This window comes from Magnolia sinica, chromosome 1, assembly GCF_029962835.1.
Source record: "Magnolia sinica isolate HGM2019 chromosome 1, MsV1, whole genome shotgun sequence".
Classification (NCBI taxonomy): domain Eukaryota; kingdom Viridiplantae; phylum Streptophyta; class Magnoliopsida; order Magnoliales; family Magnoliaceae; genus Magnolia; species Magnolia sinica.
This window is the reverse complement of record NC_080573.1, coordinates 135,564,513-135,625,460: the sequence shown is the minus strand read 5'-3', so window position 1 is coordinate 135,625,460 and position 60,948 is coordinate 135,564,513. Positions and strand designations below refer to the sequence as shown.

At 40.2% G+C, this 60,948-nt stretch overlaps 1 protein-coding gene across 5 annotated transcripts; it reads right to left on the bottom strand.

Moving 5' to 3' along the window:
* Nucleotides 1-672: 672 nt before the first annotated feature.
* Nucleotides 673-45,668, bottom strand: LOC131219258 (uncharacterized). Of its 5 annotated transcripts, none has more exons than XM_058214313.1 (16): nucleotides 45,444-45,668; nucleotides 42,190-42,242; nucleotides 41,969-42,050; nucleotides 35,853-36,003; nucleotides 35,125-35,263; nucleotides 32,717-33,224; nucleotides 32,338-32,521; nucleotides 21,519-21,620; nucleotides 21,028-21,393; nucleotides 20,610-20,693; nucleotides 20,286-20,444; nucleotides 19,089-19,172; nucleotides 8,689-8,826; nucleotides 4,995-5,107; nucleotides 4,251-4,402; nucleotides 673-1,012 (listed from the first exon to the last, which is right to left on the bottom strand). In XM_058214313.1, the coding sequence occupies exons 2-16, from the start codon at nucleotides 42,230-42,232 to the stop codon at nucleotides 906-908; spliced, it is 2,412 nt and encodes an 803-aa protein (XP_058070296.1). In that variant the 5' UTR covers nucleotides 42,233-42,242; nucleotides 45,444-45,668; the 3' UTR covers nucleotides 673-905. The 5 variants fall into 5 exon arrangements, with proteins under 5 accessions (XP_058070296.1, XP_058070318.1, XP_058070305.1 ...); XM_058214335.1 differs by having other exon boundaries at nucleotides 21,073-21,393; XM_058214322.1 differs by having other exon boundaries at nucleotides 32,717-33,209.
* Nucleotides 45,669-60,948: the final 15,280 nt, after the last annotated feature.

The window sequence follows — 60,948 nt, the reverse complement described above, 5'->3', positions numbered from 1 at the left end:
AATGGGTGGTTAGAAGTAAAACAAAATTAGTTCCATAATCATGGATGGGCAAAAAGAACGAATTGAGTGTGCAGAATGGACCACCGGATGCTTCTCCTGTCACAGGGCCAGGGTGGGCTTGGATAGACCTCCATTGCCGGCATCATGACCTTTCCCTCTATGATTCGGCGTGCTTCACTCTACCTGTCCATCAGAAGGCCCCGAATCAAAAGATTAAGATGTCGTACTCCTATCAATGAGAACTCCTAGGAATAGTCTATCAACAGCGGACTACACATATCCATGGTTCCCAAACCTTGGACAAAAATCATCACGACTGAAAACCAGACACCCATGCAATCGTATTCTTACTTGTAGACGAATACGCCCTGGTAAACTACTTTGGGAGAGGAATTATCAGACCCAGAGTATGCATCTTTACAGAGTATCCACTGTTCCATCATGCTGTTGTTTCCCATGATGGATGGGCTTAGCCTGAAAATATCCTTCAACAGCACAATATTTACCTTTCAGTATGCGGCTGACAGTCGGACGGTTGACAAGAGAAATATAATGGTCCACAACTGAATTAGGTGCTAAAAGTGGTCGCTGGAATCATTTGAGTTGGGGAAAATTTTAGAGTCCATCCGCTGGGCCAACCATTTTATCAGGCAATGATTTACCGCCAAAATCATCAGGCAATGATTTAACCATTGAGTGTGGACTGTTGGCCACCTTTTTTACCGGATCAAAAAAAATTCTACAACTGTCATGCATTGGATGAATGGTACAGATCTGTTAAGCATGTTACATTTAAACGGATGGCCTGCACCTTATCTTTCCAAGGTAAAAGAAACATAATTATTTACAAAAGGATTGTGTACAGAGAAGCCATTCTAGGAAATGACTATTTTTTTCCCATCGGTTCATGACTTCTTACAACTCTTAGCGCCCCTTCGGAGCCTCTTCAAAACTGGCAAACGGATCACTTCCCCATCATCCTCTGTCTGTGTCGAACCCTCTCCACTGTCAGCTACAAATCACAAGCACAAGATGTCCATAAGGACAGGTCACAGTAAAACAGGGGCCCACAATGATTCGATTATACAAATAAGTCTAATGTCCTTAATCCCATAGGCACAGACCCATTCTAGAGTTGACATGGTGACCACGGATGACTAAGAATCTAAGCACAATTAATGATGGACTACCAACAATAAGGAACCTGATAAACTCTGATCAAGAAAATTTCCTAGCAGTTGCATTGATTTGGTTATAAAATCGCAGATAGGGTCTCAATTAGGCCTGAGGTCCAAGCTTCAGATTTGGACTATCTGACCATCAGAACAGAATACCTCAAGCATCCAACCAATGTAAATTGCAGATCTAGAACAAACCAATGGTCCAGATTGAACTAGAACATATCCATGGCTGGATGACTGATGAATGCCAAGACAGCAATCCACTTGGGCTGTGACACCTTATATTTCATCAGAGGTGTTTTGGAGCCTCCTTCTCCACAGCCCACAGCATAGACATTCCCATGCAGTTCTGAATTCAAAGACACATGATTGACATGTAAAGGTGTTTGATGCAGTTTGGACTTAGTTCTAGTTTCCCAGTTTTATCCATCTTTTTGTTGCAAGTTGAGATGAAGTAGGAATGATTCTTATTTGGGTCTGTACACTTTTAAAGCATTGGTTTCTTTGCTTCTTATGTAGACTCCTGTAAGCTTAAAAATAGCCGAATCATATGGTTTTCTAGAATCGATAATTATTTTGATTAAGTTTTTCTTTTGTTTGTAATTTTAAAACATACAGTGTTGCTCCTATTTATTTCTTGTGTTGCTTTCATCCCCCTCAAATATGTGTTGATTCTTGATATTACATGCATAGATATGTTTTGTGCATGCAGAGTCCTTGCTATTGGAGTTTTATCAGCCTTGTGATCTATTGAACTTGGGAGATCAGTTTGGAAAGCATCTTCGAAGTAATTTGATTTAAATTCAAGCTCTTCAAATTGATGGAATCAACATGGATGCATGATGGTTTTCTGCCATCTCTTAAATCATGGTGTACATACACAGCATAGATGTACATCAATCTGGACAGTCTCAAATCATGGCCCATTTCAGAAGGAGAGCACTCACAAAAGTACACTGATCCAATGAACTAGACTGCTGAGCTTTTCCAATTGGTAATCCACTTGATGGATGGTTAGGATTGCACTATGGATAGGGGTGTACACGAACTGAGCTAGCTCGGTTAGCTCGCTCGACTCGACTCGAAAAGGCTTGATTCGACTCAGTTCGAAGCTGAGTTCGAGCCGAGTCGAGCTGATTTTTTGAGCTTGAAAATGAATTCGAGCTGAGTTGGAGCAGGCCCCAGCTCGACTCGACTCAACTCGGATCGAATCCAGCTCGAATCGAACTAGTTCGGTGACTCGGTTACTTTGCCATTGATGTTGCTCACCAGCTGTTTGATAAAATGGCTCAACGAAATGTAGCTGGTGGCAAGGAAGGTTTGGCTGGTGGCAAGGAAGGTTTGGTTGGTGGCAAGGAAGGTATGTACATGAAACAAATACCTTTTTTCTTTTTGTTTTTTTTTTTGGTTCTTATGTTACTTAGAAGGTGTTTGAGAAAATACCTGTAAAACCATTGTCCCTGTTTGTAAAACAGTGGGATTTTGAAGTTGCAGTTCAGGTGTTTGTGGAAATGCCTCAATGGCGAACTCAGCTCAATCTTGGCTCGAACTTGGCCCGAGCTGTTGACTGAACCAAGCCGAGCTGGCCAGTCAGGCTTGAGAACCGAGCCAAGCCGAGTTCGAGCTGAGGTCAGGCACTGTTTGAGCCGAGTCAAGCTGAGGCCAGCTCGACTTGGTTCGACTCAATGTACACCCCTAACAATGGATATGCTCCAGGATTGTGGGAAATCAGAATGGGACTGACATGAATGCTACACGCACCATTTAAGAAACAGTGGATAGCATATGTACAAATATGCTATGTTGAAGGATTGAAGAAGTCACACCCTTTTTACATTGTTCCGTTTTTCACAAAGGCATTCTGGATAAACCAAATGCCTTTTGGGTTAAAAAATTAAAATCAAAGTCAAGATTCAACTGTTCATTCAACAGGTCCTTGTACGATAATATCTAATGATACATTTATTACATGAGCCATCAGTTCAAAAGATCTGCTCCTAACAAAAGTCTATGAAACTGGTTTCTAAAATAGTGTCCTGGTCGCATAGATAGCTATCTTTATACAGGTTTTCCCTTCATCAACAGTGAGATAATTAAATATTGTTTCATATTAATATGCTCCACGATGTCAATAAAACGATAAAAAAAAGAAGAAGAAAAGCTAAGAAAAATCCAGATATGAGTTTTAAGTTATTTGAGATGATGCATGTAGCTATTTGTGCCTAGGCCTCAAGCTATACCTATTAATAGCATCATTAGTGTTTCTAAGCTGCCTTTAAAAAAAAAAAAAAAATGACTTGGCACACGTGTTTCTGACAATTGCAGCATCAACATCATCTGAATCAGAGTTGGCGAACTCAAGCTTTCCACGGCTTTCATAAAAGAGACAAAATAGAGCTGTGAAATAAAATAAATAAACAAATATACCCTAGCAAGGGCACAGTTTAGAGAAACCCAAAATGGGATTTGGGCAATGGCAAGAAAAACATAAACCAATTATCAAGAAATTCTTGAAATTCCCATTTGTAGTGTTTGGATGTATGGCTTTTCACGATAAAAACACAGATTTGCTTCCATTACATTGAAATTTAATCAAATGGCTTTACTGGGTTTCTTATATATTCAGACGACGAGACTCAGGAATATGTAAGACTTTACTGGGTTTCTTATATATTCAGACGACAAGACTCACGAATATGTAAGATCTCTGATGGCTAAAAGTATAGAAGCCTAGCTCAGTGGCATTTCTAAGGTACTGAGGTTCCAGTCAATATTCAAAACACTCATTGATCAACTCGAAACTTGGCAAGTTGGTCAACTCAGTTTGGCCATGATCCAACTACCAGGTTCAAGTTCCAACCTTCAGTTTGGCAGAGACTATCAACAATTTATTTGATGTTTAAACGAAAAAAAAATGGTGAGTCAACCAGGCATTGTTTCAGACTTCCAGAAAAATATGTTTAAAATGGAGGATAGTTTGGTATGGCTTTTCAAGACATTCAGTAACTATCCTAGACATAAAGAATAGTTAAAACGTAAAAGTTTTAATGTAAACATTTTGATGCTTACCATCCACCATGTAATCGACCATATGCTCAGGTTTAAGTTGTTCCTTTTTGGAATGACATCCAGAACGCTTTGCAGTGATTGTGACCACCCCACGTCCAACCTGCTCCTCAGGATCTGCACACTTGCCATTAAATGGTGGCATACAGCAAAACCTACACCAAAAGGCCACACACACACACACACAGAGATGGAGAAAAAGCTGCCATGATTAGCAAAGATAATAAGCAAGAAACAGTACTCCTGGATGGGTGGAAGTTAGCAGATGAAAAGGCTTAATTTAGCTCAAATCAAGGATATTGCATTCCAGAAAAAAAAAAATCGAAAATATACCATATAGTTTGCCTCTCATTTCTCATACCAAAAAACAAAAAACCAATATGCATTAGGAAATGGCTTCGAGAAACGAATGTGTGGAAATTTGTGTAGAAAATGGTAAAACTAAAATATATACCATTACAATAAATATTAAAAATTCCTGATTAATAAGGGGCATATTGACAGGTCTAAGCATGCAACAGTAAAAGGACAATTAGAAATAATGACATTATGAAATGACATTCCAAGCATAACGATTTCAGACTGATCTGCTGTAGCACAACATATGTTCCTAGATTCCGCATGCACCCATGAAATAATGTTTCGAAAATTGACAAAGGCACACAAATTAGAAACACACTTTCTACAAACAGGTGACTGCGTGCATGTGTGTGTGTGCGCGCCGTAAGAAAAAGATAGTTCACGAACCATTTTGCAGGCAAGCTCTCCGTGTTGAAATCGCAACTCAATTTCCTCCACTTCCGGCATTGGTCACATTGTACCCACTCATGATCAGGCTTGTAATGTGCATTGCTTTTTTTCTGAATAGCCAAAAGCAACAGGTGCCAGATTAGAAAAAAAAAATTGCTATTAATCAAACACAACCCCAAAACAAAAAAGAAAAAGAAAGAGATAAGAAAAAAAGAAAAAGAAAGATATAAGAAAAAAAAAAAAAGTGTTTGCATGAAGAGGGAAGAGATAGGATACAGTGAACCCAATTGCTCATAATGCATATCCAAAGATATTAGATCATCCCACCAATTTCAACACAAGATAGTTATATATTTAGTTCATACAAACTGAAAATCAGCGAGAATTGACATTTTTTAAAACTAAAATTGTTACTTTAAAATCGGTGAGAATTTACATATTCCAGCAATTTTGACACAATTTCCAGAAGATATATATTAATTTCCATCTCAGGAATATAGATTTCCTTAAAAAGTCCCTAAAACAGATTTCCAGCAATCTAAAACAAGTTCCAGTAACCTCAGGAACTAATGAATTGCAAACAAGAGAAGGCTTCCATCATTATCATCCAATCATTAACTCAACAAATTTTGGCCAGCAAAAAGAGAAGGCTTCAATCAAATCAATAAATTAAGCACCAATGCCCTGACCGGCGGGTACCCAATAGACCCAACCCAATTTTAGCAGGTCTGGTTCCCATTTTTTGGACCTGTTAGGAAATAGTGTCAGGTTTGGGTCTCACATTTTGGACCCGTTTAAAAATTGGGTCTGGTTAGTTTTAGCACTACACTCATATCTATATCCAGACACACACTGCACACACACAGATCATTCTAGCAACAAAATCAGGTTTTTCCTATACTACGAGCACATAAAAGAGCCAGTTTACATACTATGCACATGTGTGCGATCTTATCCGTCCATGGGTGAGCACAACCATGCAAACGCTCTTTATTTGTCCCAAACCCAACTTGAAACCTAGATCCAAAGACTCGACATGTACCCAAACCAATCCGGTCCATGCTTGGGTTTTCAAGAACCAGATGTAGACCCAAAGGGACCTGTACCAGGCAAGATGCCAACTGGTAGAGAGCACTACCAGAACCGACCAGTTGACAAACCTAACTAACAATAAGGTCTCCTAGTAGAGAGCACTGTGTGAACGCGTGCGCGCGGTTGCGTGTGCATGCCGTGTGTGTCTGAAGCCTTCTAAGAACTTTGCATATGCAAGCTACTTTCATGACATCTATGGGCCTTTGCGTGAGTGCATCTGAAGCCTTCTAAAGACTCTGCATATGCAAGCTATTTTCTTGGAATCTATGGGCCAATGCCTATTGTTGAGTGCAAAATGGATCCAATGTCAAATTTAGCATTCTAGCCATGCCGCACAACATACATGCCCATATTCACCTACGCATCGACATTCTTTAAAGTTCCAATAAAATTTGGACAGGCCCTATTGCTCCTAGCCATATGCCCTACCATGGTGCTAACCCTCGTCTACACAATTACCAGCCTTGTGCAGCTACACAGGGCTGCATCGACATGCTCACCTATCCCACCAACAAACTCTTTGACAACCAAAAGCTAGAAGATCAACATCATAGATTATTGGATTCCTGTCATGTTGGGTATGTTCAGATACAATTCGTACAGGTTAGTGCTCATAGCCCTGTACCACCACACTGGGATAGCTTTCGTGCTTATAGATATGCACGATGAGGTTAGCAGTCATTGAGGCAGTATTCACGTGATTTAGGCAAGGCCTATCTCCTGGTAATGATGTGGCCTATACGGAGTCAGATTAGGAGTTACTGAACTAAGTTAATACTTAAGAACTTCAGGTGGAATCTGCAATAGTAGACTCAAGGTATGCCTAGTAATGTCTATTTTGTGGTGTAGGTGAGCAGCCACGTGCTAGGAAAGCAGCTTAGTAGAGCACGGTCCATGCTAAGAGCGCTTCTCAATCGCGCAACACGCACACCACATTCGAACCATGCATCACACTTTGTACCTTTGATTGTGCTATGGGGGCTCCCCTCTAGACCGTCCAATGCATGCTCCATGTTGGACCGCACAACATGCTACCACATACGCGCGTTCCCTTCTTGTTGCACCTCATATTTGTGCTCCCCCTTCAACCGCGCATTCCACATCTCCTCTTTGTTGGGTTTCAACATCTGCTCTTCCTCTCTATGGTGCTTAAAAGGAGGGGGGAGAAAATGAGAAGAAATAATCATAGTGGGCTCATCCACTTGGATTTAACTAGGACCGTGTTGTCGGCATACAATCTTTACCGTTAGATAGCAGAGGTGAATAGGCTTGTTTTCTAGCATGTGGTTGATTTGAGGAGACGCTAAGTTGTGTTTCGGTTCCTTGAATTGGTTGTGTTCCCCCACCCTTGATTTTGTACAAGGCCTCCCATGCTACGTATGTACCATAGACTCCAACCATTAGATGCTTCAAGGTCCCCCAAAATATTAGGCCCATAAGTAATTCAGGTGGGACACGCCAAGGGAAAGAGTTGGGAGGAGGGATGCCTATCCCTAATTTTTTTATGGGGCCCACCGTGCCGTGTATGTGGTATCTGGACCATTCAGCCCCTTCATTTGCACTGGACTTCCTCCCTCTGTGTGTGTGTGTGTGTGTGTGTGTTCATAGTGTAAAACAATAAATTTTGTTAAGGAACACAATGACAATAACAGGAAAAGCGACAATAATAGTAAAATAATGACAATTTCGAAATATAACAACAGATGCATATGCATGTCTCAGTTTCAGGCGAACCAATTCCTCTTTCTTCAACAACTTGTTTATGTCTAACAACTTCCAAATTCCATGGCTATATCAGCAAGATGGAAGTAACAGTTGGCAGCGAGCAGGGCTGAGCTGAATTTGGACTTCGACTTCGAGGCTTTGCCCACTATTGGCATGGCCTAGGCTAGGTTTTTAGGCCCATCAATCAGGCCCAAGCTGGAATTCGGGCCTGGGTCATAAATGATCCAAAGCGGCACCTAAGTTTGACAACTCTCTGTTGAGCCCATCTAGGCCTGCAATTTGGGCTGGTCAGAACCCGAGCACAGCTAGCCAAACCTTAATTTAACTTGTGTTGGGTAAGGTGGGCTTAGATTAAAGTTGGGCTCAGTTTGATGTTTGTAACCTGATTTAGATTCAGCTATGGTTCAGATTGATGCATGACCTGGCCAATATGCATACTCAATCCAATCTAGAAGAGTTTGGGTCATCCATGATGGGTATCTTCATATTAATGGTCTTTTAGAATCCATTACCCAATTAAAAAAATTCAGGTCAGGTGGGTAGTATGAAAAGATGTCAGGCCAGAATTGATGGGTCAGGTTTGGATTGACAACTTTGTTCAGTTGGGTTCAGTTGACCCCAACCAGAACAAATTTGCAACTCTAAGGCTAGGCTGTTTATGATCATAATGGATCAGTATTCGGCTCAAATGCCCCATTCAATTAATGGTGGTCCGGTCGAGGCAAGACTCAGATAATCAGTTAAAAGACAGATTGATACCCCCGCTTAACGGAGCCTGAATCTACCCATTTCCAACCATAGCAAGGTAGACGGTACCATTATAAAGTAGGAGATGGTCAAATGACAACAACGACAGAGGAACTGTGTAAAATACCAAGTGAAGCGTATCAAAATGAGCATCCCAGTATTCATCTGATCTATCACCCAACCACTTCTCCAGCTCAGCATATTGTTCACAATCTTGGAAACCTTGCTTATTGCTATGTACCCATACACGCCCATTCCTGTCATTCTGCACCAGGCACAAGAAGAAAAAGCAATTCTTATTCTCTGTGAAGCACATATCAATCTCTGTTAAAAAAAATCATTAAAAAAAATAATAATAATCGTATAAATGTCTAAAGCTCCATATATTTCGAAAGATAAGCAAAAAATCTCTCTCTTTTTTTTTTTTTCAGGAAAATTTGAATTAAGCTTGACCTATTTAAAGTACAAAAAAAAAAAGAAAAAGAAAAAAAAAAAGGAACTTTTGAGGCCAGTTAAGAATGGGCATTAGTCATCGTGACCAATTGATAGAATGAAGAGAAAGGTAGAAAATTTTAGTGCAGTGGGATCAATTTATATAAGGATTACTTGGAAATGGACATGTGATCAACCGAGAATGATACTTCATTAGTCGATTATTTGATCACATTACTACTCATGAACATCATCATCATCTAAAACCTTATCCCAACTAATTGAGGTCTGCTACATGAACATTGTTCTGCATCCTTTTGGGCCTTCCCCTTTCCCTTTTAGAGCCGTCAACTTGAACCAACTAGCTCCTTATAATTGTTGCAGTACTTGGTCTCTATTGCACACGGTCTCCATTGAACATGGCCAAGCCATCTAAATCTACTTCCCATATCTTATTAATTACTTGGTGCTACTCCTAAATTCCTTCGAATGCATTCTTTTTCAGTTCTATCTTTTCTTGTCTTGCCAGTCATCCATCTCAACATCGTCATATCAGCTACACTCGTCCTATGAGTATGTTATTCCTTGACTGACCAACATTTTGTCCCATAAAGCATGACCAATCTTATGGCTATCTTATAAAATCTCCCCTTCAGTTTGATTGGCATGTGACGATCAGATAAAATTCCAAGGGCACGCTACTTGTGAATGTAGAAATTCCTAGTGTTAGTGTTGTGCACTGAAAAGGCATGCTGATCTTAACCATTGATCATGATGACCATAGGTCTTGTGTGGACATGATATTAATGCCATAATTACTATACGTGTTTACTCTAAATTGTACATCTACTGATGGGTTACATAGAGGGATTATCCGGTTGTCTTTAGGCACATTAGAGTGGACAAAACAACCGTTCCCTAGGGGAGTGTTGTGGACCATGGATCTCGTCTAGAACGTCCATGACCATTTATGCAGGTTTGGGCCACCTGCGGCAGTAGGTGGGCAGCCAATGTGAAAAGACCAATGATGAGTCAGGATGGCGGTCTTCACCATCGGGCACAACGACGACTGTCAAGTTGGTGCATTTAGCTACCTCACATAGGAGTGAATGTTCATGGATATGGGATCTTGATACCAGATTCTCTGGACACTTGCATTGGAGCGCTTCAAGTCTTTGGATCAGGAGGCCCATCATGTCCAATCATGATCGCCTTATGTACCAGCTGACTAATCTTTCAACCTTACGTATGGGGAGTTCAAGCTCCTAGTGTAATGTACTTGGGCCCTCACGAGTAGTGACTCATATGTGGGTGTGGTTGGGTGCATGCTTTGTGATACGGTTGAGATCCATATGATCCCACAGGATCCACTAGTTGCCTAGGAACACTTTTTGTTTGCTTAGATTATAGAGATTAGACCATTCTTCAAGTTATTTTTAGTTGCACCCAACATTGAAATGGTTTTTACATCTTTTCAACCGTTGAACTTTTACATTGATTGTTAAAAAAGTTTTAATCGCACTTGATGGTAATCCGATGGCAAGATCTTGTGGTCCACCCATTAATTTGCATAGGTATCGGATCAAGGGAGGATGGTCATGGATGGTGGAGGGATTGTGTCAATTTGGTACAAGGAGCAAGTATGAATCCTTAGTGGGGGGTTAGGGGACTAGGGACTTGACTCAATATAGATCGTCAACCCTTTGGAAAGGAGTTTGTTTAGTGAAAGCAGCTTTCTTACAAGGTGTGGGGTTCTCCATTGGTAAGATTGAAAAAACAAAAAAATAAATAAATCATATTTTGGGAAGATGCGTGGGTGGACTCTTCTGCCCTAAAAGAGTTGTTTCCCTCCATCTTCAGTTTAGCGTTAGATCCCTCCATTTTGGTGGAGAAATGGATTTTCTCGTATTGGAGGGGCGATAGTGTGGGATCCCCTGTGTACGCATCTCCTTCGAGATGACAAGGTGGAAGAGTATGTTAATCTGTTGGAGCGCATTCAAGTTATTGTCTCGGATGTTTTTGAACCAAATAAGATGGTGTGGAGAATCAATAAGATTGGCGATTTTCAACCAAATCATTCTACTCGCTTTTAGGTGATGCTGATTCTCAAAGAGACGTGGGGCACTCACTTTGTGTGGTCCTATTGTGTTCCCCCCGGGATTGTAGCATTTGAGTAGCTTGTCGAAAGAAAGAGTCTTTAACGTGGATAATCTAAGGAAAAGAGGAATGGTGCTTCCTAGTGTGTGTATTATGTTTATGTGTATGCAAAATGAAGAGACGATGGACCACCTTATTGTTCATTACACCCTGTTAGGTCCAATATGGGCTGATATCTTGGGTCAATTTCATTTGTTGTGGAGCCACCCAAGCTCGGTAGACCATTGCTTGCTTGCATGGCATGAAGTCAACTTTAGCCATCCAAAGAAATCTCTTTGAAGAATGGCTTTACTAATGCTTTGGTGGGCAGCATGGGAAGAAAGAAATGCGAGGTGTTTTAATAATACCAACAAATCAATGGAAGGCATCTCCCATAGAATCAAATTACTAATTATAGAATGGGCTTCTTCGGTTTCCAAGCTTAAGGGTAGCAATATGGAGTTTCCTGGGATGTAGCATGGTCGCCACCTCGGCGTCCCTTTCTACTTGTTGTTGTTTCTTGCTTGCATTGTTTTAATAAAAGTTCGTTATCTTTCCAAAAAAAAAAAAAAGGAGAAGAAAGAAGTCTCACAGGATGAGGTGTACTGTAACAGATGCACCTCATGAAACCCCAAGTCCTTGTATGTAGATTCTATCATATTGAGAGAGAGCACCTAGCAAAAGAAGGATCTTAGATGTCCCTACCCCTGGGTGTCACTAGAGAGAAGATATAGGGGGAGAGATCTTCTCTCCCTTCTTCCACATCCACATGTCCACATGTGTGGGGTTCACTGTGTGGACAACTCTCATTGCGCACGCCCTAACCTTGCTCTAGGTGTGTGTGTGTTGGCTCTTTGCTTTCTCCTTCATTTGAAATATATCGAGGATAGATCTTTACTAGAGAATCGGTCTCAACAATATCCATGGACCAAAAACATCAGTTTTGAATGAATTCTACATAGGGATCCTAAAAATAATTAAAATATAATATTTTTTGAAACTTTAAATTCCGCAGTATTTCTAAAAACTCTAACACTAAATTCCTGTTTTCCCTACTAATTTTTTGCCTACAAATGTGTTTATATTGACCTTAATTGCTAAATATACTTATTAATCAATTAGCAAAAGGGGCATAAATGATGAACTTGCCAATTTAAAAATAAATAAATAAATTCCCTTATAAACGAAGTTGGGAAACGAAAGGCCCATTTTTTAGGCAATGATATGATGGGTATGATATTTGGGGGAAAAAATGATGGTTAAGAGGGATGACCAACCAAAGATAGACTCCACATGATTAAAGGTCTATTTTTTTATGACGTCAGGGTGCCCTCACCCCATTTTAAGGCAAGACTATAATCAATTTGGAACATCAAGTTTCCGAACTATTGCTTAGATGTTAGCATCATCCAGTCAAAGTATTTCTTTTAAGTACTGAGCAATCCAGTCAAAGTATTTCTTTCAAGTACTGAGAAATCAAAGGTAGACCCCACATGATAAATAATAATCAAATAATTTTCCTAGCATAATAAATATGGATCATCCTAATGCAAGGGCATTTCACACCGAGCTCGAGTGGGATAGCCTGTGGGATGCAGGGACACACTCGGGATGGGTGACCCATGTGATTTGGGGCCCACGGGGAGGTCTCGTGTTCGAGACTTCTCACCGAGGGTGATTGATGCAAGGGCATTTCACACCGAGCTCGAGTGGGGTAGCCGTGGGATACGGGGACACACTCGGGGTGGGCGGCCCATGTGATTTGGGGCCCACGAGGGGAGTTCGGCCGAGGTCCTAACCCATGAGATGTGGGACCTAGACTATGAGATAAAGGGATTAATTCACCATACTCTAACAGTTCGAGCTTTTAGAGCAAGTAGTTAATTGTCCTGCATCACATCCACTTCCCAACCAATGCTTAATTGTTAGGGTCATCCAATCAAAGTGAATTCTTGCGATGAATTTAAAAAAAAAATAACGGTGGGCCTGCATAATAGAGGTAAACAATCACATACAAGATCAATTTCTGGTCGGGTAGAAAGGCTTCTGCATAATCTCTTTCGGATTGAGCCAACATCCGTTACAATCGTTCATTCCATTTAAAGAATCTCCATCCATAACCGTACGTGAGATTTTCTTCTCATACAGCTCCTCCATTCTGTGCATGGTAATAAGGCGAATAATCAATGGAACACGAAAAGATCGAAATATTCTTATTATGAACTAACAAGGGCTAGTGTTTTTAAAAGAGATCTCTAGTTTAAAATGGACCATCCATTTTCTTACAATTGATGTCATGGTTAGGATATGTTTATCGATTTTTTGTAGGATGTAATAAAAGGTGAGATTTGTGTCATGGATGATCATAAATTAACAACTAGACCATTATAATCACCACGGTCATCGGTTTCTTCCAGAGATATCGGTTTTCCCCTTTGTTTCTTTCTAAAGACGCCTTGGGGCTTCAATGGAGCTTGGTGGTTTCCATGAATCCTGGCTTCTCGCTCCAAGATCTCCAAACATGGTTCGGTTTTTTACTGCAATCTTCAACCTAACAATCTTATCATCCACTATCTTGATCTAATTTTTGTTTGGGTTTCCTTATGTCCATTAGAAGACCTCGATAAAATCATCTTCACAGCTCAGATTCCCCGTGTTGGTCTGGTGGCCTCCATTGTTAGACGGTCAGACTAGGGTCGCCTTTTGGTTGCTCTAATGTTTGGTTCCTCATTTTGGGCATCCCATTAGAACTTTGGTCATTCGAATTCTTTAGGTCTTTGGGGTCTTGATTAGGTGAGATTAAGATCATAGATGAATCTTCTAATATATGAGAAGAATTCCGCAAGGTAAGAATCCTCATCTGGGTCGGCAATGTCACCAAAATTCCAGCAGCTATGAACGTCTCGGTGTGGAAGACTTTCGTAGACATTAGGGTTCTTCAAGAAGGTTCTGTGGAGCACCAGATGTGGCTTATAGTCGAGGCGAGGCAAATTCGTAGGTTTAATTCCTGCTCCGGTTGTCGGAGTGAGAATGGCCATTTCCAGATTCCTCTTCTTGCTCTGGAGTCTTGTAGACCAAAGGGACATGACAGGTATGCAAGTGAACCTTGATCGATTGCTAGCACTCGTGCACAGGGGGGCAGGTCATGTGGAAGTCGTGATTTGGAACAATCCCCCCTCTGAAGTTAGCATCTGCCATCGCCCCCCTCAAATCTCACCCCCTAGTGGGGACCCTAAGCATTGGATGGTCGAGATTGGCCCCGGATGTGCATCAATCCTCGTTGTTGCTCCTTCTCGTCAATTTCTCACCCATCAAGATAGTTCCTCTTATGGGACTATTCCTTTTATAGACGTTGGCTCCTTGGCCATGCAATTGGTTGCTTCGACTTTAATGTTGTCCTCGAGTGCAATTAATCCTGATGATAGCATTTCGCCCCTTTCTCTAAGAGACAGAAAAGCACCCATTTCAACATCAAAGAGGCCTCTATGAGCACATTGTTGTACGCAGTTTTCAATTTGTCGTTGCTAATATTGATAATATCTCAATATTATCGTTACTGCAACACGTGCGATATCAAGACCACAATCTTTCGTTTCATTTCCAGTTGTTAATGATTTTTTGGCAAAATATCATGAGCTGCTGATATTTTGCAATATTGACGGATGCTTGGATGAATGATTGAATGGTTAAATGGAAACTTACTGTGTATACATTCTTTTTGCAAACTTTTTATTTATAACTATGCAAATGTTTATTTTTTGCATCTCTTTAAGTTTTACTGAAAATTCTACCATTTTTTCCATGTTTTCCCGCATTTCTGGTTATCAACGATATTATTGTGGATGTCGATATGGTTTCCATATCCCCGGCCAGCGAAACTTATAGTGATACCGAGACTTCGAACGCTACTTCGAGGAATCTTTGATCCACCAACCCCAAGGGCCAGTTCTGATCCTTGCCAAAACCTTTCTCCATATGCTTTTATCCTCCAAAGCGAACTGCCATAGCCGCCCCCAATAAAGGCTTACCTCTTCCCATCTCAAGAGATGGAACTTTTTCCTTTGCTCTTTCCCCTCCATAGGAAGTCATGTCAAAGTTTTTCCAGCTTGTCCAACACCGATCTTGGGCATTTGAATAATTACATGTGGTATAGAGGCATGTTGGTGAACGTTGCTTTGATCGACGTCAAATGACCACCCAAGGATAGATGATAGTTCTTCTAGAAAGAGAGTTTCCTCTCAATGCATTCTTTGATTGGGTCACATAGATACTGTGCCAGTTTCCCTATACATAAAGGCAACCCAAGATATGTAGAAGGGAAGGATCCTACTTCGCAGCCAAAAAGATCTGCGCATGATACAACAATTTTCTGCAGATTGTCTATCGTATCTTTACTTGCATCATAGAAAAGGATGGTGCCATTTGCAAACTAGAGACGAGCAATTGTTATTCTTGACTCGCCAGTTTTAAATCCCCAAATTAGACCCACTTTTTGGCCTTTGATGAGCATCTTGCGGAAAATGTTAAGCATTTTGATCAATGATTCACTTTCTAGTCTCCCTTTACACTACATGTCATTCTTTTGATGTCCAAAATCTGTTAATCTAAAGATTGACAAGCTTTGTAGAAACTTTATTTGGCAAGAAAGATCCAAGTTTGGGAATTTTCACCTTCTTAATTTAGTTGTAAATGAGATTTGCAAACCTTTTTCTAGAGGGCAGGGCAGGTATAAAACATCTTGACCTTGTTAATTCTGCGTCATTGGTCAAGTGAATTTGGCATTTTGCAGAGATCTTCTATGGAAATCTGTGATTAAGGTTAAGTATGGTGTGGAGATTGAGGATTGGAGGACGGACTAAAAAGTCCTACAATTATAAGGTTTCTGCCCTGCGAAAGGAGATCGAGAAAATGACTAACCACATTTCGAAAACACTTCTTTCTCATGGGTAATTGTAGAAGGATTAAATTTTGGGTGGATGGTGCAGGGACCCACCTCTTCAGGTCTCCTTCCCCTTGTTGGCTAGCCTTTACCCTAATCTTGATATTTCGATCATTGATTGCTTCTCATTTAGTGGTCAGAGTGGGATGTGAACACCTCCATTCAGCAGGAATTTAAAAGACGACCAAATCGACGAGTTTTTAGCTCTCCTTTCTCGTATGCAAGGCTACTTAGTGGACCCAAAGGTTGTTGATTCATTAGTTTGGAGCCACAAAAGGTTTAGAGCTTTCTTGGATAGGTCTCTTCTTCATATCCTATCCTCCTCGGAGTCCTCAACTTCTCTGAGCTGCACGAGCTTGCTTTGGTCTTACGGTGCCTCCATGAAGATCGTTGCCTTTGCTTGGCTGGTTAGCAAAGGTCAGATTCTCACCATCGACAATCTTTAAAAGAGAGGTCTTATCCTTCCAAATGTGTGATTCCTCTGTCTCACGGACGCAAAATTAGTAGAGCACTTGTTTCTCCACTGCCCTTTCTCCCCCACTGTTTGGAATGGTGTTCTCTAGCAAGCAGAGGTGTCTTAGGTGATGTCCAGCTCCATTAAAGGCCACCTCAGATCTTGGAATGTTGGGGATGGAGGGAAACTTGGTAAGAGGAGAAGGAAGCCTGCACTTCTGGTAGTTTTGTAGGCTATCTAGTCCGAGAGAAATAGTCGATGTTTCATTAACAAGAAGGCTTCAGCTTGGGGGTTCTTTGTTAAGCAGTTAATTCATCAAGGAGTGGGCTCTTTGATTATATGGGTTGTCTTGATCCTGCTAGCTTTTGTGTTTTAATTTTCTTATTGTTGTTATGCGTCTTTTTATTTTCTCGTTGGATGTTGCCTAATAATATTATTCATCTTTTTTTTAAAATTATCTATTATACTTGATTGATGGGGACATCGCGCGCATGCACGCCGCCCCCCCCCCCCCCCCCCCAAAACGTACATACGCACGGAGGGCCCCACTGTCGATCTGGCTCGATAACGACGTCCATGGAGGGCCTCCTGGTTAGAAGATGGAGTTTTGGTTCAAAAGAGTGGGCCCGATAGTCAAGTAAAGCCCATCATGGGATCTCATGATTATGGCCCACTAATCGAATTAAGTTCATATTTTAGGTTTTGCTTATTTATGTTATTTAGAACGTCATGAACACTTTAGATTTCTTTGATTAGTTTTTATTTTGGTTTACTTCATCGCCAAGTAATAGGTTGCGCATAAGGCGCGAGTTTTGGGGTATAAGGTTTTCTTATAAATAGGCACCCCGTGTAGTTCTTTTGATTCATTGAAGAAATAAAAATTCCTGCGTTTTTTTTTTTTCTACTCTTTGAGTTTTGAGTTGTGGAAAAATTCAAGTGGGTGTGAAGCCCTCCTTTTTCGAAGGGTTAACTACTGTGGTGCGAAGCCATGCCTATCCCAATCCGCCCTTACCATCTTCCATCCATATCTCTCGCCTTCTACAACCATCCTTGCTTCGAATCCATCATTTTTTGCAGCAGATCTTCTCCCTACAGCCAGTTTCCATAATCTGTCCTTACAGGAGGGCTGGAACTTCGACGGAGCACCACGCCCAGGCCGTTCGTCAGATCGACGTAAGATTTTGGGGTTTTGAAGCTCAGGTCTGGCCGACCAGACCCAAGAGAGCTCTTTTGGAATTCGTGGGCCCCATGTACGTGCGGCCAGCCATCAGCGCACGTGTGTCAGCGCCACCCCCCCTGCTGTCCACACACGCGAGTTGGTTCCAGGTTCTTTTCTCCTCTCTTTCACTCCTCTCTCATTTGATTTCCCTAACCCTAACCCTAGATTAGCCTAAAACCCCAATTTCTACCCCTTTTCTCACCATAGGGTTCCTTGAATTGAAATTGGTGAATCCCTTGGATTAGGGGTTGGTTATTGTGCATGTGTGGATGATTTCTATTTCCTTTTAAGCATTGTTTGGTCCATAATTTTATTGATCCAGTCCTAGCCCGTGTAGGCTGGACCCGCACAGATTCCCCTTGTTTGAATGTTTGGACTTTTGTGTGGGATGTGGAATTTTTATGTTATTGTTTCTGAATTAGTATGATCTAAGCTTGAAATCTTGCATATCATATTTAAATTTCATGTCCTACATCATTGATCAATACATCATACATTTCCCTAGTCATCGAACAAATGATTAGAATCATCCAATCAAAGTGGCTTTTAAGAAGGATGAGCAATAAATGGTGGGCCCACATGACGGACGTTCCAAACCATTTACAAGGGATGGATGATCCAAAGGTTGGCCCATATGATGAACATTAGTCAGACATTTTAATGGTAAAACAAATAGAGATCATCCATTTCAACACCCGGTCAAGGGTTCAAGTATCCATAGGTGGTGAAATTCCACTATGGCATGAGTGTGTGGGGGTGTGTGTGCATGTAAAAAAAAATTTAAAAATAGAGATCATCCATTTCACAACCATAAACCAGATACTTGGGATCATACAATCAAATTCATTTTTTAGGAGAGTGGCGATAGAAGGAGGAGCAGATGATGGAAAGTCCATATCACTAACGGGACCCGTTCTAATATGACAAATATGGACTATCCATTTCCTATCCATCGACTAGATGGTTTGGATCATCATAATAGAGTGGTTTTTCATAAGGGTAATCAGAGGTGAGCCTCACATCATAGCAAGTCCGCATAAATGGCTGGAACTATTTTAGTATAAATCAATAGGGACCGTCCATTCTGAGATGGATGGGCAATCAAAGGTAAGCCTCTCTCTCTCTCTCTCTCTCTCTCACACACACACACATATGGACCATATGGTATTCTACCAACATGGTTGTGCATAAGCAAAAGTCTTGAGTTAAGCTGAACAACACATGACATTATTGAGAAATTCAAAGCATCTCAAGTCAATAGACAACAAATAGCCCTTTAGAGATATCCTCATAGACAGATTATCAAAGGACAAAACAGCTAATTTTATATTTCTGCAGAACCTGTACCATTATATCTGTAACGTCTATGACCCCAATTATGCCTCGGCCCATGTCTGCATTGTGGACCATGCCTCCCACTCTCTTGTAAGCCTATCCAAAAAAAAAAAGGCCCAAAAATCAGGACCTAAAACAGTTTATTGAAATAAGGATATTGTAATCTTTAAAATTACAGGCAAGGAATGAAACATAAAAGAAGAAATACTTTCTATAGTAACTAACTAATATAAATAATCAAAGTTGGATTTCCATTTTAGGCCTTGCATATTGCTAAGACAACACAATTCCAGGAATAAATACGACATAGCAGCATTTTCTAACAGTTCAATGAGAGAGAAGACATCAATGAATGTTCTTCTTCCTTTTTCTTCTTTTTCTTTTTCTTTTCTTTTCTTTTCTTTTTCTTTTTTAAAACTGATCAGCCCCCTACTCTTATGCCTTATTGGCTTAAACAAATTAATAGAAAATTCAACTCAGAGAAGAAAATAAAAGCCTCTAAGAAATATAAAAGCACCCATTCCATGGTTGGAAAGATGCTTCTCAAAGAAAGATGAAAATGAACCAAGATTTAAACAGAATAAGAGAAAGGATAGTGTTCTGTCAAGCAGCATGACAAAAACAATATAAGGTAGATCTGCCCATTACTCGTGAAAGAAGATTCAAAAAATCTAAATTAAACTTCAAAACTCCTTAAAAGTAGCAAAAGAATGGCCCAAAAAAGATCTGATCAGTTTTATGTAGGACATAAATCAGTACAGAGACATGATAATCAAACAAGTCACTATCGATAAAAGAAAGGAATCAACCAAGTCAGTAAAACTGATCAGCCCCCTACTCTTATGCCTTATTGGCTTAAACAAATTAATAGAAAATTCAACTCAGAGAAGAAAATAAAAGCCTCTAAGAAATATAAAAGCACCCTTTCCGTAGTTGGAATGATGCTTCTCAAAGAAAGATGAAAATGAACCAAGTTTTAAACAGAATAAGAGAAAGGATAGTGTTGTGTCAAGCAGCATGACAAAAACAATATAAGGTAGATCAGCCAATTACCCGTGAAAGAAGATTCAAAAAATCTATATTAAACTTCAAAACTCCTTATAAGTAGCAAAAGAATGGCCCAAAAAAGATCTGCTGTTGAACAAATGTGTACTTTTCCCACAAGTAGAGGTTTTAAATGTTTGTGCTAGATCACACCATGAAGTTTACCTCAATCAAACGGCCATGCCAATACAAGAAAATTCCGCAATTCACCCTCTCCCACTCTATTTGACTGTAGCCCAAAATCAATCTAACAGCTTTACCCATGATTTTGCCATTCACTATAGCAGTCCGGTTCAGGGACTTTGCCAATGGTCGACTTTTTACCTATCAGAAGAATTGAGCAAGCATATAAAATCCATAGCTATGCACTCCTTGCAGTAGACTAGTTTTCTCTTTCTTATTAATGAAACATTTACCGATAGAAAATTTCTGAGCAAAATATTATATGAGGAAGAAGAAGAAGAAGAAGAAGAAGAAGCATGCAATTACCAATGATCCTTGGACAAATATCATCATACGAGGATCTAAGAAAATAACTTCAAAATAAGCTTGAAGTGAATAGTCCAGAGGAACCTGAGAAGCCATGTAAATAGAGATACACATAAATGGTTATAGAATGATGACTTGTTAAAGACTTCAGCGCAAATACACCAAGCCACCCAAATAACTTGAGTGGTGGACAAGCATATCACTCATCAATACAGGCATGCATAGATGCAAGCACAAATGCCACATGTAATAGCCAAGTTGGCAAGCATCTAACAACGTAAGTATGCATGGTTGCATATGCATTCACTTGAAGGATGATTAAATAGCTTGACCAAAGTTGCAGAACCCACAAGACCAAAACAAATTACCACAAAATTATATAATGCTATAGATTCAGCCTAGACAAGAGAATTGTCACCTTCAGCAAACAAGACATAGCATGGGTAACAACAATAGGACCAACCTGCTTGCTAATTTGTCCGGGGCGTGACCTAATCCGCTCAGAACGAATAACTATATCACCCTGCTTCTGATTTGGAGAACTCTGATCTGTCCACTTCATACTATACTTCAAACCCCATCTATCCAAATTCCATATGTATATTTGTGTGCCAGTATGTTCCCCAAACAATCCTAATTTCTCACCAATAAAATACTCATTGAATGGTGAAAATTCCTTTATGGCTTTCAAATGAGCATTTGCTGATGCTTCAGAGTTGATAGTTGTGTCCACCTCCATAAAATTTTTCCGTCTGCAGTAGCTTACAATAGGAATCTCAATATTCTGCAGTAATGTACACATGTATAGTCACTTGTTATGAAATGGAAAACTTGGAAAGAAAGACCTGGTTAAGTGACAACAGAACAATATAGCAGAAATTACAGAGGAACCCGTTCATGCCGGATTACATCTTTGTCTTCATTGAAAGTTTGCGACAGTAAGGCTACGGATCTAGAGTGGGAAGTTTGGGTGAGAACAATGGCATCCTGTCCAAGCCTCATAGCTCCAGTCTGTGAAGATATAATGACTAAAATCAACACAAATCATGAGGAACAGATCGCCAGAACAACTGAATCAGGTTGGAAAAGTCACTTCCTTCTTTCACCATAAAACATTGCTAAAAATACTAAACAGATAAAATAATATAACAAATTTTCAGAAGCTGAATGTAATTTGCTATTAAAATCATGATGCAAATAACATCATATAAGCCTCTCCCCCCAGAAATTTTGGGCCGGCTTTTAAATAGTAGATTGGCAAAAGTTCTACGATCAGCTGCTCAACAGAAAATCAACTTCCTCTTTAACATATGCATACAAGTCAAAAGTTCTGTGTGGATGTGTGAAAGCAAATATCGCAAAATGTGCATAAAAGACGTGGCATCTTCCATGTGGTTTTGTGGAGTACATTATCAATAGAAATATTTATGCAAATATTCTGAAGAGGTATTGACATATAGCACCCTCAATGCAAACAAGTCAAATAACCCCCTTTTCGTATTCCCAAATAAACACTGTTGTTTTCCATATACAGTAAAAACCCAACCTGTGGCTAACATCGGCTGGCAAACCATACAGAATTGTGACAGAACCATTCATGATGATGAAGATGATGATCAATCATCATCATCTAAGCCTCATCCTAGTTAATTGGGGTCGGCTACATGAATCATGTTCCGCCATTCCACTCTATCGATGCCTATGGCCATACCTTCATTTAGGCAACATGTCATCAAGTATTTTCTTACTGCACATGACCAAACCATCAAAGTCTACTTTCCCTCATCTTATTATCTATCGGTGCTACTCCTAAGCTCCCTCGAGCGCTTTCATTTCTAATTATATCCTTCCTTGTCTTGCCACTCATCCATCTCAACATCCTCATTCAGCTACACTAATCCCACAAACATGTTATTCCATAACTGTCCAACATTCCATACCATAATGCATGGCTGGTCCTATAGCTATCCTATAAAAGTTCCCTTTCAGTTTAAGTGGTACAGGATGATAACATAAAACTCCAGCTGCACATCTCCATTTCTTCCACACAGCTTGAATTCTATGGGCAACATCCTTTTCAATCTCTCCACTGATGAATTATTGACCCAAGGTATCAAAAGTGGTCATTTTAGGAAGCATCTAGGTCAGCAATCTTAACCAACCATGGTTACTTTTCGACCCGATGTATCGAAAGTGGTCATCGTAATAAACTTTTTTTCGTCTAAAAAGATCTTTTTACCCTTGTGCTATATAAAGACAAGAAAATTGACTTTTGTTTTTTTTTTAAAGGCAACAAACTGAAAAATGCATTAAAAAAGGAAAGAGGATACAAAGGAAAGAAAAAGAGAGAAGCAAACAGAAAAAGAGGCGAAACTGCTGAGATAGCAAAAGAGCCCTAGCTACCTAAAAAGCTAAAATCAAAATTTAACAAATCCTGAACATTAACAGCCCATTCGATAACTACCTTCTTCGCCCTAGAACCCACAGATGTAACAGAGGAAGGATTATCGTTGAAACATCTCTCATTCCTTTCAGTCCAAATAGCCCACCAAATGGCAAGGATTGCCATGCGCCAAATGATGGATTTGAGCTTCCCAAGCTTAAGGCCATTCCAAGAGGATAGGAACTCGGCAGCAGATTCAAAGGCGCACCAAGAAACCGAAAACCTCTGACAGAGATCAATCCAAATAGGCAAAAAGAAAGAGCAATGAACCAGCAGATGATTAACAAATTCAGCCTCCCGCATACAACACAAACAAATATTTACGATCTGCATGCCTCTCTTTAGCCAAGTTGTCTACCGTAAGGATTCTATTGCAACCCGCGAGCCATCCAAAGCATATGAATTTAGGAGGGACCGGGTATTTCCATATGAAGGGGTTGGCGTCGCAATGAGAATGCGCTGCAGGATATATGAGAGTATACAGGGACTTCACGGAGAAAGAGCCTGATTTGTCCAGAGACCACCCAATATTGTCACACTGAGAAAAGAGAGGCATTGTCTTTGAAATGCAGTCCTGAAGGTCCGTAAACTCCCTGATTTCTTCATCATTCAGGTTCCTGACGCATCTAATATCCCAGACAGTTTGCACCAACAATATGGAATAGCATCTGTTGATGCAAATATCTTTGTCGGGGGAGAGCTGGTAGATCTGAGGAAATTGAAATTTGAGCGGCTTTTCCCCCACCCACGGATCTTGCCAGAAGCGGATAGAAGACCCATTACCTAAGACATAGCTGCAGTTTTCGATCACCGGATTTTTAGCGGAAAGGACTCCTCTCCATAGATGCGAAGCCTTGTAATACGAAGAATCTTTCGGCCACCATCCACCATGAGATGAACCATACTTCCCTTTAACAATCGAGGTCCATAACGCGTCTTTCTCTGTCGCAAATCTCCAAGCCCATTTCCCAAGCAATGCGGAATTCATAAGTTTTAAATTTTTGACGTTAGCACCTCCCTCCCTGAACAATTTGCAAACTTCATTCCACTCCAACAGATGGAACTTCCTCTGATTTTCCTTGCCAAACCAAAGAAAATCCCTTCTAATTTTTTCAATCGCCTTTAGGACCGTGGCTGGACATCTGAATAGAGACATAAAATAGAGGGGAAGGCTAGAAAGGACTGACTTGATCAAAGTCAAACGACCGCCCAGCGATAAATATCAACATTTCCACGATGCCAGGTTTTTGTGAAACTTGTTGATAACTCTGTCCCACATAAACTTCGACGGGGGTCCTACAACAAGGGCGAGGCCGACAAAAGACGTCGGGAAGGAATCAACCTGGCACCCGAGCATAGCTACAAAGGATTGAATCGTCGAAGAGGGCACGTTAACTCCTAGAATCTTCGATTTACTCATGTTGATCCTGAGACCAGAAACCGCTTCAAAACAATGCAATGTGATAAGGAGATTCCTGATGCAATCCGACGATGCGCCAGAAAAGATGAGGGTATCGTCAGCAAACTGAATATAGGTAATGGGATCCGCTAGGCCAGGCATCGCAATTCCGCGAAGAAGGCCTTGCGCCTGCCCTCTGATCAACATTTGAGACAATGCCTCACCAACAATTAGGAAAAGAAGGGGGGAGAGAGGGTCCCCCCTGGCACAACCCTCTCGAACTTTTAAAGAAGCCCTTTGGAGATCCATTAAGGATAATAGAGAAGTGGGCAGAACCGATGCAAGCCTTAATCCACCTTCTCCATCTGATCCTGAAGCCCATACGAGAAAGCAAGTACAGGAGAAAATCCCAATCGACATGGTCGTAAGCTTTTGCAACATCCAACTTACAGAAAATCCCTTTCGACTTAGACTTATCACAAGAGTGAAGAACTTCATTAGCAATGAGGGCTCCATCCAGAATCTGTCTGCCTTTTATAAACGCATTCTAATGAGTAGATATAAGTCTTCCGATGACCTTGGAGAGACGAGCATATAAAATTTTCGCAAGGATTTTGTATGGACTACCTATCAGACTGATCGGTCGGAATTGAGAAACAGAGTTGGCCCCTGCCACCTTCGGGATAAGAGAGGTGAAGGAAGCACCGAGACCTTTCGAAAGTCTTCCTCTGGCATGAAATTCCTGAACAAATGACAGGACATCATGGCGGACTGACTCCCAAAAGATCTGATAGAAACTCATCGAGAACCCATCGGCCCTGGGGACTTGTCCCCACCTAAGGCATCAACGGCAGCTTTCACCTCATCTTCTGAGAATTGGGCCTCTAATAAGTCAGCATCTGCCCTCTCCAAAGTGTTAAAAGAAATATTATCTAGGCGTGGCCTTATCCACTTTTCATCTGTTAGGAGCTGTTTGAAATGAGAGATGGCAATACCTTCAATCTCCGATTTGTCCTCAATTATGTTCCCATTGTTAGAAATACTGAGGATAGCCTTGGACCAGGCCTGCATCTTAGCCATGTTATGAAAAAACTTTGTATTTTTGTCACCATCAGCGATCCATCTGATTTTGGATTTGATCCTCCAGGAAGCTTCATCTTCAAGAGCTATATTCGACAGGTCCTGAATTATGCTAATTCACCTGGACAAGGATTCAACCGAAAGCTGGGCAACTTCAGACTCTAAGTCTATTCTCTGAAGGTTGGAAAGAAGGGCTTCAACTTCGGCCTCTCTCTTTTGGACTACCTGATAGCGCCATTCCTTGATCTTGGACTTGAGAAGTCTTGAGTTTACAGAGCAACTTATGGCCCGCATAACCATCTACCCTGAAGCTGGAGCACCATTCCACTATGTTTTGACGGAGACCCTTTGATTGAAGCCAAGAGGAATTAAACTTGAAAGTCTTCGGACCCCAGTTGTCGTCCTCCACAGTTAGAAGGATCGAACAATGATCAGACGTGGTTCTCAGCAGAGCTATTTGTTGAAGATGAGGGAAGACCTCCATCCATTCGGGAGAAACGAGGAATCTGTCTAGACGTGTCTGAATAGGAGCCGCCCAACCGTTAGTCCAGGTGAATCTGGCTCCTAATAGAGGTAAATCAATGAGTTGTTGATGCTGAATCCACTCGAAAAATTGAAACATAGCAGAAGATGGTCTTCTCTTTCTGGAATGATCTTCAGCAAATCGAGTAATATTGAAGTCACTGACCACGCAGGACGGACCTATAAAGGATTGTCTGACCTGGGTTAGCTCATCCCAGAAATCATCCCTGACTGAATCACCGTTAGGCCCATAAACAACAGATAAAAGACTTTGGAAAGGAGAGGACTTATCTTGAAGTTTAATCGACATCGACCAAACGCGGCAGAAGGAAGAGAGGAGATCCCACTTGGACGATTTCCAGGCAACAAGAATACCTCCCGATGTACCGACAACATCCAATGCAACCCACTTAGCATCGTTCACCCTCCACAAGGTAGCAAGCAGATTGTCTTTGAAAAGAGGAACTTTAATCTCCTAGAGACACCACATCTGGATTACACCTAGTAATGGAAGCTTTAATCAAACTCCACTTGTGTTTGGAGCCAACTCCCCTGACATTCCAAGAAATTATCTTCATTGGCTAAGTACACTTCCCCGGTTGCCCTGTCTCCTGGGTTTATAAGATGAAGCTGAAATAGACCCGGACTGGCTTCCAAACGATGCAATTCGCGACTGGTGGAAATTTTAGCTAATTGTTTTCCTGCAGATTTGCACTTTTCAATGGGTCTCCCTCTATTCTCAATACACTGAAACAAAGCAACATAGTCTTCCAGCCGATCTCCGAAGGACAAACCGAGGGATCTCCCAACCTTCCCGATGGCATCTCTAATCCATCTCTTGTTCTGAATCTTAGCCAATAGATCGGCCCTATTCCTTTCCAATGGTTCTTTCTCAATCTGTGCGTCCACAATCACCTGCAGAGGTTCCGCCATTGGAACGTCACTAGAGAGGTTGTCTTAAAATAACGTAATCGGGACCAGCTCCGATGCGTCTACCAATGGAGGGGAGGAAAAGGATGGAGAGGATGGACAAGATTGATATTCTGAAAGGCTATCTCTCCCAGCAGAGTCAATTTCAGGATCGAAAGACGAACTTGGATTAGAAGAGCAAATCGGAGTAAGGAGGAGGTTGGGGGTTTTCCAGCCAAGCGCGGGAGAATCGGGTCGATTCGGGTATACTGGAATAGTGGGGGGTAGAGTGGGGGTAGAGGAAATAGATGTTGACGGGTGATGGATAATTGATAATGAGGAATCCAGATTCGAATCCAGGCCCGGGTAAAAGGACCCGCTCGGATATGTAACATTGGAAAGAGGGGCCTGGATATCTGACACCCGTCCCCATGCAAGGCCTGGGAGAGAAGCAGAACAAGACACATGTCCCACAAAGTGTGAAGAGAAGGGAGAGCGTGATGGAGCAATAAGTGCTTCTAGCGACGATTGAGGACATGATTTAGTAACTAGCGAGTATTCGGAAGACTCCCCTGGATAAACGACTGCCTACGCTTTCTCTGAAGCTGATATGTCAGCTATCGCTCCACGCGTCAGCGGGTCCATCGATGTTAATGAATCCGCAGACGGGCGAGATGGAGCTGGTACAGGAGTAGTCGGCTGAAGCGACAGAAAGACACCACCTGTCTCCCGGAGAGCGAGTGTACGATCCTCTCCGTTGCAGACGTCGGATAGACTGGTAGGCTTCTGTGATGGTGCTCTGCAGGAGTAGCAACCTTGTACACCTTCTGGTGTAAGCTGGTGGTTCTTCGTCGGCACTGGTGGAGTTCCTTCTCTGATGCGCCATAGGTCACCCCACCGAGGGAGCGGGTCATCCTAAGCTTCTTTGATGACCAGAAATTCCAGAGAATGATCGTCAACCGACACTTTAACAAATGAAGGCGGTGAAACTCCCTTCTTCCCCCTAACTCTCACCCTGATGACGCCGACCTCCTCCCCGAGTTTCGTCTTAGAGTCCAGTTCAAGATATGATCCCAAGTAGGCAACGACAGAAATGAAGAACTCATCGAACCACGATTCCAATGGAATTCCCCATATTTGGAACCAAACATTTTCCATGCCAAAGATGGAAAAGTCTTCCCACTTCATGACTCTGGCCACTGGACCGCCAGAATGTAGATGACCTGCCATCAACAGCATATCTGGATTAATTCTCAGGCACACCTTCACCCAGAGTTTGTTATATCCCAACGGTTTTATCCTGTAGTTGCCTGGCCGAAAGCCCGTAGTTTTCAGCGATCCAATCGTTCACCTGAGATATGGAGGCACCTTCCTTACACATAATGACAATCGTATCCTTTAGGTCATCTCTAGCCCTTTGAAAGTTTACTATATTGACTGAAATGGGAACATCCTCCTTAAGAGTAGAGCCAGCGTTGATGATAGGAGTAGGCATGGCTTCGGACAAAGGGGAGATACTATGAGGAGAAGTGGGTGCATTGTTCAGAAGAGCCTCCTTGAAAGAGACAGGCGCCGAGCTGGTAGGAAGAGGAGAGGGGAAAGTAGGGGGGTTCATGGGCTTGGGACGATACACCTTCGTGGCAGCAAGGGAGGCTTGAGGAGAGGGATGAGATTTGGGCCGAATCTCGCCCTTTTTTTCTTTTTCTTTTTTTGTTAGCTTGTTAGTACACGACACTGTCAGTTCACACATCACTTTTAGCCACCCCCACTAGGGAATCGATGCCAAGACCTCGGAGTTGAAACTAGGTATCTTTCACTCAGTCTACCACTTGAGCTATGGATATGGGTGTCCAAATCTCGCCCTTTGAACCAGCAATGGACATCCTGCGATCTTAACACCGTGCAGCATATCCACGTCTCTAGCAAGCTCAGCTTCAGACGACATACGAACCAGCGCAAAGCCTCTATAAGCTCCAGTATTCCGGTCTCTACGCATCACCACGTCCATAACCGTACCCGCACGGCCAAATATCCACTCGATATTAAGTGGAAACCATTCCCTTGGAAACACTTTCACAAACAGGGTAAGATACGCTACTCGATTCCTTGCAGAGGGACCCACAGTTCTAGACTTTTGACCAGGAACAGTCTGCCAAACCTTCTCGCTCTGTCCTTCTGCTTCGGTTCCAGGCAAAGTAGGAGCCTTTTTCTCTGTAGTATTCAAACCTCTTGAATCCGAGGAGTTCCCGCTCGACTTCCCGGAGTTGATAGTGGAGCAATCTCCCCATCTTTGTGGAATGGTGTCGCTCGGCTTCGTCATCTTCGTGGAACGATGTCGCTCGGCTTCGTCATCTCCCTTATTATGGATGCTAGTCAAGATTGCGCAAGTAACCTCCAATTTTTTGGAGATCTAGTCGCCGTTAACATGGGCCCACCAATGTCACAAGATCCGAACCGCTTTTAACAGACACCAACAATGTCATATGATCTAGACTGTCGCATGGTTGACAGGTTGAGGTAATGTAGGCCACGCCATTATTAGATGAAGTTCAACATGTGTCATGCAAGATCCAAGCTACTTCTAAAATGGGTCCCACGAATGTCAAACGATCTGGACTATCACATGGTTGAGGTGAGATCCAAATTGTTCATAATTCGATTTTCAAGACTCGGGAGACGGAGAGGGAAAGGAAGAGGAAGGGTAGAAATGAGAGGTAGAAACATTAGATAAGGGTAGAAGAGGGTTAGGTTAGGTGCTTTAACCGAGGGTTAAAAATATCATTTACGAAAGAAAACAAAAAGTTTTACAAACCCAACCATGGGTAATTTTTTCCGTTTAAAAACTATCAACATCATGGTGCCTCTGAGGTGATCCTTTTTGTTTATATTTTTTTCCTCTATTAAGTGGTCCTAATAAAAGTAATGTTGCTACTTAAAAAAGAAAAAAGAAAAAAGACAACACCTTGACAAGAAACATTTTGTAGCAACAAAGTCTCTCGTAAATCTGGTGTCTCCTGCCTCATTAATCAATTTACATTTCAGAATCAAAATGGCAATCTTCTATTTGTAGATCAGCAGCTTCGATCAACATTTCTTTTGTCAAGAATAACGTCAAACAAATATAAACCGCCACTCAAGTAATTGAAACGATATTCAAATTAAACAAGATATTCCAAGTGGTTTACTTTTTTGAAGAGTAACTCTATAAGTTGTTTTGCATTTTAAAGTGGTTTTACTTTTTTTTCCTTCGAAAGGTAGGGATGTTTTATTCAAAAAGTGCCGAAGTGAAGCTAGGGCAACAAAAGATTACAAGCCAAACAAAGCAAAAGGATTACAACCGTCCACAAAACCCAATCTGGATGCCCAACCCATCACATCTAACTTTACCCGCCTCACTTCCTCTTCAATGAAGACACATTTATTACGGAAGCATTGATTATTTCTCTCCCCAAACAGCCAAAGCACGGCCATATGCATTAGCCTCCACACTGCCTTGCCTTCCTTCCCAACTCCACCTCTGCCTCCATGCATGGGCTAAAGGAGGACCTCTATAGGGTTTGGTATCACCCAAGCTATGTTGAACAAGCCAAGAAGCTTAACCATTGCCTCCCAAACAAAAGCACAATGGATGAAGAGGTGGTTAACCGACTCCACATCTTTTGTACACATTACACATGTTAGGGAGCAGCATGGATCTGCTTTCAAGGTTATCAACAATTAACACTCTATTCTTCTCCACTAGCCACACAAAAGCCGCCAACCTAGCGGGAAGACTATAAGACTAAGAACAATGTAAAAGCCTTGTGTGCCTCCATTGGCAGCTTTCGAAGGAGCTTATAGAAGGATCAAGCCAAGAAACTTCTTGATTAATTGACGTGCCACACCAGCAAATCCCTCTCCCCCAGGGAAGGACAACAGCACTTCAAATGGCTTAGGAACTTGACCAACTCATCTACCTCTTCTTCCAAGAGATTCATTGCGGGGGAGACCAAATGGTGACACCTTCTGACATAAAGAAACATTGAGCTACCATCATGTTTCGAGCCAAAAAGGGAGGAGCTAAGGGAACAAGATTTGAAGCAGCCCATCCCCAAACATCCTCTTAGAAATGAATGTGGTTGCCATCACCCAAAAAGAATGATTCCCCTTCCTTGAATTTGTGCATCATCATGGACACCGCTCTCCATAGCCAAGACATCCTGCAATGAGAAGAATGTCTCACCCACCATCTTCCTTGAGCCCCATACTTGCTAGCAATCATTTCATGCCAAAGTTTTCCCTCTTTAGTGTCAAACCTCCACAGTCATTTCCCAAGAAGAGCCATATTTATCTCTTCCAAGCCTACAATCCCCTCCCCCCTCCCTTCACGAAAATAGGTTGCATACCTTTTCCCGCTTTATAAGGTGGAATTTACAATAGAGAAGCTTTGATGAGCGTCAGTCTTCCACCTCAAAGAAAGATGGCGGCTTTTCCGTTGCGATAATTTCCTTTCAAACCATTCTAATACCTTATCCCAAAGGTGTTTAGTTGGCTTCTAATGCAAGGAGGAAAGCCAAGATACATTAATGGAAAGGAGCCCACCCTGCAACCAAATACTTCGACAAAGCCAAAAACCTCTTCTTTTGTCATCCATATGCCTAACATCTCACTTTTGGAAAGGTTAACATTGAGACCGAAGACAGCTTGAAAACATCGAACAATCTTCCCCGTATTTTCCACCACTTCTTTATCCTCATCACATAAAAAGAATGATGTTGTCAGCAAATTGAAGATGAAAAAGCTGGACACTCGCATTTGCCACCTTAAACCCACGAATGAGGTCAACCTCTTGACCATTGACCTTTCTCTAGCATTTTACTGAGGGCTAAAGCCACCACTAAGAACAGAAACGAAGATAGAAGATCGCCTTTCCTAAGTCCCCTTAACGACTTGAAAATGCCTTTCAGGGACTTGTCGACAAGAACAGAGAAAGTTGTTGACTAGCAATCATTTTATTTATTTATTTATTGTTCTTTTTTATTTTTATTTTTGATAAGCTGCGTTTGAATCCAAACCTCAATGCCAAAACACACCATGTCTACCACTTAGCTACAGTCTTGAACCTATATTTTATCTATCTTTAGTATAAGTCATCTACTTAAATGGCATAGGGTGAGGATTTTTTATGCTCAGGTTTTTATACAGTTGGATTTGACAAGATTTGTTTGCGAGAAGAATCCTTGCAAGTTGCCCAAGAATTTGTTTGTGTTGTCGGATTCTTCATCCACACGATAAACAGAGTTGCACAAAGGGAAACAAGGATTGAGAAACAATAAAAGCTGTTGTAAAAATAATTTTTAAAAAAAAAAAAAAAAAACACCCTAAATGAATGATACCTTAAATCCAATGCCAAATCTTCCAATATGATCTGGATCATCCACCTCTGGTTGCTTGTGCCCGAAAGAAAGCATTCTCAGAATATCTAGGTGAGACATGCCGTGCCCATCATCAATGACTGAAAGCACAGGAATGGCTTTCCCGTCTTTCTTCGAATATAGCTCCTCGATAGAAATATCTAATCTGTTGAACAAATCACCATTGAAGTTGATCAAATATGACAAATGTCGTTTGTGCAACAAATAAAATTTAAGATAGTATACAACAAGTAAAATGTTTGACAAAAAAGAAAGAAAGAAAGAAATGAATCCATTCGTCTTTTTTAAGCTGATATAACCATTATGTTTACAGTAACTAGCACAGAATAGCTGCATTCACCTTGAAGCTTTCGCATCTCTTGAATTGTCGACAAGCTCTGCTATTGCACCAAAAATCCATCCAGAATGAGCTTGACCAAGAGTTCTGAGGTAACTTGGATCAGTGCGTACAAAATTCTTCTGGAGACAATCATCCTGCTTTTGTAACAGAGACCGACATCCATCACCTCCAGATTCATGAGGAGAAGGGTCACGGACAGTGTTTGGAAGCTTGGCTTCTGGAGAGTTCCATCCTGGATGTGCACCTGAGTCTATCTGTGAACAATTTCTTCCCTTAACATTTGCATCTGCGCTATTTCTTCCCTTAACATTTGCTTCTGCGCTATCACCTATTTCCTCCCCAAAACAATGTGTAGTTTCTTCACAAAAAACAGAGGATGCAGCCGGTGTACCCACCACACCCAAAGAACCTGGTTGTATAGCTTTCAAGCAAGAACTTGATGGCATAACGCTTGGGTGAGCATGTCCACCGGTGGTAGGCTTTTGCATGGATTCTGTGCATAATTTCCCTAGATCATGAGATTCCATCAGTGGTGCACTCTCCAACAAATTTGGCACATGAAAAGAAGAGGGGGGGAGAGAGAGAGAGAAAGAGAGAGAGAGAGAGAGAGCAAATGCAGCACATGAAAAGAAAGAGAGAGAGAGAGAGCAACTGCAGCACCGAAAAAGCTATTATTTTGAAATACGCACGTTTGGAAAAATATTTAAATAAGAGCTTTTTTTAAGGGTAGTTGATGCCATTTTTAAATATTATGAAAGCTCCATTATAAGAGCAATTCATATGGTGGTTTTGGTGGATCTCACCATAGATGGTCCATGCTCCAAATGGCAAAAGACTGGATGCTTACATACGATCTTTATGTTTTTAAGACATTTGGGCCATCCATTATGCCGGACATTGGATGTGGATTTTACATCATATGGAGCACACCTTTGATGTGGATCGTCCATCGTGAGAACCAAACCTTCAAAGTGGGTCGTCCATCATGCAAGGCCCGTCTTGGATGTCGACCATTCATCACTAGGGGCCCACTTTGATATAAGCCATGCATCATGTGGGGCCCAACATCAGTGCTAAATGTCCTTTATGTGGAGTCCTTCAATGTCGACCACCCATGACATGGAGTCCACATTTGGTGCGTCCATAGAGTGGGCCCCGCCATTGAAGTGGATTGTCCATCATGTGGGGCCCACTTTTGATATCTACCATTCATCGTGTGGGGCGCACCTTCTATGTGGATCATCAATCATGTGGGCTACCTTGGATATGGGTTATCCATCATGCAAGACCTTGGATGTGGACCGTCATTAGGTGGGGCCCACTTGATGGGGATCGTCCATTACAAGGAGCCAATTTGATGTGGGCCATACATCATGTGAAGCCCATTCCGTCCTTTATGTGGGCCCAACTTGATGTGGACCATTCATTGTGTGGGGCACTACCTTCAATATGGGTCGTTCATCATGTGGGCCCACTTTCAATGACCATCTATCATGTGGGGCCCAGTTGATGTGGATAGTCCATCATGTGGGGCCACATTTTGATCCGAGCCATCCATCATGTGGGACCCACCTTTGATGTCCACCATCCATCATATAGGTCCCCACTTTGATGTGGACCGTCCATCATGTGGAGCCCAACCTTCAATATGGGATGTTCATCATGTGGGACCACCTTTAATGTCAACCTTCCATCATGTGGTCCCACTTTCAATGTCCACCATCCATGTGGGTCCCACCTTTGATGTGGACCGTCCATCAGGTAGGACCTACTTGATGTGGATCGTCCATCATGTGGGGCCACACTTTGATGCAGGCCATCCATCATGTGGGGCTAACCTTTGATGTGGTTGTGCATTATGTGGGCCCACCTTCGATGTGGACCATTCATCATGTTGGGCCCCACCTTCAATATGGGTTGTTCATCACATGGGCCTACCTCGGACAGATTGTAAAGAGAAGACAAGAGGGTAAGATGGGAATTACGTGAAAAGTTTAAGGACAAACTTGTCCAAAAATTAGCCAAAAACGTCTACCCACTTAAGCCAAATATGCTCTTTTTCAAAAAGTAACCCCTCCCCAACTTATAAAATTGGATCTTATTTACTACTTTCTAAACAAATAAGCCCCCTAATTAAACTTTTACCAAACAGTCTAAAAGCTTTTTTTAGAAATGAGCCAATAAGCTCTTATTTGTAGACATGTCAAATGCCCCCAAGTGTGCAAGCTGTTGCCTCCTTGCAAAAGGACTTGAAGATGGCCACATGCATGCCAACGTGCAGAAGTGGACTAGAGAGAAGGTATTCATGCAAATAACTAATACAACCATCTCCATTAGTTACAACACTTGTAACCAGACCAGACCAACAGCTAACAATGGTTGCCTGTGCAATCAAAAATTCACCTCACCTGATGGAGCAATAGACTCCTCATTTACTTCACAGGATGGTGTCTTTGCACGATACTGAACTTGAACATGGCTATGATCTGAACCTTGATGTGGAGGAAGTATGTAGAAATCATATGCCGTGCAGTTCACAGCAGCAACCTTCAAAAGCAACGAGAATGATAAATAAATTTAAAATAAAATAAAATAAAAAGATGAACTCAATGGCATCACACCAAATGTTATATCATTGAGAAACACGACGATCAACGATTGTAAATTTGTTTTCAGAAAAAAACTCGCCAGAATTATTTAAAAAGTGCAGCTCATGAGGAGAATCTTGTCAAGAAAGCAGCAAGTAAAGAATGACATCAACTCCATGACCAACATTCCAGACATCAATGAGATGCACCGGCTTCCTCTCCTTAGAAGAGCTACTAGTAAAAACTGCATTATGCATTCAACTAAAAACAGATACCAAAAATAAAAAATAAACAAAACAATGCTAGCTCAAGGAGAGCATTGATATGCATCACCTTAAGTCGAGGCAGTTGATAACCTATAATAGCCTGCAATCAGAGCATGACAGCCCTGAGGTGCTTGACTACCATCTCTTTTCAAATATTCAATTGAGGTGGATGTGAACACACCATTCTTGGCTGATGATGCAAGGTATATGAAGATAGAAATAATGCAAAATACAATTGAATAACCAACAAGAGGAACAGTACAATCCAGGAGACATTTTTACCCTGCCGGTATCCCGTAGGAAAGTAAAAAATACACCCCACTCTGTCTTTTGCTGAGAATTCTCAAAGGTAGGGCGCAAAGAAAATACAGGCAAGCCAGAAAGTGAATATCTTTTTGCTGGTTTTATTTCAGATATGTTCCAAGAACCTGGGCTGCAAAAAAGGTTAATGTCAGGAAACAAAAAGTTTAAAATGCAAGTAAATGGAGCAACCTATCAAAAGACTAACTTATCCAAATGCTAAATGCACAGCTGAAAAGAACAGAAGTCGCATTAACACAAAAGAAGTGAACACATGGTTAAGTTTAAAATAAAAACAAAACAAACAATGCATTATCATTCTCAAAAGGCCACTATGTAGCATATCCACTGACTTATTGGGAGTGTTTCGAGAGTTTGGCAGCAGGGTTAGCTTAAACTGGAATATGCTACTTATTAGGATAACTCAAAAGGTTGATATCCAAGATATTTCGTAGAGCTATTGGGTTGACAGTGTTCTTTCCTGGAAAACTATTAGCCACTATTTGGAAATAGATGGTATGGATCAATTACATTTAAAAATATCTAATCATTAATCTAGATCCCATCATATGGCCACCTTTGATTTATCAACATGTGAATAATCACTTTGAACAAACTATTCTAGCCATTCAATCAAAAAACAGAAAATGGGTCATACCGTGTTCGAAATATCGGTATCGCACAATGTATCGCACCCTTGAGATACAGATACATATCGGTTATCGCACGGGATATATCGTTTGTATCGCATAGTTTATCGCACTTTTTGGGAAACATAGGGAAACATTGGGAAAATGGTTGAATTTTTTAATGAAACTTTGGGGATTGTTAAAAAACCCCTTAATACACACTTTTAAATCATAACATCTCAAAAAAAATATACACATAATAAGTTTCCGTTGTTGTATAGGGTCCTAAGCCATGCGATGTTTAACTGAACTAATGCAACTATATTAAAATTGGATGCATGATATTTATAAATATATTATAGTCATGTATGAAAACACAACCAATTCATTGAAAAGACAAAGAATAACTGAAAAAGTAAATTTTGAGAAATATACTTATGATTAATGGCGATATGAAGTGACGTCACCGAGTTCTGAAGGGCCAACCATGATGTATGTGTTGTATCCACACCGTCCATCCATTTGAAGATATCATTTTAGGCCATGAGAAAAGGAATGAGTCAGATCCAAAGCTCGAGTGGACCCCACCACAGAAAACAGTGGAGAGAGTGACGCCCACCATTAAAAATTTCTACATGATGTATGTGTTGTATCCACACCGTCCATCCATTTAAAGATATCATTTTAGGCCATGAGAAAAAGAATGAGTCAGATCCAAAGCTCAAGTGGACCCCACCACAGAAAACAGTGGAGAGAGTGACGGCCACTTTTAAAAATTTCTAAGGGCCACAAAAGTCTTTGATCAAGCTGAAAGTTGTTTTTTTCCTTTTTTCATGTTTGACTTAACTTATAAACAGGTTGGATCTCAGATAAACATCATAGTCGACCCATGATCAGGGTTTCAAGGGTGGGTGTCCCTCTCCCCACTGTTTTCTACGGTGGGGTCCACTCCAGATTTGGATCTAACCCATTCTTTGTCTCATGCCGTAATATGATCTAGCCAAATGGATGGATGGTGTAGATACAACACATACATCATGGTGGGCCACACAGAACTTGGTGACATCACTTTAGTAGCCGATCCGGCTACGCATCCTGAGAATCCATGGACGCAGATTTCCTGCGCAAGCCATTTGCAGGAAGTTCCGGCATTGAAAACTTAAATGGGGCCCAACGTGATGTTTGTGAGTAATCTACTCCGTCCATCCGTTTTTTGAGATCATTTTAGAACAAAGAGCCAAAAATGAACAGGATCCAATTTTCAAATAGGCTGAAAACGTAAGGATTGAACATCCACAGTCGAAATATTCGTGGGGCCATAAAAGTTTTGAATCAGGTTAATATTTGTGATTTCAGTTCATCTCAGATCCGTGGGCCCCACCATAATGTATTTGTTTCATCCATTCCGTTCATCCATTTTTACAGATCATTTTAGTGCCTGATACAAAAAATTATAGGGATATGATCTCATGTGGACCACACCACAGGAAAACAATAATGATTGGATATCCACCATTAAAATCCTCCTAAGGCCCACTGTACTGTTTATTTGACATCAAATCTGTTGATTGGGTCATAAAGACCCAGATGAAGGGAAAAAATAAATATGTGGTTGGATGACAAACAAACATCACTGTGGGCCTTAAAAAGGTTTCAACGGTAGAAATTAACAGTTCCACTGTTTCTTGTGGTATGGTCCACTTGAGTTGTGGATATGGTTCAATTTTGGGCTGAACACCTAAAATGATCGGTAAAAACGAATGGACGGCATGGATAAATCACGTTCAATCACGGTGGCCCAACAGAGTTTACTCGGTACCAGCGTACAGGTCACCCGTCATTGACGGAAACGTCATTGACGGAGACGGATTGGCTACTCCACTAGCCAATGGCTGATGGTCGGTGCTCTGTGGGCCCCACCATGATGTATGTGTTTCATCCATGACGTCCATCTATTTTTATATATCATTTTATGATATTACACAAAAAATTAGATATATTCCAATATCAACTGGACCACATTACAGGTAACAGTGTGGAATGAACGTTGACCATTAAAAACTTTTTGGGGTCCATAAAAGTATTGGATCTAGCTGATATTTGTTTTTTCCCTTCATCTCGGTCTTTATGACCTAATCAATAGATTTGATGTCAAATAAAAAGTACAGTGGGCCTTAGGAGGATTTAAATGATGGATATCCAATCAATATTGTTTTCCTGTGGTGTGGTTCACCTGAGATTTTTATCCCTCTAGTTTTTGGGATAAAGCCATAAAATGATCTTTAAAAATGGATGAACGGAATGGATGAAATAAATACATTATTTTGGGGCCCACAAAGCACCGACCACTATCCACGGGCTAGTGTTAGGGGGAGTATCCAATCAGTTTCCATCACTGACGGCCCCAATGCCACGTGACCAACTTTCGTGGGTCCCACCATGATGTATTTTTTATATCCACACCGTCTATACATTTGAAGAGATCATTTTATGGCATGAGCCAAAAAATGGGTCAGATCCAGAGCTCGAGTGGACCCCACCATAGAAAACAGTGGAAAGAGTGACTCCTTTAAGGTGGGCCCTTAAAATTCCTAAATTTAGGGATCAACCCCTTAAATTAGATGGGAAAACGAATGGATGGCGTGGATAGACTACATACATTAAAGGTTGGCCCAACTGAGTTTATTGAGTACGATAGGAGTGTACTCCGTAACCCACCGCACAATCGAAAATCCCTTTTCACCCCATCTCCGAGCCCTTCTTCTTCATTTTCCCTCTCCTTCACGCACGCAGAGGTTCCGACGATCGCAGCGGCGACAATTCTCGTTGCGGAGGAAGGGGTTCCTCAATCTAGCCCGATTTCTCGCTGGAATCTCCGAGAAATCCCCACAGATATATCGTAATGGCCCACCTCCGATCACTAATCTTTGCGGGTACTCTCCGATTTCTCCTTTTTTTCTCTAATTCAAAATTTTTTTATTCTCCACCCATACGCATGGCGATATCGTGCGATATCGCACGATATATCATGCGATATCTGAATTTTTGCATTTTTGGTATCTTCCGGGCGTTATCGCCTGGGTATCGTCTCGTTGGGGGCCGATAACGATAATATCAGCCGATATATCGGCCGATAATATCGATATTTCGAACACTTGGGTCATACCGATTAATTGTATTGCACATAGTCGGACAATCGATCTACACCATTCATCATGTGGACCCTGCCTTTACTTGCGTATCCCTCTCAAGAATCACAATGATTGAATGATCCTAACCATCTAACTAATCTAGAGAAGTGGATGGTCTAGATTGATTGTGCTAGAAAAGGTCCAATCATTGATCCAAATTGTCCACCAAGTGGGGCTGACCTTCAGTTACCCATTCATCTAATCAAATACTTTGATTGTACAATCCTAATTCACTTCGATCAGATGATCAAATTGCTAGAAAATGGATAGCACATATTAATATTTAATAGTAGAAAAGGTCCAATCATTCGTATGGTACCTTCATCATATTGGGCCACTTTCACATGTCCCTCTCAAAAAACATTTTGAATGGACGATCCTAACTATTCGATGAATGGAAAGGAAATGAACAGTCCATATTGATTGTACAAAAGATCCAATCATCAGATATTGCCTTCCTGTTGTGTGGGCCCACCAACTTTGATACCCATGCATCATAAAAATCACTTTGAACAGATGGTCCTAACCATTTGATCAATGTCTAAGAAGACAGATAGTCCATGTTTATTATATTAGATAAGGTCAGATTATTGATCTAGATCGTCATAATGCATGACCCACCTTTGATTACCCATCCCTTTCAGAAATCACTTTAAATGGGTAGCATTATCCATCCAATCAATGGCATGGAAAATGGAGTCTATATTGATTATACTAGAAGCTTGATCATAGCTGTGGACTGTCCATCATGTGTGGCACCATTGGTTGCCATCTTTCACAAAATCACTTTGATTAGATGGTTCTTACGATCCGATCAATGGTTAGGAAAATGGACAGTTCATATTGGTTATGCAAGTGAGGTCCAAATTTATCTAGACTAATAATCTTCCAGGACCCACCTTTGACTAGAGATGGTCCTCAAGAATAACTTTGATCGGAAGAATCTAACCATCTGATCTGATCAAATTCTAGGAATTTGGATGTTCTCTTGAAAAGTCATATTATTGATTTGCATTTTCCATCGCAGCTCACCTTCGATTTCCATGGTTCTCAAGAATCACTTTGGTGAAAGGTCTTCAACCATCTGACCAAGGATCAGGAAAATGGACAACCCAAATTTATTGTAATGAGAGAGGTCCAATGAGGAACATCTTGTGGACCCCACTTTTAATTGACCATGACTCTTAAGAATCACTTTCATGGGATGATCGTGATTCATCATCGGTGCACAACATGAATGTTTGTGGTTACACTAACATGACATCTAGGTTTCAGTAACCATGTTATTTTGTGGTTTAGGTGGGACGACACCAATTGCGTTTACACTATTCAAGGCCATGCCAAACAGAATTTTTTAGTCTTACTTGGTTAGCGTTTCCTGGTTATCATTAGACCTTAACCTCGTCACCAAACACAACCATTGTACCCACACAACAGCTAGTGCAACAATAACACAAGGGAGTATGACATCCGACAAAACAATGTGTAGCTACCCTAACAAACACTAATTCCAATGTAACAAAAAGGAAGCTTAATTGAAGAACCTAACATGACCACCAGTGCCATCATCGCCTACCCAAATATTTGGGATCAGCTTTACTATACATGTTTGGACAATCATTCATATCTAAAGCCCTATTCTCAGTAAGTGACTTTAGGTCTTCCCCTAGTCCTCAGTTCGGGCCCTTCAACCAGAACCAAAGTCCCCTTCCTCCCCTGACCTTCTTTAGTTTTCTTATCAATGAACTATTTCGATTAGCTCCCACTCATTTTATCTCCTATTGACTATTGGAGCTACTCTTGGGCTACAATGAGCTCATACTTGATTCCATACTTCCTAGTCTTCCACATATCAATCTCAGCAACCTCACTTGTGCAATGCTGTGGATGCATTTACATCAAAACATGCTCATAGTGCCAATGGGGATAACCTGCTCAAAACTGTTTGATGGCTAAAAGGGAGACTCGCCTTCATGGAAGTTCTTCCATCCTGGTCTATTCATATGGAAGGACATTCGAACACAAAAATATGTGCAGACAATGGAGTAGAATAACCTAACCATTTTGAAATTATATACAACATTGTATTTTTGTTCAACGTTCACAATTTGACACCATCATCAACCAATCTCTTTTCACCCATAAAGTTTTTATTTTCATTTGTGCATTAAAAATTCAAGATTAAACTTCTATGATGAACAAGTAGGGAACCATACATAATTTATCATAATATAAGCGGACAATAAAACAACGGGCTGTCGATGAGAAGTCAGCATACATTTTAAGAGGCGGATTAAGGCATTGCGTGCGGCAAATAGGTTTTCCATCTTTTCGCAACAACACACGGCAGGCGAAACCATCTAGAAAGATAGTCAAGGTTAGCACAGAAATAATATTCCTGAATGGAAGTCCAAACAATTTTCATGCATAAAAACATAGGAAGAAAGCAATTTGACAAGTCATAAAATTATTAAAGTACTGGAAGGAAAAGGTGTTGACCTTCAATTGGAGGCTCATTTAAGTTCAGAAGTTTATCTCCCATTACATAACCTGTAGAAGTTTATCCAAAATTCATGCATAAGAGGACGCAAAAAAAAAAGTAGAATTAAAAGCAATGACCACGTATACAGGAGAAGAAGAACAAAGGATAATTGAGTACAAGAAGTATAAAACACAAGCTCCATTACAAACATTGCACACAAGCATGCTGCAATAGATTGCCCTATACTCAAGTAACATGAATACCTATATCAATCCAATACCCAGGTTCCATAGTCCAACTCCAAGTCTTTCCATACTCGAAAGCTATACGGAGGAAATAGATTGCCCTGGTTTTCAACTTTTTACACTAGATTTACATGGAAAATGAGCCACTCAAGTATTTAGTACAGAATATGGTGCAAGGTATGCTACATTGCTGCTTCCTCCAGTACACAGTATGCTATTGGTAGGATCATGGAGGTCACTTTGCTACAAACTAGCAAGTACATGCAATATATCTATACACAAACTGATATTGTAATTCCATATAAAATGATAAATTGTACTGTCACAAAATACTGCATGCATAATATCGTCACCGCCTTAGAGCCATATTGATGGCCCATGCATTTATCCTTTTGTTTCATTGGGGATGAAAACCTGATATGCATCAAAAAATGCAAGCCATGCCGAACAGAATTTAAAATAGACGTGCACATCTACCTAAGCCAAGGTTTGGTCCAGGAGTTAGTCCATTCAAAATTTGGGCATGTTTTAACCAAGCCAAACTTATATTTATTTTCCGCCAAGGAATTTGCTCATAGGTCAGTGCGAATCATTAGGCATATGAAATACACACACCTCTCCCTGGGCAACAAACAGAAGAAGACACCTTCCTACTAAATTATCTAAGTAGTAGATTCCAGCATAATACTTCACAAGTGATTAAATGATATTTATTACTGATAAAAAAAAATGATACCCATTTGAACATTTTTAGATGCAAATAGAAAGCTCTCATATTAGATGAAGTCTTTCAAAGGAATTTAGTATAACTGTATAAGATTATACTTTCCGCAGTTTATGCTGCAAGAAATATTTCCCAAAATATGAACGCATAGTCGAGTGTATTCAAAAAATGTTGCCCTCAAAGGTTAGAAAACATGGGTACATTTTTTTCATGAACTCCTAAGAAAAACAACCTTACTTGCCTGGCCTATTGGTTATGAGGGAAGGAGAAAGGATTTTCTTTTAATGTGATACAAAAATACAAAAACCCCGTAAGCTAGTGGATGGAAAGATGTGATACACACTAAACCATGCCATGGACAAGAAGAGCACACGAAAAGAATGGCTAGAGCAATGACCCACTTTCAACCAAAAAAGGTCACGACAACTGGTTGGCAGCCCATCAACATGGTAGCCCAACAGATCAACAGTCCCAATCTCCAAAAATGTTTTCCGTTGGTACCATTTATAACTTCTAAGAAACGACCTCATTACTGGCATTTCCACATTTTAAATTTCAAATATGTCCCACGTTATAAGTTTATAACATCTTTCTATTTTCTTAAAATATTTCTACAACCAACAATAGATAAAACCAGCATGTTTCCCTTTTTCTTTCAGTCTTTTGTCGCGACTCACTACTCATATACGTCACAAACATGCACGCATTACGAACCGAGCATCGGGTAGGCCCCAACTTGGATGGGCCATAACCCAAAGCTCACACTGATAGGATGATCCCAACCCTTGGATTCGAAATTTTTCTGAGAGTGTAGAGATATTCTATAACCAACTATTTTGCATCCCCGAAATTCCTCCTGCAGGATGATTAGGATGGTGAGATCTCTGTGATTTTTGGGGTATGTTCCATCCATGGTAAAACCAAACTGAATATTAATTTCAATCATGTACACCTTCGGCACTGTTCAAAAAAGCAATTCACTGATAAATTAAGCAAAAGAAAACGACAAACACCATAGACCGCTGATTTTAGTCCCTCAATTTTGATTTGAGAATTTGAACACAAATATACCATACACCTTTGGTGTCTCAACATTCTGAATATGCTCCACCAAGTGATCAATGTATCAATGGTATTGGCGGAAATAATAACTGATGTTATCGGTATCACACATGGGCGATACGAAATCTCATAGTATTCTCAGTATTCCCATGTATTGGCAATTCATAAATATTTGTGATATTTTGTTGACGTGCCATCAATATTTAGTCAATGTTTGCAATTTTCCACCGAAACCCAAGAAAAACAGCAAAAATCAGGTAAAGCAATAATAATAATAGTAGTAACTACTTTTTTCCTTTTTTCAGAATTCTCTTTGTAGTTGTGTTTTAACAACTCTGCTTTATTTGAAATCACTACACAGACTTAGTGGAAAGATCACAATTAGAAAGGGATCCTTGAGCATAGTTTTGTCCCCTGAACAATGGAAAACTGTTGTGCATAGTGTTTTTTTTCTTGTAATGTTTGAGTTCAAGTGTGTAGTTACGTCTTTTAATGTTTGAGTTCCAAGTGGGTAATCATTTTCTTTAAGTTTTCCCAATGTTTCCCCCTGACCATGATACATTATGCAATAAATGCGATATTTCCCGATCGTCCCATGATGTTTCCATATCCCAAGGGTGGGATACATGGTGCAATGCCAATACATAAAACATGGACTCCAATGACTCTTCACACCAAGCGCCTTCTCTTCCATAGTGTTCCAATCTACCAAGGTATCTCCGTTCTCCGTTGAACCACGCAATAACCATTCATTGTCTCCCACTCACCTTGCCCTCTCAAGTATAACTCCCTACACAGTTTCCAATGCTCATAGGTTTAGTAGTCGAGACTTCTACTCGCAAACAAAACCCCATCTCTGTCCTCCCTTCCGCCCTACTTGAATCATAAAAAATCATAGAGGTGTGGTATGCCATGTAACAACCACGCTCACATACATACAAGAGAAAATAGAAAGACCAAACCCGTTCTTCCTCGCATACATATGTAATTCTTTTTAGAAGACTTCCTATTCCAGACGGAATTTCGAGCGTAAAAAGATAAGACATTCCAATTGAAATTCTCTAGAGTAGAAAACAAACAGAATACGTCCAATGGAAGGAAAGTAAATAAAATAGATACTTGAAAAATCTTCAAAGAAGCAAGCGACATTAACGAAAGAACTGAAACTGCATTATATTTTTCTTTCTTTCTTTCTTTCTTTCTTTTAAGAAAAGGAAACCCTAGAAAAGAGTTCTAAACTTGGAGAGTAGAGAGTGAAGATCGAGACCGTTCGGGCGAAAACGGCGTTGTGTACGGGACGGAGAGAGCTTCTTTCAGTTGTAGATAGAGGGAACGAAAGGGCTAGAGATAGAGAGGAAGAGGGCTGGGGGGGAGAGAGACAGATAGAGCGAGAGAGAGAAGGTGGTTTGGTTTTCGGGCGAGGGAACGGAAGGGAACTGAAGCGTTTCTTTGCATGAGAGAGAGAGAGAGAGAGAGAGAGAGAGAGCAGGCAGAGACAGAGCATTGACTAACGGTAGCAAATAAGTCCGTACAAGTTACGGTATTCGATGCGCTGGCAAAGTAGGGTTATCCGTGCGACCAAAACCTTTGTGGGACCCACAAAGGTTTCAACGGTGGTCATTCAATCGTCGCTGTTTCTTGTTGGGCACACTTCCGGGCCTGCGAGCGCGGTTTCGACGGATCACCGGATCTATCGAGTTCGGTGGATCCCTGTGGGGCTCACCGTCGTATATTTCTCGTACATTCATACTGTCCATCCGTTTTGACAGTTCAGCATGTTCCAAAAAATGAAGCAGATCCAAATATCTGGTGGACTTCGCCGCATGAACCAGTTGTGATTGACTATTAAAAAAATTTTATGGCCCCTAAAATCTTGAATCAAGCTTGTACGTGTGTGGTTCCTTGTCTGTCTTTTTCACCTCATCAATAGGCGTATGGCAAATAAGCATTTTTGCCCTAACAAGTTTTTAATAATGAGTCTTCAATCACCTTGGTTTTCAGGGTTAGCCTAATTTTTTTTGGTCCTAGTGGTGATGAAATGATTGCTGGAACGGGAAGATGACGAAACAAAAGATCTCTTACCAACTTAATCAAACAAGTCAGTTAAATCAAATTCATTTCTCAATTATCTTAGTATATTCATGTCAATCATAATTTATGTTTATTAACATAATTGGTTGGTATTTGGAGATGGACAGAATTTGCAATATTCACTGCAAAATAACAATACATTATCCTGAACATTTATTTTTACTACATGAATCGATGCATGTTTTTATCACTATACTTTTATTACCATTAATATCTTAATAAAATAAAAATATTATCGTTATACTTTCACTATACCTATTTATCAAATATGAGAATTTGAATCAAGTCACCGATTACCATAATTTATAACTATTATATATTTAAAAATCATTACCACGCATATACATCACATATTGAATTCACACAGTAGGCCTGCTTATATTTTCAAGGTCATTGTGTAAAATATCTCACTACGTGTGTGTGGGTGTGCGGCCGGTGCATGTGGTTTCAAAAAAAAAAAAAAAAGAGATTAAAAGCCATTGAAAATTCACTGTAAACGAGGTAAATAGAGAGGCCAAGAGGATCATGCCACGAGAAAAAATGAGAATTAAACTCCTACCATTAAATGCTTACGAGGGCTTCAAAAAATTTGCATATGAGATGTTATTTTTGTTTCCCTTTATCCATGACCGTATGACTCATGAACATGTTGAATGACAAATAAAAATCAATGTGGTCCTGGAAAAAAAAAAAAAGGTTTTAATGGTTGACATCTTTAAGATCATTGTTTCCTGAGGTGTGGTCCACTTAAGCTTTTTGTTTACTTCATTTTTTTACTCATTCGTTAAAATATGCTATTAAAAAGGATGTACGGTGTGGATCGGTTATGTAGATCATGATGTGGCGTACAAATTTAAATCAGTAGATAGGTGATTTTTGACGAATTTTCATAACCGATTTCATAACGGTGGAGTAAGCAATAATTACTTATTTTCATGCATTTACTAGAAAAATTACTCAATTCCATGTATTCAGTACAGTAATTTCTCAGCGGTCTGGATTGGATATCATATGAATATTAAAGTAGGCCCAACACAAAATGAAGAGGTAGTCTCATTTTGGCATTTTCCTTCGGTGTGGCCTGCGGGAGTTGCGAATAGCCATAGGCATTTGGAGGGCTGCCTACGATGATAGGGTCATGCTATGTCTCTGTCAATTATCCGCTAGATTCTTATGTTAGCTGTGCTTCATTTTAGAATGGTGGTGAATCTTCAGGCGCACTCATGCGGAGTTGCATGAGTTGCACAGTAATCAAAACGGTCCAAAATTCCAATTCGGCTGTTGTTGGAACGTAATAAAAAGTTTCATTGAAAAGAGAATATAAACGGTCCGATTTTACCTTCGAATTTGGACTACTCACTTACTTTTCAAGTACCCACTTGATAGCCGTGAGTTGGATGGTTAGGATTGCTTGATCAGTGTAATTCTATACGAACAATTCATTGGACCCACAATTTAGATGGTCTGAATAGCTGCAAATCATCGCCAGAATAGAGGACCCGTCGCCACCATGTTCATGAAAATGGTGCCCAACTAACATCGGAACCAGACCAGACGGTCATATCCGCGCTGCAGATTCAAAATCACGAACGATCAGTGCTAAAGACGCACGTCTGCAAGCGCTCTAAGCAAACACCCAAAGAATGCCAAAAGTGAAATAATTTCATGATCCATGCCGTTCGCATAGAATTTCGGTAAAATACAGCTTTTATTCAGTTTCATCTTCCAGAAGATCGTACGTACACGATCAGATGCATCAATGTATAAAATGTAATCAGAAGTTCACATTCATTGAGTAGGCCTCTTGAAAAATGGTTGGTTCTACTTTTAGGCTTTTAGCAGAAAAACGATAAAAGTGGGCCCGTTTATTAAACGGTGATGATCTTATATATCATGTTTATTGTGTAGATATATCGCACCTATATCTTTAGCGCGTGTATGGTGTCTTGAAGCGGAGCATTTGCCTTTCGACAACTAGTGCTGCTGTACTCGCTCCTTTTCACTATGCACGAATGTGGTCGTGCTCGTAATGGGGAGGGGCTCCGAGGGACCACACCAGAGGAGTAGTGATGGTGGTGACACTTGTTGAAGAAAAAAGAGAATGAGTTCGTAGACTCTCAGACTATGGAGTGGAACAATTCTATTGATACTGTTCGGGACTCCGAGGTAGTAAACCTGATCAAAGCAAGCATATCAAATGCCTAAAGGAGAGACTTAGTTCGGATTATAAAGAATGAATTCCGATTGAGACTTGTAAAGTCCAAAACCATAAAACAAAGCATACGAGATGCATAAAGTTAATTCGGTAATAAGGCAAGAACATCCGAAGAGGCCGATTAAGGCCCAAAGCTCAAAAGTTACCTAACCGACCATAAAACTGACCTGTCTTTAAGTCAATTACGGAGTCCGTTATCGAATTAAGAAAGTACACTGATTACGGATCAGTTTCATCTCATCCAACAGAAGGCACGTAGTCCTACCCTTTATAGCCGGCCGAGACTTACTCACCAGTAGAGTCAGCCTGGCTCGATCCATGCGAGGCAGAAATGGTATAAAGTAGGATACCTTCTCGAAAATCTAGTAAAAGGATTCCCGATCTCGAAGATCTCGAGATCGGTTGGAGTCCTAAAATGGATTTGCGCCAAATCTCCAAGATATCGGGAAAAAAAATCCTAGCACGATGAGATCCTCCTCTTCCTATAAATATAGGAGATTTTCAAGGTAAAAGGTACGTAAAAAGCTGTCCCTGAAACCCCTTTTTAATGATCATAGCCCTGACTTTGGCATCAGAGGGTTCCGACTTTAGCCAAGGTCTCTTTTTATAACATTCTGGATTTTCACTGTTTTGGATTTTCAAAAATTCTTTTAATTTTTTTTTTGTATAATTAACTTATAATGTCACTTACTGATCATTAGCACTTAATATTAGTTTAAACACGGGTGGAACCAGTAAATAAGTTTGTTTTATCAACCGTAGGAAGCCAACGAATCCGCCCGATCATTTGAACATCAAGTTTAGCCCCATGATTTACTTATATAGGGCCCAAATCTAACCGACTCATTGTTAACTAATCGAGACAATCATAACTAAATTAAAGATCTAACCAGGGCCGAGTCAGATAAGGCCCAGATCTTGAATAATAGATTAAATCAACCTCGTTACTCTTTTAGCCTAAAACCGATGGTTTAGAGTAATCATGACCAAATCTCCATTTTCACTAGTTATAAATAGGCCACACTATGAACATAGTTAATCCAAACCCTATTCATGGCCCACAAGAAATCCCACTACCAGATTCATTCCAAAAATGCCCCGATTTTCTGAACAAGCTCTACACTACTCGTTGGTGGGCCATTAGTTCTAAAACTATAGAATAATATCCGTCTTACTGGACTTGACGTCCATCGTGGGAGTCGAACCTGTGTGTTGTCAATAACCGCTCAACTTGAGCTAAAGGACGAGTACATGAGAAGTGCAAATACCCTAAGGAAAGAAGCTAAAACTTAAGTGAATTGGGTCGTCCACTCTTATGCAAAGTTGTGGATTTCAGACTGTTGGTTTACGACCAAACTTTACACGTGGAGTAAGGATATTTTCCTGTTCATATCCGTATAGTCGCGGCCTCGATCGACCATCAGTGGCCGTTGAACAACTTCTAATCATAACTATCAATCGGCGCAACCAAATGGCGGGCCGAACATGTCCGTATGTAGATCATCATTAGGGCTAACTATTTTAGAGTGTATATCAATATGTACACCCCGTAATGGGCCCTATAGGTTAGAAAGACCCTCCCATAGGACTAGTATAGTAAAAACTCAACCATTAAGATCATTTACACAAAATCTGACATTATAAAAGGGTTTCTTTTGGGCACCCCTCTCCTCGTACGAAATTGCCCTAGAGAAAGGAAAGAGCGAAGAGAGAAAATGGAGAAAGAAGAAAGGAAGAAGGGAGGAAGGGAGAGTAAATAAGGGAGAGAAAGTAGGCCATAGTTGAAGGTGGGGCCCAAGAGAAGTCGATCCTTGCAACTCCTTCCTTCTTCCTCAAGAGATCCCACACCCACCACTTTAAATTCGAATTCCAACTGATTGGAGAGGTAAGCACTCATCTTCTTGAGATCTTTTGTGTTGAGTTAGATGTTGCATATAATCTTAACATGCAAAGTTCCTTTGACTCGAGATTTCTACGAATCTACCGCGAGTTTGGCAACCCTATATCATTTCCTAGAGCTCTCAACGATTCATAGGTGTGGACTATTGTTCTTAGGTGGCCTAGCACCAATTTTAATATGAATATAATGATTTTGCTTGTTGGGTGATGTATTTGGAAAATCTATAAAAACTTAGACAAGCCATTACACTTTAGATCATCCCCCAAATTAATATGGAATGGTGATGGAATGTTTAATATTTCTTAACATGATTGGGTTTGAAATTGATGATTGCTTGTATAATCCTTACTCAATTATGATATGACGATTCCCCATAATATGTTTGATGTACTAACCCTTGTGTATATTTTTTGTATTAGGAAATATATGAAATGCTTAGTTTCCTCACTAACCCACACATCACATATGCACCTTTATTTTACAAAAATGTTGGCATTTGCGTCGTAGAAAAATCTAATTTTTATGTTGGGAAATATGAGCGCATGACATTGATTATGTTAGTTGATAACCTTGATTGTTGAAGTGTTATGGATTACTATCAAAACCCTTAGATTGGTCAGGAATATAAGGAGAGAGACGGTGGTCCCATTGGTAGGACTACCCTGAGGCTAAACCCGTGAATTTGGGCAGGTGCGTATGGGCGACAGTAATTAAACTACATGGGTTGCTTGTACCCGATGTTGTCTGTCACATACTCGCCTGAACTCATGCGGTCTAGTCTACTTACCGACCTACCATGTTTGTTAACCATGTCTGCTCACTCTTGAATGGAACCCAGGACACCCTTTGCCAACTAGAGCCCATTGATAACCGTTGGAAACTGATCCACCGTCTCAAGAGCCGGGCACATGAGGTGACGAGCCTCCCCGTAGTGACCGCGAGTGATCTCTTTCCCATCACTCCCCATGTGCTTGAAATCGGGGATGGGGAACCCGAAAGGATCAAGGATCGCGGGGTCTTGGACTAGCGCATTGAGGGGCCTTGGCCTCACAACTAGTTAAGGGCATTGATATCGTGGGGTGTACCAGACTCCTCAATCTACTGGATGAATAGAATTAACTAAATACTCAGTTAACATTATTCATGCATTGCATTAACTAGGAGTTGGCGATTCGACAGTTGAGGTTGCAATGAGGGAGTGCTGGTCAGTGCGATCGTTAGACGGAGTCGCTCAAGAGAGTGTTGTGGCATCATATCATTTATCATGCATATGCATTAACAAGATTAATTAAGGTTTCATGAATGTATGCATTTCATTAAATTCATAATATGATTGATACCTGATGTAACTTAAGATTAATAGCACCTACTAAGTTGATCACTCACTCTCACTCTGGGACGGTGTTTTAAAGCACCAACCAGACTCTTCATTAGATGCAAGTGACACAGAGTACGAGGAGCATGGCGGCACGAGTCTGGATGTGGAGGACGAGTTGTCCTATTTCAAGTTGATGGGCGGCTCGCCCTAATTTTGCAGGCAAACTTGAATCGCTAAGTAGGGGACTTGGCGAACCATTCTTTTGGATATACCATTTTTGTACTTTTGTTGGGCAACACCTAGTGCGACCCATAGTTATAACTTTTTGACTTGTAAACATTTAGCCTTTTCCATTATAGTAGACTAGCTGTGAATTGTGATTAATGTTTCAAGTAATTTCATGCTGCGCATTTAAACCTAATTAATTATAAAATAATAAAATTGATTATAAGTATTACCCGGGAATTTGAGAGTCGAGTGTATGCACGACCCCCAAATTTCAGGGCGTTACACCTTTGTTTCCCTCTTATACAGGTGATAGGTCGGCGGAGGGGTGCGTTAGGTTTTTGCATTTACAACACTCATTGTTGAAATTTTATTACGGCCCACTAATGTTTAATTGTCATCCAATCTATTCATAACGTCACGGTATTTATATGCCATCCAGATCGTTCGTCAAATTATTATCACTTTGGTAAACTGCAGGAGCAAATACCATCCTGATACAAATCTACTTTTACCGTCAGGCTTTCGATCCCACTGTTTTCGCGTGGTATAGCTGACATGAGTTCTGGATATGGGATTTGTCGCGTCCATATATGTGGCCCCACACAACCCCGGCAGAAAGATACCTATCCTCGGTCACATGCATTCCACTCCCGTGTTAGTTCTACAGAACTAGGAGCAGAACGGGTGTTACCGAGTTAACACTTACCCTTACCGTGTGGGGCCTACCTTGATGAACTTTTTAATATCTCTGCCGTCCATCCATTTTCTCAGTCTAATTTAGGTCTGGTGGACTACACCATTAAAAGAAATATTATGGATCTGTTTTCGGTGGGCCCTGGGATGTTTTTAATGGTGAGTTCAATCACCAGCAAGATGATACTGTCTAGACGGAACAATAAGATGATACATAATCTCTTCTAAAGGACATTTGGTAGGGTGATGCGGAAATCAGATAATAATTATGTCTCTGGCGTGGATGGTTTCAGATCGTTTCGGTGGATCCCCTATCCACTGAGGAAACTGGATCCCCTTGTTTCAGATTGCTTCTAAAGATTTACTATTTCTCTACATTGTGATTGGTCTCTAATCCATACTTTCTACTAAAAGTGCGGGACCACTAACTTTTTAAAAGCATTAAAAATTCAAATGAACTTAAAATCTGTACTCTATTAAAAATCTTTTATAATTTACAAAAGCTTTGGATCAAGATGAATTTTGCATGGTCTCTGTGTATAAGTCATCCAAATAAATTTTTTCATTTTTGATTTTTGGGATTATGATCCAGTGTCCCATTTAATCCGCTCTCCATCAGAAAATGTTAAAGTAGCTCTGAAAAAAAAGAAGCTGTGATAAAGTAAGCCATCTGTCCTCTCGGCGATACACAGGTGAAACTGATTTACTCGTTGCCTTCCACGCGTCCTTTGAAAATGGATCGCCCATGCCACATTTCTTTTAACCACCGTACGAGTATAAGTAGCCAAACTCGGATGTAAGCTGATTGCCCACGACCCGGCACAGAGACGTGCCTCTGGCTATTTGGGTCCACAGGTATATCCTTGACAGATCCACTTCGTCCATCTGTTTTGAAAGACTACGATAAAACAGGAATCTAAAAATTTGGCAGATCCAAAACTCATGTGGATTGATACAAACAAAAAAGTGGGAAGAGAATTACGGCTATCATGATGTTTATTTGCTATCCAACCTATTCATAAGCTCACTCTTGTTGGATGAGCTGGAAAAATGGATGGACAGTGTGGATGTGAGGTACATACATCATCCACCCAAACCGTGCCATAAACACATAATTCATGGTGGGGCCACATAACTTTGTCACATCAACATAGCGCTGAGGTCGGTGGTGTTGTTTTTTTTATTTTTTTATTTTTTATATATTTTTATTATTATTATACAGAATAAAAATATTTCTATAAAATATGGAAATTGAAAATGAAGATGATCCGAACTAAGGCCAGGCTGAAGCATGTCTGGGACGCTGTCCTTAAAGTGTTATTTGCCCATACTCAAGTGAATTGAGTATGCTGATAGATTACAAGCAAACTACTTCTAGGATACGACGAGCCTGATGTGGGTCTGCGTTCAGCAAACACGAAGGCCCACCAACTGGAACTTTATTACACTCAGTCTGGCAGAAATACAATAAAAGAGAAAAAATCCCAAAAGGAAAAAGAGAGAAAAAGATGTATGTAAACACCGCACTAGTCTATTCTTCTGGTTCTTCAGCTATTGGTTCAATTGAACCGTTCTAGACCACACTGCTGGTCTGTTCTTTAAGCAAATTGAGGTTCAACCCTTGTTGTCTTGCTGGAATCACTAGAGTATAGGAGAGGAGTGGTTGGCTATCTCAGTTCGTATGGGTCTGCTGGAGTGGGTTGAGAGATGATTTGGAAACCCATTCAGGCCTTGTTTATATAGGTTGTGGTGGCTGGGGGTTATGGTCCAGGAAAATAAATCCCATGATCATTTTCTAGCTGTTGGAGAAAACTAGCCATTTTATGACTGCTTTTTTACTATTGTGCATGAGCTATTGAGTTGCTGCATACTTACTATTTTGTAAAGTGCAAAGTGCGCCACTAGCGCCTTTACTGCCACACTGCCTCACATGTCCACTCCCTCGCACTGAGCCCGAGCGCAGGTGGAATACGCAAGTTCCATTCTCCTTTGGACCATGTGTGTAAGTATTACAATACTCCACACCCTTCATATAAACCACAAAAAAGTTATTTTCTTTTTCCAATGTGGGACTATTCCCAAAACCATGAAAAGGTATTTTTTCCAAACACTTTTTTATATATTATATTATTTTTTTATTTTAAACTATATATTTATAAAATCAATATTTTTTGCAACAGGTAGTGTGTGGCACACTACGCAATTCGAATCCAATGCATGTGCCATGTCTCGGAACATTGAACGATTGGCATTCATGGCCTCGACGGAAACTCAAGCGTCCGACTGACCTATCTCACATGGGATGCTTCGATCAAGATGTGACCATGGGGCCCACCTTTGATGTATGTGTTATATAGACGCTGCTTTCCCGATAAAGAAGTTCATGTGTTGGGATGCTAGGTGAGGCTCACTGTGATATTTGTGAGAAATCCATCCTGTCCATCCAAGTGGGCGCATGAGAGGAAACAATGGAGATTCAGTAATCATCTTTGAAACATTTTAATGGCTACGAAAGTTTTGTATCAAGCTAAGTTTTTCATGTTTTCACATTATCCCAATGGGAATGACCTTATAAATGGTTTGGATGGTACTATGAACATCAAGGTGGCACAAAGGATTCCATGGTACAAAGTTCTTTCTCTATTTTCTCCAATTGTACGGTGGCTTAGATCCTGCAAAATGGATGAACAGGATAAATTTCTTGCAAAGGGGAGCCCAACGTTGCATGAAATCAACGTCCATGTTATATATCCATGAAATCAACTTTTCTGATGCATATGAAGTTTTTAATGGTCAATCATTATTATTTCTTATCCTGTTGTCCACCTGGGGTTTAGATTTACTTCATTTTTTAGATCACCACCTAAAATAAGCTGAAAATTTGGATTCTTTTCATTTTTGGACTGATGCCCTGAGATAAACTGGAAAAATAAATGGACAGTATAAATATACAACACATAGGTAGGCCTGCAATCCGACTTGTTTGAATCCACACCCTTTAGTTGGTGGGTCATTAATGGTGGTCCTAAGTGGTAGATGGTCTTGCTCCCATTCCCGACCCATCCAAGATCCAAACCATCCATCGGGTAAGTCGCTCCACGTAGATGTTTTATGGTTTGGCCTACTTTTAGCCTGATTAGATTTTCTACAAATGTAACATGTGCGGGTGTTCGTCTCAAGGCACCATTGTGATTTGTGACAAATATCCTCACAATATTATTACAGAATTTGATTAAATGATATTTTTACAATAATAACTGAGATTTCCAAAGTCTTGTCAGATTATTTCTTTCTTTTTATTTTTGATTCTTCTTCCTTTTTTTCTTTTTTTTTTTAATTATAAAAAAAAAAAACGATTTTAACATGACTTTAAAGGAAATGTTATTTAAAAGTTGAAATTATTCTTTTTTTATACTTTCATTTACAATTTTTAAAATTATTTATGGTTTATAATAAATATTTTGAAATATATATTTTCTACCAGATTTGTCCGTAGCTCTACTTTGCAGTATTATAGTGTATCATGGTGCAAGGTTGGTTGTATGTACCTATCATATTCTGACAAAATCTATTGGTTACTACTTAAACGAATGTTTTAAAACATGTTGACCTGCTTTGTTGGTGATCCAGTCTACATTGCTCTACCACTGCTCCAACCAATCCAACCCATGACTTAATGATCATAATCTTTGCTTGTGTAACTTTGTCAGGTGCGGAAGCAAGGTTTGGGCTCTCGTTTTAACGCCAATGAGGGTAGTATTAATTTATTTTGAAGTTGTCAAAAGTTAAATTTTAGCTTAAGATCTGCAACCGACTAAAAATTATAGAATCGTTTATGGGACAAAAGATCCGAGTGACTTTTGTGGTTGGTTTGTGGCGAAATCTTAAATAATGGATTCATAAAAGAAAATGATTAAGCACCATCTCACGCAAAGGAAATTTTAAAAATAAAAAGTAAAAATAATTTTTATATATTATCTTATCTTTATTTTAATACTATCTTATCTCTTATCTTATGTATATCTTATTTTTATTTTATCCCTATCTTATTCTTATCGCTAATCATTAGCCCGATTATGATTAAGAAAATGAAATATGGGATTTTGGAGAGCTTAAATCCAATAAATTTATTGTTCATTCTTTTATTAACTTTTTATGCATTTAAATTTAACTTGATCGGTACAATAAATGGTGTGGATCGGTCATACATTCGTTACATTAATCTGTGAATAGATACAATGTAAATACGATGGAAGTTTAAAATCCCATGCAAAGTTTCTTATCGCAAAAACTGATTGATGTGCAGCTAATTAAATCATATTAGATTTGTACAAATCATATGATCCTTACGGCTAAAATATACAAAGACCCTAACTTCCAAATCAATCTAACCATCGGATCGGCCACCCTGGTCAGATCCGGAAGTGTTCACTAAGCAAAGCTCAAATTTATATGCAATTGTTGGTATCACTTGGTGTATAAGATTGAGATAGGCCATCGGTGTATGTGTGAATAGATTCATACCATTCATTTAATGTGTAGATATAAAATATGCTAAGACATCGAGAATTTGGATGATATAATCATTTGATGGGCCACTTTGATCAATCATTTGCTATTCAATTTAAGAATCTTAAAAAATAACAAAAAAGAAAAAAAAAATCTAAATTTTGATAATTGAATTTAATGAACATATTTGATCATTTAAGGCTCACCATTTAGGATATTAATCAAAGGTGGCTCCCGCAGTGTAATATAACTAGATAAATAACAATGTTATGGATATAATTAATAAGATTTTCGAATTCAAACCAGTCTGATTATCTTGTGGATTATACACTACTAAACTCAGGTGGTAACCTAACGTGTCTTGTGGTTCATTGAAATTAAAATAAATTATTTATGATAGTTTGTTTGATTGATGTACTGATTGAAATGTTTTGTTACAATATTGTATGCTATGGAAAATCACATGCTAATCTGTGTCAAATTACATGAATTATGATAATTGTATATTAAATTAATATATGAATGTTCTGATAAAGATAAATAACTATGGTACTTATGAAAGTGATGCATTCATATATCATCCATTGTTCATTACACTGCATATTGCATTATTGATTTTGGGGGCCCTCACTGGAAGAAATGTTGATCTTGGTAGAACGTTACCAAATATGAGCTATACCTAAGCCTACTGAAAGGTGTAAGCTCACCCAACGGGTGAATCCAGGGTTGGCGATCTTTGACCTAAGTAGATGGACGATCATCCCATCTGATGCACTCATATATCATTTGCATCCATATCATTGTACATACTCTATTTCTATTATATTTTAATTTTAATAAGCATGAATCATGCTGAGTTTTCTCATTAAGCCTGTCCAGCTTACATTTTTATTGATAGAAAAACTGTACAGATGAGCAATTAGCTAATGAGTTGGTGCATAAACAAGAAGTTGTGCCTGAACTAATGCACGACACACATGAGATATGTTTGTATCTATCAGAAGTGGTTGTATTTATCAGAAGAGGAACTGGCTACATTTGGACCATTCTTAATTATTTAATTAAAATTTTACTTGTTAGGATAATATGATTCATATATAATGAATGATAATATTAGTTGTAAGATTTTAATTATTTGATTAGTTTTACTTAATTGAATTGTTTTAAGTCAGTAGCAAGTATTTATTGGTAAGTTGCATTGACTGATGAATGATGTATAATTTATGCTGATTAAATGTTCATGGATGTTAAGAATAGACGAATGCTGGTGCTTAAATCATTTTATGTGAATGACTTTGAATGGGGCTGATTGAAATGTAAAAATGAATATTACTTTCGCTTCTGAATAATTGTATAATGGAATGAAGTTAAATACACTTTGTATACAAGTTATGATTTGAAATTTAGGTATGAGAGTGCAAACAATTCAAGGCGTGATAACACCGAGTGCGGTATCTACTTTACAAGATTTTGAAATTTTTAAAAATTCAAAAGAATTCTAAAAGTAATTATATCTAAAATCCAAGTGGACAGATGTTAGAGAACAAATAAAAATAAATGAAGATGCGAGTGTAGTGTTGATGTGCCAAGTGTGAGATGTTGATATGAACTTAGAAAAATGTGAGGATAGAAGGAAGGAAACCAGCACTCTTAGATGAAAAAAAAAAAAACCCCGGGCCAACTGATTCTAACTCTACTTGTAACATCCTGAACTTTTATTGTTTTGGATTTCCAAAAAATCCATCAATTTTTATTTTTTAAATTTTATTTAATTAACCTAAATATTTCTTAATAACCATTAGCACTCAATGTCAGTGTATACAGGGGTGGTACCAGTAAAGAGCCGCATAAGTCCGATTAATCATGTAACGTTCCGTCCAACCAGAACAGTGTACTGAGGCGTCTACGTAGGATCGTTCATTTAAACTACTCATGGTTTGGTGTCACAACTAAATTAAGTTAGGATTAGCCCATTAGAGTAGACCAGTCGGGTTATGATTGGGCCAAGTGCAGGCCGTCAAGCCAAATGACCATTTACACTTGGCAGCAGCCTGTGCGGGCTATACCGCGACGTGGGAAGGTCAGAAAATTATAAAAATTTAGGAGAGCATAGATCTCACTGGGCTTGGGGACCATCGCGGACAACGAACCCATTGGGCACCTAGAAGTGGAATCTGACACTTGCCAGATGCGCCCCACCAATGCCAAAAATTGGAATCTGACACGTGTAAATAAAACTGAAATGTAAGACATTTCAGCTGTCAAATTTCTTCATAATTTACGATGAGAGTCTAATGTATTTTTCTACACCCGCCCATAAAAATCTGGGACCTGATCGTGAAACGGTGTCCGTTGATCGTAAATCGGACCGTTGCGGTAAAACCCCGCATCTGTTTGCCCCCAAATTTTGCATGGCCCTTCATCGGGCCATGGAGTACTTATCTTATAAGTTTCATGGCCAAAGGGCCACCAGAACTGCCTCGATTCTCCAAACGAGATCTAGACCGCTCGTTGGTGGACCACTAGATCCAAAACTATAGAATAATGTCCGTCTCATTGGGCTTGACGTCCATTGCGGGAATCGGACCTGGGTACAGTCCAGAACCGGTCAACTTGAGCTGAAGGACGAGTGCATGAGAAGTGCAAATACCCTAAAGGAACGAGTTGGAACTTAAGTGAATTGAATCGTCCATTCTTATACAAAGTTGAGGATTTCGGACCGTCGGTTTGCGACCAAACTTTACCCATGGAGTAAGGATATTTCCTTGCTCATATCCGTATAGCCGCGGCCCTGATCGACTATCGATGACCGTTGAACATACTTCTTATCATATCTGTCGATCGGCGCATCCAAATGGCGGGCCGATCATATTCATACGTAGATCATCATTAGGGCTAGCTATCCTACGGTGTATATTGACTTGTACACCCCATAGCGGGCCCTAGAGGCTAGAAAGACCCTCTCATAGGTCTAGTATAGTGAAAACCCATCCCTTAGGGCCATTTACACCAAACCTGAGACTGTATAAAGGCCTCATTTGGGGCACCCCTCTCCCCATACGAATTTGCCCTAGAGAAAGGAAAGAGAGAAGAAAGAAAAGAGAGAAAGGGAGAAGAGGAAGAGGAGAAAGGAGGAGAAAGAGAGAGGAAGAAGAAAGGAAAAGAGTATGTGGTAGGAGGTGGGGCCCAAGGAAGCTCAAACGTACAAACTCTCTACCCATTCTCCAAGGAAACCTCCACCAAACCCACCCATGCCAAGAAGAGGAGGTAAGAATGGTATATTTCCCTTCAATAGAGCAACTTAGTGTAGATTTATAGGCATTAATGTTGTCTTCTTGATTTTGATTTAGGAAATGGTGGTTTTACCCAAATCTCCAAACCCTAAGATCTCAAAGAATGGAAATCTCCTCTTAAGGTGCAGACTATTGTTCTTAGGTGGCCTAGCACCAATTCTAATATGAGATTAATGATTTTGGTTGCTTAGATGTCATATTTGGAGAATTTAGAGAATCCCTAGGAATTGTAAGTTGTTGAAATAATATGGAATTGTTGCTTGACTCTTATGATGATTAATTTTGCCCTCACATGACTTGATGTATGGATTATTATATGTTCATGCCAGGTTTGATTTTCATATGTGTTGTTGCTTCATAGATTTATGATTCATTACCCTTGTGCATGTGATTTCTTAAGTTGGAGGAAGTGTTAACTTCCTCACCAAACCACACCACACACGTACACTTTATTCATGATGTTAATAGTTGGCTTGTTAGAGAAATTTGAATTGTATG

What these genes read in the sequence shown, in the direction of transcription:
- LOC131219258 (XM_058214313.1), bottom strand. Translation starts at nt 42,232, where the DNA reads ATGGGAGATAAACTTCTGAACTTAAATGAGCCTCCAATTGAAG. An exon ending in TCCTACGGGATACCGGCAGG is followed by an intron (nt 35,264 to 35,852) that starts GTAAAAATGTCT and finishes TTGCTTTTGAAG; the next exon opens with GTTGCTGCTGTGAACTGCAC. An exon ending in GATTTGGCATTGGATTTAAG is followed by an intron (nt 21,621 to 32,337) that starts GTATCATTCATT and finishes ATATCTTCACAG; the next exon opens with ACTGGAGCTATGAGGCTTGG.